The following is a 72,089-nucleotide window of genomic DNA, read 5'->3' as shown; positions in this document are numbered from 1 at the left end:
AATAATAAAGCTAAACAAAGAATCACAAGCAGCGAATTAATTGGTTCTATCCGGCACCTATTGGACGTGTTCGGTATTACTATCGGACATGTCTGGTATGGCCAGGGACAAAAATTGAGTGTTTCTGTTCTTTGTATTCCGGACGTGTCCGGTATACCTACCGGACGTGTCCGGTATTGTAGGAACCAGAACACTAATTGGATAAGCAACTGAATCTTTGATCCGTATATTTTTCATATATCCTTAACTTACTCAGAAGCTTGTGATTTATCAAAACTAAGTGGATTGCGAGCATCTCTTGAACTCAATTGTAAATATGGCAATTTTATTAGGTTTATGATCAAGATGGAAAATTGACTCCCAAATTCTTAATAGAATAAAAGTGCTTGTGGAAACTCATTTAAATTACTTGAAGCACTTATTTAGGGGGAGCTAAATTTCTATTTTGCACCATTGTGGACTAACAAATTTATCTAGCATTCTTTGTAGTTCTTTGGATGAAAAAGTATCTAGCATGATTACTTGGCAATTGAGGTCAACATAAAGATCATCATGCTATTTATCTTCTTAGTGGCATTCTTGTGGGCTCAAGGCAAAGGTATGTGTTTACATACATACATTGTAAGTGCATCTAAGGCCCTTTGTATGTTAGAATGTGCATTTGTGTGACATAGGAGAGATGTCTTTCAAAACCTCTAACTAGCATGAGTAGGAAGTGTGAATTTGAAAAACTATTTGAATCTTGGTCTTTGTGACCTAGCCTTGTCATGTGTTGATTATAGCTCTCCTTGATTGTTTGATTGGCTAATCACACATGACATGGCTTTCTTAAGTCCACAATCTACTTTGTCTCACTCTATCTCTCTCAAGTAAGCGAAATCTTGTTTATACCAAATATTTGGATAAGAGAAAATCATTTTATGGCATTGGATAAGAAAAGTGATGATACTCAGTTTGGATCAAGATTATATACCTTTTTGGACTGAGAAATAATAGAAAAGGGGTTTGGAAGAGAGAAAACACTTTTTGGAATTACTTGGGCCAGCCCGCGTATACCGGACGTGTCCGGTATGAGCGGGGCTATAAAACTGAGCATACCCCTTCGGCCCAGACAGGCTTGTCTCCTTCCAACCAACCCAGCCGCCGACTTCTTCCTCACCTAGGGCGACCAAGGACTTCACCAAGAAGGAGAGAAGGAGATCGCATTGGAGAAGGCTTGCATCAAGATTGAAGGCCCGGGGACTTGGATTTCTCATCACCTTCTCATCTCTTCTCTCAAGGTACCCTAATCACGGACCTCGTCCAATCTACATGGTCAATGCATGATTTTGAAATTCCTTCTGTCAATATGCTGCATTGGTGATATAGAAGCAATGCCCAAAGTTTGGAATTGATCCGTGATGGTTTGAATCCAGGAACCCTGGTTAGGGCTGCTGGACGCCCATATCGGACGTGTCCGGTATGCTACCGGACATGTCCGGTATGGCCCAGCAGAGCAGACCCTCTGCTTTCCTTTGATTCAATCCAATCTTAGAATTGTATATTAGGCATAGTTTCTTCTGTATCTACGTTTTGCAAACCTTGTGATAGTGGTGTGTCGAGGTGATTATAAAACCTTGGATAAAAGAATCTATGTCTAATTACAATTCAAGAATAAGTTATGGGCATGTATCTAAAATTCTATGGAAATCTTTGGATACAGGACAGCAGCCATGAGTGTACGACAGGAGCCGAGGTCCAAGCACAGGCATGATCCCGCACTTGAAAAGTACAAGAAGGCGAGACAGGAAATGCATCCTGGTTTCAAGCCAACCAGCAGGAGGTCTACCAGGGCTGCCTCTAGTGCAGCAGCTCAGTATGCAGAGGGTTCAAGGAGCTCTTCTTCTGACACTGACACTGATGAGTTCAGAGTGGAGTCTAGAGAAGAAAGAAAGAGGAAGAGCACTGATAGAGGATTAGATGATGATAGCTCAGATGAGGAGCAGGAGATTGAGGAGGAGGAGCCAGTTCCTCCAGTTCAGCACTAGCCTAGTCAGGGGATGCATTATGGTCTCCTTAAGACACGTTTGCCCAATGTGCCCTCTTATGTTCCTAGAGTTGACTTCAGGGGAAAGGGTATGACCAGGAGAGCTAGAGATGAGCGAAGGGTTGATCCATGGGGCTTACCTAAGGTTCAGTACGATCACCGCTTCTAGACAGCCTTTCACCTAGACTTCTACTCTAGTGTGATTCTCACCAAAAACCTAGTGATTGCTAGGTCTCAGTGGATTGACTGGCAATATATTAGAGAGTTGCAGAAGGCCTCAGTTGATCATGCCATTGCCATCTGCTAGAGCACAGGAGTTTATGAGATCATGGAGTTCCAGCATAACTGGAACACAGAGGTAGTAGCTCAGTTCTATGCTACTCTGTTCATTGAGGAGGATGAGAGGCGGATGCACTGGATGCTTGAGGGCTAGTGGTACAGTGTTGACTATGATGTTTTCACCGCTCACCTTGGCTTTTTAGAGGATGACCTCTAGAGGGACAGGATCCACACCGAGCAGGTGTTACCTTCTGAGCAGCTCGCATATATGTATCCTCCTAGTGGTGAGAGAGGAGCAGTGGGGAAGGTTCTAGGTCTTCACCCTACCTATCGATACCTAGACAGGATGTTCAGGAAGACTATTGACTACAAGGGTGGAGACAAGGGCAACATTGCAGATTATTCTAGGAACCTACTCCACAGGATGGCACCTGATGCTCGGCCCTTCAGCGTGTTTGACTTTATTTGGTCCGAGATCAGGAGTGTTGGAGAGAGGCCCCTCAAGGGCTATGGTGTTGCTCCTTATATCATGCATATGATTGAGCAGGTGATAGGGCACACGTTCGAGTATGACAAGATTCACAAGGCCCTGAAGATTGTTGCAGATCTACCTAAGACAGGGTTACCTCCAGTAGGACCAGGAGGAGGAGGAGCAGCACCAAAGGCAGATGCACCTAAGAGTGGTGCACCAGTAGGAGCTTCACCTCCACCACGTGCTCCTTCATGTTCTACTTCACGCCGTGGCAGTCCTCCCTCGCCTATCCATAGGCTTTTTAGCTCCTTATTTGGGATGTGCCGAGACATCCAGACCAGGCAGCAGAAGGAGAGGGAGGCTACGAGGAAGGATACTCGAACTTTGAAGCAAATTGCTTCTAGGCTTGAGCTTGAGCCTCCTAGGTCTCCAGTATCAGATGAGGCAGCTAGTGAGCCTGAGACTGAGGAGGAGCAGCAGGCCAGATATGATAGAGAGTATGTTGAGTTTATTCAGCGATAGCAGCAGCAGGCACTAGAGCACCCTGACACTCTACCACTTTAGGCTCATGTGCCTACTCACTCTCAGCCACGTCCCAGCACTGCAGACGACTATGCTACAGACTAGTGGAGTGACCTCATTGGTGGTGGTGGCTACTACGGCTCTAGTGGCTATGACCCATCTGGTGCGGGTGGTTCTCGTCCAGCCAGTGTTTCATGCTCAGATGATGAGGATGCTGGTAGAGATGATGATGATGATGATGAGTGATCTCTGCTTTCAGTGACAGCTTGTAGCCCCTTTGTCCTTAGTATGTCATTGTTGGACCTTTGTGGTGATAGATGATAAAGGGGGAGAGAGACTGATTAAAGCTTCAGGATAGTTTCATTTGCTTATCTTTATACCTGAAGATATGTACTGCAGGCTGTAGTTCGTTTTTGGGCTTCATTGATGTATCTTGGATTTGAGATAGATTGTATCCTGTGAGAGATGAGACTCACTTATGCTTTATCTATGTATCTCTTGAGACATGATCTTTATTTATATATCAGTGGTTTCTGGACTTGAGAAAATGTGTAATGAGTGCTATGTGTGAATTACATGTGATTATATTTATTTTCATAAGGACTATGCATGCTAGAATGAAAATATTTGATGTGATGCCTTTCTATTTATTCTTGTGTGATATATCTTGTCATATGCATCACAGTTTCACTTTGTCACACACACATGCACCCCACGGATGCAATGATTTAGGGGGAGTCTCCTATATGTTTTAGTATGTGCAATTGACATTTGAGGTCATTTTGTGAATTCTAATCATAAGCACATATTAAGGGGGAGCCTCTCATAAATCATTGAACCCAAAAGTTTAAATGTTTATATCATTTTGTAAGCTTTAATCAAGTTGTCATCAATCACCAAAAAGGGGGAGATTGAAAGTGCATCTAGCCCTTTAGTGGGTTTTGGATAATTGAATGACAACGTGATTAAAAGACTAACCTGTTTGCTAAGTGTGGACAGGTAATAGGTTATCTCACAGGTACTTAATGAAAGCCAAAATGATGTGTTGTTGTGTAAACAATCTAGTTCAAGCACAAGACAACAATGCAAATGGAATTCATGCAAAGGCTTAATTATTGTGGGATTTCCATGTTCTATGTGAGAGCAAGCTTGTAAGAATTAATTAATGAGACATAAGGGATTGCATATGGATTGGTCTCATATTTGAAGCTTGCTAAATTGAAATGAAAAAGATAACAATACATGAATGGATGATTCAACACAAGATGTGACTTGATGGCTTGAGATGGTGAAGATAGCAAGGAAAGGCTTTGAGGTACTAAGCAAGGGTGAAGGGCAAGCGACGGCTTGGCGGCCGAAGAACCTAGCTAGGGTGAAGAAGAAAGTACTTGCATTTAGTTGAGGTACTAATCAAGCTAAGATGGTCATATTGATGTGAAGGATCAAATCTATAATGAAGTATTTGATGGAAGTGACTTGATACATTTGGGATTATTTAAATTTGATGAATGGAATCAAGTCACGTGCTCAAGATGGCTATGCTCAAGTGTAAAGATCAATATCAACATGTTGGCACCCTCACTTGGTGAAGATTGGAATACACGGCCTCGGATTAAAAGAGATCAACTCAAAAGGTTTAAATTTCGTTATACTTTTAAATTTGAGTTAATAGGAATGACGTACTATTAAGAGGGGTGCATCATGTTGATAGATAATGTTTCATAAGTGCTTAAGCCAACCCATGTGAGTTTTGAGTATTTGAGAGACAAAAGAGCTAACTGATTTCTTGCTGGTCTGGCAATACCGGACGTGTCCGGTATTCATATCAGACGTGTCCGGTATTTGTCTAGCTGCTGTAAAATTGTTGTTCTCAGGTTGGTTCGTCGGGAGTTCCGACGTAGGTCAGGAGTTCCGACGGTCAGGAGTCCCGGCAAGGGTTGGGAGTTCCAACGTCTCGCACTTTAACTGCTTTGGAGGGTTCACTGTCTTGGTCATACCGGACATGTCCGGTATTCATACCGAACGTGTCCGGTATGGATGACCAGAAGCCAACGGCTAGTTTTTAACTGCCTTGAGGGTCGGGAGTTCCGACGTAAGTCAGGAGTTCTGACGGTCGGGAGTTCCGGCATGCGTCGGGAGTTCCGACACCTCACTAACTTCAACTCAATTACATGGTTTTCAAAATTGCTGAAGGTCAGGAGTTCCGACGTGAGTCGGGAGTTTCGACGGTCGAGAGTTCCGATGTGAGATGGGAGTTCCGACGCCTCACAACTTCACTGTAACTTAGTTACCGTTGGGGCAGTGTAAGTGTCCGGTATGCATACCGGACGTGTCCGGTATGGCAACGGCTATAAAACGGCTAGTTTTTCAAGGGGGCTATAAATACCCCCAAGCCTCCACCTTTGGAGGCTGTTGATTCTGCTGACATACACCCATGTTTTTTAGCCTTGCCAACTCTCCTAAACCCTCTCTTAGTGAGTGTGTGATACAAATTGCAAAATCCATTTGTGGGTTAAGAGAGAATTTGAAAAAGAGAGCAAGCCACCACTTGAGCACTTGTGCATATTGTCAATCTCGTGATTCGCATTTATTACTCTTGGACTCTTCGGTCCTAGACGGTTAGGTGTCGCCGAAGAGCACCCGAGAGATTGTGGTGTGCCACGAAAAGTTTGTAACGGTCGATTCCGCCGCCTCAGAATCATCTAGTGGAAGGAGGAAAAGGAGTTGAAAAAGACTCCGGCTAGAGTGACCTTCATGGTACCCTCTAGGGCTGACCTTCGCTAGGTCGCCCGCAGCCCCCTCAATGGAGAGTAGGACTCGAACGAGTCCGAACTTCGGTAAAACAAATATCGTGTCTCAATTTGCATTTCATTCGATATTTGTGTTACTCTAGCTCTTGTGCAGGTTCTCTGTGTATATTGATATCTCTAGTAGGTACCTGCAGTTTGGTTTGAAGATAGAAATCGAAAGGAGCAAGTTCGGGGCTGTTCTACAGAAATCGTGCATACCAGACACGTCCGGTATACATACCGGACACGTCCGGTATTAGAGCTCTATGCTGAAAATATTTATTTTCAGTTCTAACTTTGTGTTGCAGGGTTATAGCTTCTAGATACATTATTTATACCTTGTATACTCTGTGGCTAACTTGTGAGGGGTTGTACTACTCTTTATTTGGAGTTTCCATTTTGGAAACTTCCTTTTCTAATCATTTCCGCATTTAAAGGTGTTAATTTTCAGAAACGCATATTCACCCCCCCTCTAGGCGGCATCCTAGGTCCTTTTAGTCGCGCACCTTGACCGCCGGCCCCCAGCACGCCCCCGGCCCTCGCTCGCCGTGCCCCATCCCCTGGCGCCCGGGTCGTGCCCCATGACTCTATCTCTGAAATATGAAACACTTGAACGCAACATACGTCTGGAACACATAAAACATTTGAAACATACACTTGAAACATGTGTGTGAAACATATACAACATCTAGATAAAACACTTACAACTTGCAACATGAAAACATTTATTGCAACATAAGACTGAAATGGCCAATACATTTCAAACATACTCTTGTGACATATATGTGTGAATCATATACAACATCCATATCGAAATGCTTGCAACATACGTTTGAAACAGATGAAACATTTCGAACAAACGCTTGCAACATGCCTTTGAAACACTTGCTACATGCTTCTGAAACACTTGCAACATATGCAAGATCCCGATCTACTTTTGCAGCATCCATATGAAACACTTACAATATACCACTGAAACATTTGAAACACTTGAAACATACATTTGCATCCATAGAGGAAGGGGCTGGAGCCAGTCGATTTTGGCCTCGGGGTGGGAGCCAGCGGCGTGAGGCGATGTGCCAGCACCACCAGCTCGACGTGCGTAGGAGGGAGCGGCCCGACCAACAGTGGTGGGCGCATGCGGTAGGTAGGAGAGAGGAGCGAGCGACACAACCGGGGCGCGCACGACGACAGCATCAGCACTAGCAGATGTGGGCGCGCTGTAGAAGGCTGCTGCTGGGCGAAGGCGCGGTGGAGAGCAATGAAGGCTGGTAGCCGCGCTCGGATGCGGTGGAGAGGAAGGATGGCGGTAGAGCGGGCGCGGTGGAGAGAGCCATGGTGGAGCACGCCGCTGCATTGCAGGTCCAGCGGCATAGCCGCGATGCAGCATGCCGCGACGGTACGATCATGGTGCGTGGCTGCGGCGGAATAGGTGGGGGCGCTGCAAGGAAGCCCGAGGAAAGGGAAAGTGAGAGGGGAGCATATCGTATTTTTTAGCAACGTGGTGCGAGTCTGTTGGGCCAGCATCGCAGCCCACCAACGGTGACATCCGATAGATTCCTATCGGATCGGACGCCTTGCCCAGCATTACCGAACTCACAAACCAAACCCAAAACACATATCCTTCTATAGATATTATGGGGAGATGAAGAAGCCACCGCCATCACCAGGTATGTGCACATACTAGGCAAGGCAAGTCTGCCTCACAAACCAAACACGTCCTAAACTTGTCTAGCTTGCCCACCAGTTCATTATTTATGAACAAACACAACAGTAAATATATTCTACTGCTTGACCAATTATTTCAACACCATTCAGTTTCAGAAAAGGTGCTGCAGGTAAGCTGAAAGACAGCCATACATATTTAAGATCACAACAACAATTCTAGTAACACATCATAGAAAAGAGTAACGACGACACCCTGTTCGTTTGTCTCATAATCTATACTTTTCAACTTGTTTTTTCAGCCCGAATCGTGTTTTTCTCTCACAACAAATCAGCCGGAATAATGTTTCGGCTTGTTTTTTCAGCGAAGCGAACGTGACATATTCTATGACGCATTTAGTTTATACTAATTTGATGTCATAGATATTAATGTCATTTTTATAAATTTGGTTAAACTTGAGAAGATGGCTAGCAAGGTTGATTAGCCCATCCGTCATTGCCTACAGCAGGTGGATTACTCACTTTGTTGCCTGCTTGATCCATACATTTGTTTATTTTCTCTGGCTCATTATATGCTCGAGCATTTTCAAAACATAGTCTGATAATTATTTTTCTGATTAGCATATAAAAGTTGGAAGTTTATCTTATCTCTCCTTCATCTAACCATTGAAGAAAATAAATATTTCATCAGATTATTCATTATAGGGAATGTCCAAATTTTGTGCTTGAAAGCAATAGCTTTGATACATCAGTGATTCAGTGTGCTAGATAATTTGGAACGTCACAGAAACTCTGAATTTTCAGCAACTGTACTTGTGAAATAGTAACTATGACTATGAATTTCTGACCCCACTGATCTGCAATTAAACAGAGGTACTTGTGTGATATCAGTTACCAGATGAACAAAATACAACTATAGCAATGGGAACTCTGTGTATGCGTGCTTCACATTCGTATGCCTTCACATTTCCACAGCAGATAGCTACGGGCTTGCTTGCAGTAGTAAGCACGTGAGTGCTCGGCGACGATAAGCAAGTGTTGTAAGCAAAGCGCCAGGAAGTTGCACGGAAATTGAGAATTTCTTAAGCAATCTTGCAAAATTTTGCCTGAAAATATCTTATTAACTATACTCCCTATCTCCTTTTCAAATATCTTCATTTCGACCAAATATACACAAGAAAATTTTAATATTTAGGGACGTACTGGGCACCGGACGTCCGACGGGATAAGATTTCGTCGGACGGCTGTTTTTCGCTCCTGCACAGCCTACCCTGTCAAGGGCGTCGAGCCCTAGGGTAGCTGGCCCTTGGCTACGGAGTTCGTAGCCGCGGTCCGTCTTCTCCGGCGAGGTTTACCCCTCCGCCGTAGGCTCGTTGGTTGAGAGGAAGAGGGAGGTTGAACGATAATAATCTTGCTTAATCCTTAATTGTTCCGAGTCCACCCAATATATGGCCAAAGGCCCAACGCATGGAGCAACACACTCCTGAAATCAAGGAACTAAAAACAGAAACTCCCGATCGGCTTTCCTCCTAGCCACTCGCGGTGACCGCGCCCAGCGCGTCGTCCTCGCGCGCGATCTCGGCGCGTTCCGCGCGTGCAGCGTCGCGGCGCATGTCATGAGCCCGACGACGCCTGGTGTATGTGCGCCCGACCATGACATCTCTCCGCCCCTCGAGAGGCAGCTCGTCCTCGAGCTGAAACTCCGGATACTTGGCGCTGAACGGCTGCACATCTTCCCATGTAGCTGATGCCGGCGACTGGCCCTTCCAGTGAACAAGCACCTGGCGCACCCTGCGAGCAAGACGGTAGCGTACAACGCGCGCGGGCTCCTGTGCGACAGCGCCATGGTGAATTGGCGGCAGAGGAGGCGGAGCATCTGGCGGGGTCCCGTTGAACTTCTTGAGCAGCCCAACATGGAACACGTCGTGGAGGCGGGCACGGGAAGGCAGGGCGAGGCGGACAGCGACGTCGTTGATCAACTCGACGACGTGGTACGGCCCGAAGAAACGTGGTCTGAGCTTGCCGAAGACGGCCTGGGGCAGCGATGATGCAACGCGTTGCCGGAGCCGAAGTAGTGCCCAATCGCCCACCTGATACGCGACGTGGCGATGCACCTTGTCATAGTGCAATTTCTGGGTCGCCTGTGCCTGCTCCAGATGATAGCGTACGTCAGCTAGGAACTCCTCACGTTCCTCCATGGTCTTGGCGACCGCAGCCACCCTCGTGTCACCCGGCTCGTAGGACCGGATGGACGGAGGATCGCGCCCGTAGACGACGCGGAAAGGTGTGTCCCGCAGTGACGTCTGGTAGGCGGTGTTGAAGACGAACTCCGCCCATGGCAGCCAGCGAAGCCACTGGCGCGGCCTGTCACCGGTAAGGCACCGCAGGTACATGATGATGACGCGGTTTGCCGCCTCCGATTGCCCGTCCGACTGAGGATGAAACACCATCGTCATGTGCAGCTTTGTGCCCATCAGGCGCATGAGCTCGCGCCAAAACGTCGATGTGAAAACGGGATCACGGTCCGACACCAAGGACTGTGGCACGCCGTGTAGGCGCACAATGTCGGCGAAGAAGGCCTGAGCGATGGACTCGGCGGAGTAGGGATGCGCCAGCGGGATGAAGTGGTTGTATTTGCTGAACCTGTCCACCACGGTGAGGATGACAGACTTTCCCCGGACGCGAGGGAGGGCCTCCACAAAGTCGAGTGCGATGTCCGTCCAGACACCCTGCGGCACCGGTAAGGGAAGAAGCAAGCCAGCTGGATGCAAATGCTCCGATTTGTATCGTTGGCAGATGACGCACGTGCGCACAAAATCCTGCACCAGCTGCTTCATGTTAGGAAAATAGAAGTCTCGGCGGAGATGGTGCAGCGTGCGCTGAACCCCTTCGTGCCCATCCTCGTGCACAGCCACCATGATCTCCTAGACCAAGGAAGAGGCGGGGGGAATGTACAGCCGTCGAGCGAACTGGACCATGCCGTCGACGAATGTCCATGGTGCGCTGTGGGAGCCGGCGGTGATCTCCTCGCGCAAGGCGACGAGGGCGGGGTCGGTGTCATGGAGTTGACGGAGTCGTGCGAGGAAGTCGAAGTGTGGCGCCGAGAGTACGAGCAGCGCCCCGTCTTCTGCTGTGTCGCGGCGGGACAGCGCGTCGGCCACTGCATTTGCCGTCCCGGGCTTGTATTCGACAGAGAAGTCAAACCCAAGCAGTTTCCCTACCCAATGGTGTTGGGGAATGGTTGCCAGCCTCTGGTCTAGTAGGTACTTGAGGCTGTAATGGTCCGTCCTGACGCTGAAACGGCGGCCCCAGAGGTACGGGCGCTAGTGGCGCACGGCGTGGACCAGCCCGATGAGCTTGCGCTCTTATGCAGTGAGCGCACGATGTTGAGGTGCCATGGGCCGGCTGAAGAAGGCGATCGGGTGGCCCTCCTGGATGAGCACGGCGCCGAAGCCGTGGGACGACGCGTCACATTCAACGATGAAGGGCTTGATGAAGTCCGGCATGGCAAGGATCGGCACCATGGTGACTGTGGCCTTGAGTGCAGTGAAGGCCGCGGACGCATCCTCACCCTAGGAGAACCCTTCTTTCTTGAGGAGGGCTGTCAACGGCGCTACCACCGCCCCGTAGTTGTGGACGAACTTGCGGTAGTAGCCTGCCAAGCCGAGGAAACCAAGCACCGCCCGTGCCGAGTGAGGCACCGGCCAGTCATGTATGGCCTGCACCTTGGCCGGGTCCATGGCGATGCCCGCCTCCGAGATGATGTGGCTGAGGTAGGAGACCAACGGAACGCCGAACGCGCACTTGGAACGCTTGACGAAGAGGCGGTGATGGCGCAGCTCGGAGAGGACGGCGCGGAGGTGACGAAGGTGGTCCGCCCATGACTTGCTATATATCAAAATGTCATCAAAGAAAACGAGTACAAAGCGATGGAGGAATGGTCAAAGTACATCGTTCATGAGAGCCTCAAACGTCATCGGGGCGTTGCATAGTCCGAACGGCATCACCAGGAACTCGTACAGGCCGTCGTGAGTGCGGAACGTCGTCTTGTGGACGTCCTCCGGGCGCATGCGCACTTGGTGGTACGCAGAGCGCAAATTGAGCTTGGAGAAGAACCGTGCGCCGTGGAGTTCGTCGAGGAGCTCGTCGACGACCGGAATCGGAAAGGCATCCTTGACCGTGAGCGCATTCAAAGTGCGGTAGTCGACGCAGAACCGCCACGAGCCATCCGGTTTCTTGACGAGGATGACCGGGGAGGAGAACGCTGAGTCACTGCGGCGGACGATGCCCTGCTCGATCATGGTGGCGCACTGCCGCTCTAGCTCATCCTTGTGCACCGCCGGGTACCTGTACGGCCACATAGCCACCAGGGATGCGCCGGGCTTAAGAACGATGTGGTGGTCGCGGGCGCGTGGTGGAGGTAGACCGATGGGCTCGGCGAAGACATCGGTGAAGGAGCCCAGCAGGCCATCGAGGAGGGAGTCACCGTCCGTGGCCGCATGTAGGCCTGGCCCATGCTGTTGCGCCACGCCACACCAGCAGACCTCGTGGCCTTGCTGCTGGAACGCCATGGTGCCTGCAGCAAAGTCCTAGGCGATGCGCCCGAGCATTGCCATCCACTGTGTGCCGAGGACCATATTGTACCTGGCGAGGGGCATCACGTAGAGGTCGACGAGGAACTTCCTGCCGTTGATGGAGATGGGCGCCTGGCGGATGACGCTGGGACATGAGACCTTCTCGCCATTGGCGACGGTGGCGGTCAGTCGTGGGCGCTACTGTACGGGCAACCCCGTGCGCTGGGCTGCTGTCTCCCCGATGAAGCTGTGGGTCAAACCCGTGTCCACGAGCGCGATGAGAGAAGCAGCGCCCAGGGCCACCCACAGCTGTAGAGTGTTGCAGATGGGCACGCCTGCCACTGCATGGAGGGAGAACACCGGAGCCTCCGTGTCCGGCATGGTCTCGCCGTCGGCGTCGGCGTCATCGTCGTCCATGACGCTGTCCAAAAGGAACAAGCGTTTGCATACCTTGTTATGGCCACGGTTGTACTTTTCATCGCAGTTGAAGCATAAGCCGAGGCAGCGGCGCTCGTCCTGCTCCGCCTGGTTGAGACGCTTCACCGGCCAGCCCTCGATGGTGGTAGTGGGCGTCGTGGCTTTGGGTGCCTACTGGTGAGTCAGGGCGAGGTGCGGTGCAAGCGCCGGGAGGACGCCCCGAACAGCAGCCTTAGGCGGCGCAGCAGTGTACTGCTCCATGAGTTCCATCTGCCGGGCAAGGCTCATGGCGGTGGCGAGTGATTGCGAGTTTTGGATTTGCACTGCGAGGCTGAGCGGCGACAGAAGTCCACCGGTGAACAGCTACACCCGCTGCGCGTTGTCTAGAGGTCCGGTGCGGGGAAGGAGCGCTTGAAAATGGTCCTGATATTCCGCAACCGTTCCCGTGCGGCGGCAGTCCGCGAGTTCGAAGAGAGGGGCGGCATGGAGGGGCGGCCCGTAGCAAAGGTTGAGCAGCTCCTTGAAACAACGCCATGACAGGGTACCCTCATCCGTTTGGACTTGGATGTACCACAGCTGTGCCCTGTCCTTGAGATTGTAGGACGCCATCCACACCTTCTCCTCCTCCATGATTCACTGCTGGTGGAAGTACGATTCGCACCGGTTGATGAAGATGAGCGGATCGGACTTGCCGTCGTACCACGGAAAGTCCATCTTTTGGAACTTCGGCGGCCGGTCCGTGTGGTGCTCGTTGGTGGTTGACTTCCCACCGGAGGTGGACGTGCGATCAGAGGACAGCGTCTGGATCACCTTGGCGTTTGCCTCCACGGTGGCCTAGAGGGTCTGCACAGCGGTGGCCAGCTTTTCCACGGTGGACTTGAGATCGTCTCCCATCGTGCTAGCATAGGACGAGGAGGCAGAGGAGGCAGACGACGGGCTAGGCAGGGTGGTGGCGGCTGGATATGGCGGTGCGACGGCTGTTGGTGGTGGAGATGTGGCGGACGGTTGGGGAGATGACAAGCGTGACGATGAGGATTGCTTGGACCTAGATACCAGGTTGTCAAGGGCGTCGAGCCCTAGGGTAGCTGGCCCTTGGCTACGGAGTTCGTAGCCGCGGTCCATCTTCTCCGACAAGGTTTACCCCTCCGCCGCAGGCTTGTTGGTTAAGAGGAAGAGGGAGGTTGGACGATAATAATCTTGCTTAATCCGTAATTGTTCCGAGTCCACCCAATATATGGCCAAAGGCCCAACGTATGGAGCAACACACTCCTGAAATCAAGGAACTAAAAACAGAAACTCCCGATCGGCTTTCCTCCTAGCCACTCGCTGTGACCGCGCCCAGTGCGTCGTCCTCGCGTGTGATCTCGGCGCGTTCCGTGCGTGCAGCGTTGTGGCGCACATCATGAGCCCGACGATGCCTGGTGTATGTGCGCCCGACCATGACATACCCCATGTTCGCTAATTTGCCCTGCTCATATGCGCATCGCATAGTCGCGTGTCTGTACGACTCTGTAACACCTCTGGTGTTTTAAACACTAAAATATGTCATGTCATCATATGCATTGCACATCATTCTTGTGTTAGTGAAAACTTTGTTATGCATTCAGTAAAACAAGTTTACTTTTATGATTATATGTGTTAACTTGTATGGGATGAATCAAGTTCAAAACCTTAGTGTTAAATTGGAATTCCAAAACCCTAATTTCTAGCATTTAATTCTACCCTGGAAAAACCTAATTTAAAATCTAAGCACAATTTGGGGTTGAGCCTAATAGAAAAAGTGTAGAGCTTGTCAATGTGTACAAAGTTGGTTTTTGGAGTTTTCAAAGTTGTTATATAAAATTTGAAGTAATTTGAAAGGGGATACATTATTAAAGTGTCCCCTTTTGATTTTAAACTTGTATTGTTAAATGTAGATAGAATTTGAGTATGGTTATTAAAGCAAAGTTGTAGAACTTTGAATTTGGAGCGACTTTTATTTTTGGAGATTTTTGAGTTACCATACAAATTTGAAACTAATTTGAGAAATGAAGCGAGTGGCAATTCGGTAAATAGCTTGAACAGTGCAAGCAGGCAGCTCTCGTCGTCGACAAGCTTCCACCGGCTTCCACGCGCGCCTACGAGCGACACCTCCTGCTTTGGCGTGTCTGCATTGCCGCTACGTGTCTAGCGCACCTCTCCCGCCGCTCTCCGCTCGCCTGATAAGTCTGAGAGCGCCCTCTGTCGCTCTCTCATTTCCTCTGTTTCCCGTCAGCGCCGCCCAGCTCCGACGAGCTTGCGCCTAAGCCATAGAGCCATCCTAGCCTCAGCTGAGCACATCACCATGATCGCCATCACCTAGCGCCTCCATATCACCCACTTGCGTAGCTTCTACCCCTCTGGTTTGCCCGGCGTAACCTCGTCTCCTCCAACTCCCACGAGGATCCGCCGAGATCCATTCCACCTTGGACAGGTAGTTCGGGTGGGTCTCTTGCTTCATCTTTTGCTGCTTCTTGATCTTCATTCTCTCGTGATGTTCATGAGCTTAATCGTTGATCATTTGGTCAGTTGTTTTCCTCAGAATGGAGCTTCGCCGTGAGTTCATGCCGCCGCTATCGTCTCCAACGCCGACGACTTAGCTCCGCCTCGCCTTAGCCGTCGTTCTCGCATGCATCAGCTTCGAGGTGAGCCACTGATCATGCCTGGGTGATCTATTTTACCTCTACCACACCGTAGCCATGGGACCATGGGATGCCGGCGAGTTTTGCTCCGCCGTGCCGCTGCGCGCGTCGCTGCTAGTGTTGTGGAGTGTTGTTGATTCAATTAGGTGCTCGGTTACGTCCGTTAGGAGGTGCTGACTATGCCAGAGACTTTAGTTTTGCCGGTGAAGTCATAGATCATTGTCGCTATCTCGGTAGGACACCGCTGTGTCACCATCGTCGCCGGCGAGGGCTCTGTAGTAGTCTAGATGTTCAACCAGTACCCTTAGTCGAAGCGCAGCGCTAGGGAGGTCATGTTGGTTCCATCCATACCGCCGGAGACCTCACCGTTGGTGAGTAATCGCCGGTCAGAGGGCCTCGCCGTCGTGGTCAGAGCGGGCTGACCGGTGGGGTCACCCTGTCAGTGGCTGTTTAAGTAAAAATGAATTTTTCTATTTTGCAGAAATGGTTAAATAGTGTTGTGATTTGTTTATTTTGTGTAGAAATAAATAGAGCTCCAAAAATTATAAAAAATTTTGTGTGACCTCTCTAAGATGTGAACTATTTAGGAAAAATATTAAATATTACTTTTCAGTACATTTTGAATGTGATAAAAATTCCTCAAATTAATTAATAAATAGGATTCCATGATTTTTCTAGGCTTAAATAATTATCCAAAATTTATGAAAATTGTTTTTACACTTAGTTATCATGTGATGAGCCTTCACAAAAATTTGGGGCTCATTTGGAAAAAGTTGATTTATTTCATAATTTTGAATTAATTAATTAATTAATTAAAACAAATAGTAAACCTTAATGACTTAGGTTTTGTTTGAATTTGGGATTGAGTGATGACCATGGGTCATTAGCATAAAATGATCCTTGGCACTTTAAGTAAGTGTTTGAGTTTACGATCAAGTTGTGTTTAAGAAATGTTAATTTGTATAACCCCACTAAGGTCATTAGTGTTAATCTAAGTAAACCCTAGAGGAGGTTTAGTTAGTTGTTAGTTTATAAATTTTTTGTGAAGGAAAGTTGTATTCAAGTTATTAACCTTTGCATCCATCGTCAAGCATCATGTTTTGTATCTCGCATCATATTAAACATGGTATTGTTACTACGTGTAGTGAACGAAAGTGAGAACTTGGTAGTCAACCAAGTTGTTGAGGAAGTCAACCCACCTGTTGAGGTCGGGTTTGATATCTGTGGAGCATCTCTAGAACCTGACTATTCTAACAATCAAGGCAAGCCCCGGATACATTTAAACATACCTTATGTTTTACAAATTATATCGGTTTTGTTTTTAAATGTTGCATTAAGTGATTAGGAGTTGAGTGGAAACCTAATTGGTGCATTACCAACCTTGTTTTTCCATATCAACCTTGTTACCAGCTTTAATTCGAGAATGCCTAATTATGCTTAGCCATGCTTAGACCGATAAAAGTCGGGTGATTACTTGTCACCTGCGAGATATAAATGGTTTATTGGATACGATTGATTATTTATGAATCATGAGATATAATCATGTGGAGTAATAAATCTAGACCAGGCGGACTCGGTGTATGAGAGCCACAAGACATGGATGCCTTGTGAGCGGGTTCTTTCTGCCTGTGTCGATTAAGAACTGTCCGTTGTTGAATTGCATGAGGTGAGACTTTGTAGTACTGGCCACATACTCTGGTAAGCCTTAACTCGGCTATTCTATTATGAGAATGGCTACTCGTGCAATGGGAGTGGAGAGATGGCGAGAGTAGCGTGTACTCACATGGCAATGGGCTGGATTGGTGGAGTATTGTGCTCTCGGGTGGCGTGGACCTGTTCTTATTTTAGAGAATCTGAGGATAGGTTGGTATATGTAGGTCAAGGACCTACATATGTCGTGTGGTTGGGAATCCCTAGCTGGGTTATAATCGGTTCAAATCATCGTTGCTCCTCGGTTATGGAGACTCAACTCACTATTCATCATCGTAGTTAACAAATAGAACTTGAGTAAGATTTGAGAAAGAGTTTGATATGAAGTTCATGATCTCAATATGGATCATGTCAGCTTTATATATGATCTTTATGAAGATTTAAATGTTGAAAGAAAGAATCTTGTTAGAGAGCTTTTACGCAAAAGAACTTTGATTCTTGCTAAAGCCTTACCTTGAATCCCCGAGCCTGCATTCCTGAGTCTTCTCCATTTTTACGCCGGTTAAGTCTTGTTGAGTACTTTCGTACTCAGTGTTCTTTAACCCTTGTTGCAGGTGAGCCTCATGAGCAGGTCTGCTTTGGACCGTGCTGCATGACGGTTGTTCAAATCGAAGATGACAAGTAAATGTGTGGCCCTTGGGCAGGGCACTTTTATTGTGTGTTTTGTTTTATGTTACTAATGTTACTCCACTACTATGGTTTGTAATAATAATCGTACTTGGTTTGTAAGGTTTGAAACAACTGGTTTGTAAGTTTTGAAACAACTGTTTTGTAACTAAGTTATTGTAAGACTTCTGCTATTTTACTCTGATGTAAATTAATGAATAAACTGTTGTAATACTACAATGACTCTGTAATGGATCCTACTCGGAAGAAATTATGGATGGTTCGGGTTTTCCGAGGACACCCGACAGGCTTCTTAAGTTACCGAGAACATATGCAAAGTCGTCAGTGGTCATTGGACAATGACAGGTGCATGTGGGCCCTATAATTTAGGAGGTTCTGCCACATACTCCCTCGTAATCTGCCCCATCCACCTTGATTCGACCCGGCCCCATCCGCGCACCTCGCCCCCATCCGTTTGCCCCGCCCATCCTATCCTCAATCGCCGGCCCCTAGCGCGCCACGCGCCACATCCGCCGGCCACTGGCTCACCGCACCCCATTCCCCGGCGCCCATGTCGTGCCGCCATCGCTCCCCCGTGCCCCCTAACTCTCCGAACAACATGAAATACGTGCAACATGAAACACTTGAATGCAACATACATCTAAAACAGATGAGACATCTGAACCGTACACTTGCAACAAATGTGTGAAGACATATGCAACATCCAGATATAACACTTGCAACTTGCGACATGAAACCACTGCAACGAAAGACTGGAATAGAAGAAACATTTGGAACATACTGTTGCACCATATGTGTGAAACATATGCAACATCTAGACCAAAATGCTTACAACATACGTCTGGAACATATGAAACATTTTGAACAAACACTTGCAACATGTGCAACATCCCCGATTTACTTTTACAACATCCATATGAAACAACTGCAACATACCTCTGAAATGTCTGAAACACTTGAAATATATATTTGCAACATAGGGGAGGGGAGCGCCGGTCAATTCCGGCCATCGGGGTGGGAGCCCATGGTGCGCGAGCACCACTAGCACAAGCGCATGCGACGGGTGGGAGGGGGTGGCATGCACGATAGGAGGGGGCGAGAGGCACGCGCGATGGGGTGAGCGAGCGGCAACGCATGGGGCGTGCGACAGCAGCGAGGGGAGTGCGCGTCCACGTCCAAGACAGGGCAGCCGCAAAGCGTTGCCGCAGGGAGGAGGAAGCATAAGGGATATGGATGGGTGTTTATTGAATATAAACTTGCCAGCAGAGCTAGCACCACTAGCACAAGCGCGTGTGACGAGTGGGAGGGGGCGTTACGTGCGATGGGAGGGGGCGAGAGGCGCGCGCGATGGGGTGAGCGAGCGGCGATGGATGGGGCACGTGGTAGTGTAGGATCTCTAGTTGGCCTAGAGGGAGTGAATAGGCCTATCAAAACAAACACTCAAACTTTTATCAAATTCACCCTGCGGCACTACCGGACCAGAACAGCGACACTGTCGCACCTACAGACAACTTCGAGTCATAGTTCAAAATCAGTGAATGGAAACTTAGATCGGAGAAATTTCTCAACCTACTGTAGGTATGATAATCACAGATCAAGAGCTAGAAGTTATAGGAACACCACACACAAGTAGATCGACTAGAAACCCTAGAAATCACCTCAACCAACAATATAAAATGCAAGTAATATAAATCAAGCACAAGTGACACAATGATTTATCCCATAGTTCGGCTCGCCACAAAGGCTTGCCAACCTCCACGTTGTTGAGGTTAGCCACTAAGGCTTAGGGCTTTCCAACCCTTCCTCGTTCTCAAGTCAAGGGACTTAACTCTTGAGATGAGGGGTGAGTTTACTAACTTCAAGAGATGGTTACAAACCTCCCAGGGCTGCCACACAAGTTGGCAAGCTCCACGGGCGACGCTCTAACCGGCTAGGAGCCAAGATCCAAGAGTAACAAACACAATGGCCGGCCAAAACATGAACCAAGTGCTCTTTTGAGTAGAGAAATCAATGGAGCTGCTCTCTAATCGAGTTTTGGACCCTTTTCTCTCAAGGATTGATGGAGAAATCAATAGATTTGCTTGAGGGCTCAAGGTCACTAATGGAGGGAGAGAGAGAGGCTCCTTTCTGTTTTGGATGAGCTAGAGTGAGGAAGAAGAGACAGAGAGCCATTGGGGAGAAAAAGGAAGGGTATAAATACCCCCCAGCCCTCAACGGTCACTTAAGTCATGGCAGTGCCGTGGCTCAAGTGCAGCAGCGCTACACTACCGTAGTGCCTCTCTTCAAGTGTGGCAGTGCCACACCATGCAAGACAGCAAGGGTAAGAGTGAAGTGTAGGCTATCTTGGCTGTGAATCTGAGAATGCATGTGTATGTTTGAGCACTTGGCAGCACATATTAGCGTAAGCATTGTGTCCCCTTTATAGTACGGCTTTTCCTATACTTAAATTCAAAATATAAAAGAATTTCAACCTCATTTGAGTTTGAAGCCATCTACATTTGTAATTGGGGGCTCCTCCATTTCGTGTAGCATCCTCGAACATGAATGCCCTGCTTGTCATCTCGATAAATCTCATTAGTTCTCTAATTGCGTGGTCATTATCACAAAAACCCACAATTTGTGCTTGCTTGCAGTTTCAATCTCTCCTTTTTGGTGATTGATGACAACCCAATTAGAGATTACAAAAGATATGAAATAAATACTAAGATTTTTAAGCCATGGGTGTAGAGCCTCCCTCTAAGTATGTGAATAGAGAATTGAATTCTCAAATTAGCATAAGAAGCCAAGATTCACATTTTAGTAAAAGTGATGGGGCTCTCCCTACATCCATGCTCCTGTGGGGTGCTGCATACTGTGTGAGGTATGTAAAACATGATACAAATGATAGTTTATACACAACATGGTTTGTTGTTGCAGCTCGATGCGGCACTGCCGCACCAGAGTGCAGCACTGTCGCACTTGCTATAACAGTGCAGATCAGAACAGACACCACACAGCATGTGATACATATAAAGATATATATTCTAGCACAATTGTATCACAAGCGAAAGCATAGATTAATATATGTCCATATCCCACACATATATAAAGTACTTAAGTAGCATTATTACATAAATAGAGTTTCTAATGGACTCTCAAACTCTCACCTAACGAAGACTTCTCTAAACAGATATGAACATGACTCTAGCTGCAGGAACCTCCTCTCCATGGTGTCAAAAAAGTTGTTGACCCCTCTAATTTTCTCCCCCTTTGGCATAAAGCACCAAAAAGAGAAGAAAAGAAGAAAGACCAACACTCACTCCTCATCCTCTTGGATGGTGTCCCAATCGATATCATCCCCACCAGCAGCTCCACCAGCACCTACAACGTCCTCCTCTCCACCATCATCATCGTCAGAGGAGGAGGAGGAAGAAGAAGACACCACCACCCTCCCTTGGCGATGAGTGGTCGAAGTGTGGTGCTCATGCTTAGTGCTCCTCATGGACTACAAGGTGGACCTCAAACTCATGTGAGGATCAAGCTCTGGTTGCTCCTGCTCCTCCTCCTCATCCTCATCCTCTGAATCTGTCTCAGAAAGACTAGGGAGGTCATCAAACCTCGGTGATGAATGGACTAGAGAAAGAGATGACAGCCCTACACGCTCTCTAGCCTCCCGATTGGCTTCATGGTTCTCCAACCGGTCCTGATATGCAGTCATCGCTGCATAGGTGCAAGTGGTGAAGATGGCCTTGATCCATCTCCCAAACTTATCCATCTTCTTTTCCTTGCGAGGCCTAGATCGGGACAACTCAGGCACGTCCTCAACTGATGGAGAGCATCTCACTGCCCTGCTAGCACCCACCCCTCGGGTCTTCTCAATTTTGTAGACGGTGTGAAGACCATCTTTCTCAAATCTGTAGCCAGTGACCCTCTCAATTATAAACATGAGATAGGGGGCATAGGGTATCCCCTTTCTCTCATCCTCTATGGCGTTCCTCAGCTCACGCCACATGAAGCGAGGGACATTAAACCTATCACCTCTAGGAGCAAATCTAGCAAGCACATTTCTGACATAGCCATTAAGATCAGATCCTGCTCCATCCTTGGGATTGATAGTATGCCTGATCAAATTATTCAGAATGTAATAATAGCTCTTTAGGCCACTGACCTTCCCATTTGTACTTCTCCTGTTAATCCACATATAGGCAATATCATGGATCTCAACTCTAGCCTCATCACAAATGTAAGTGAAACCCCGCTCCTCCTCTCCAAAACTAAGGATCTGGCTGAAAGTCATAAAATCAACTCTATAATGTCGTCCCTCAGTCATCCAGTGAATCTCATCAATGTAGATGCTATAGAAAAAAGTGGAATGGAACTGGGCTAGCACTTCTTCATTCCAATTATATCTAAAGCTCACAATATTAGTGAGGCCAAACAACTCACAAGCCTTGATCAGCTTATTGAATTATGGCCCATTCTTTGCCTTCATCTCCTCCCAATCAACATACTGCATCTTCACAACTTTGGATTTCTTACCATCGAAGTTCACAGATGCATAGAAGTTGGAATGAAACTCATTCCAAAACCTATAGTCAATCTCCAAATCTTTTGGCTATTCATAGGGATTGTTCTCACGTGCTTCTTCCACCATCTTCAGCTTTCCCATATAATTGAGCACGGAATGAGCATGTGTGTCAACAGGATGCCTCATAACCACATCCTCATAATACTCTCTGATGTAGCTCCTATCAAACTCCTCAAGATGAGGTGGAGTATCTAGGCAAGCACCTGGAGGAATAGTATGGCTAGCCCTTTCCAAGTTCTCCTCATCCTAGATCATCTGATCTCTCCTCCCCCTGTCTCTAGCAACATCTCTGCCTGCTGCACTACTGCTACCCCCTGTGGTCCTGCCACGACCACGACGAGGCATCTACTTATCCTGAGGCTCGGTCATCTTCCTCTTCCCCCTCCGGTCATCATCACCTCCAGAGGATATCTATGCAAACAAATATAGGTCCAAATAAGAAACTGTACATAAGGGGTATAGAAGAACACTTATAAAACACTCTTAATAGATGAGATGATTCAAATCCCGAGTTAGCACCCTATGAGCGGCACTGCCGCACCTAGTGCTTCACCTCTCCCACGATTCAATTCTTCTCAACTATTCATACTATTTCTCAAATATTCTCCTAAACCACTAGACAATCTCAGAATGAGTAGACCTAAACAAATATATAGAGTTGTCTACAATGTAGGTAAAGCGGCTACATGTTTAAGATAGAAACAAATCTGGTGCATAAATCCAACCAAAATAGAGAGTCGTCGATGGAACAACATCTGCAATTACAAGTTCAATCTGTTGAGTGCAGCACTGTCGCACCCAGCATGTAGCACTATAGTGGGTACAGATGAGGCTCAACCAACGAATCATTGTTTTGATTCAATTCATCCATCAAACTAGTTTCTACCCTAATCATGCAGTCACTAGAAACCATCTTCCAACAAATATAGAACTCCATGGCATAGATCAGGATTATGTTAGGGTTTCACCTTGATTCACATGGACTAAAGAGGAAAGGAAAAGAATGTCACCATCCATGAGCTAGAGCTGCTACTGTTGTCAGCGAGGAAGAGTAGCAGCATGCCATGGCACAGTCAGAGCGGTGGCGCAGCAGCAAGGAGCAACGGCGGCTGGCTGGCTGTGCGCGCATGGAGGAGAAAAGAGGCGATGGTGTCGGCTACTGAGGAAAGACGTGAGGGGTTACCCTGGGGGGCTAGGTAACAGCTGATATGGGTCGAATTTCTAGTTGAAATTCAAAGTGTGGCACTACCATAGGGCAGGCGCGGCACAGCCGCACTCCCCAAAACAATAAATTTAGCTACTAACTAAATACCTCTATATATAGGATATGGACACATATCTCAAGCACACTATGATCAACAACAAATAATCAATACAAACAATGATCATAATGCACTTGTTTCTTATGATAAACATTTTTAGGCTCAATATTTAAACTTTTGCAATTCATTTCTCCTATCCATGCTAGTTCATCAATCAAGGTATGCTATAGTTCAAACCACGTTATGAGAATCAAGTATATTTATCTCACTACGCAAAGCACAAAACCTTAACTCATCAAGAGGCTTAGTGAAGATATCGGCTAGTTGCTTTTCGGTGCTCACATGGCGAATTTCGATATCTCCATTGGCTTCATGGTCTCTCAAGAAATGATCTCAGATGTCTATGTGCTTAGTTCTTGATTGGCTTACGTGATTGTTGGCTAACTTTATGGCACTTTCATTGTCACACAAGAGTAGGATTTTAGTGAAGTGACATCCGAAATCTTGAAGGGTTTGCCTCATCCAAAGTAGTTGAGCACAACATGCATCGGCTGCAACATACTCGGCCTCGGCGGTGGAAAGGGCTATACAATTTTGCTTTTTAGAACTCCAAGACACTAGGGACCATCCAAGGAATTGACATGTCCCCGAAGTGCTTTTTCGATCTACTTTGCAACCGGCGTAATCGGAATCCGAATACCCAAGTATTGTATCAAACCTAGAGCCCTTAGGATACCACAAGACAAGGTTAGGAGTGTGTACTAAATATCTCAAGATTCTTTTAATGGCCATTAAGTGATACTCTTTCGGGTTAGCTTGAAATCTAGCACACATGCACACATTAAGCATAATATCGGGCCTAGATGCACACAAATAAAGTAGAGAGCCAATCATGGAATGATATACCTTAGTATCCATGGCTTTCCCTTCATCATTGAGATCTAGATGTCTATTGGTTGACATGGGAGTTTTGATAGGCTTGGCATTCACCATGACAAACTTCTTGAGCATATCATGGGTGTACTTCATTTGGCTAATAAAAGTTCCATCCTTCACTTGCTTGATTTGAAATCCAAGGAAGAACTTCAATTCACCCATCATGGACATCTCAAATCTTTTGGTCATAATCCTACTAAATTCCTCACAAAAGGAATGATTAGTACTACCAAATATTATGTCATCTACATATATTTGGTACACAAATATATCTTTGCCAACTTTATGGGTGAAAAGGGTAGGATCGGCTTTGCCTATTTCAAAGCCTTATTTAAGCAAGAATTCCTTAAGGCATTCATACTATGCTCTTGGTGCTTGCTTAAGCCCATGGAGCACCTTTTGGAGTTTGTAGACATGGTTGGGAAACTTGTGATCTTCAAAGCCCGGTGGTTGCTCAACATAGACAAGTTCTTGAATAGAGCCATTGAGAAATGCACTCTTCACATCCATTTGATATAGCTTGAAGTTGTGATGAGTGGCATAGGCTAGAAGCATTCGAATTGCTTCAAGTCTTGCCACCGGTGCATATGTTTCTTCAAAGTCCAAGCCTCTACTTGAGTGAAACCTTGAGCAACCAACCTTGTCTTGTTCCTTATCACAACTCCATTCTCATCTTGCTTGTAGCGGAAGACCCACTTGGTGCCAATGACATTGGTATTGGGTCGTTCCACCAAAGTCCACACTTGGTTTTTTTTTAAAGTTGTTTAGCTCTTCTTGCATGGCCATCACCCAATCCAGGTCTCCAAGTGCTTGTTCTACCTTAAGAGGCTCCAAAGAGGAAACAAACAAGTAAAATTAGCAAAAGTTTGCTAAATGTGAATGAGTTGTTACCCCCTTTCGAAGACTCCCAAGGATGTTGTCAACGGGGTGATCCCGTTGAATTGTTTGCCTTAGCCTTGGATGCTCAATGGCCTCTTGTTCATCTTCTGAATCTTCATCATCATCTTGCTCAAATATGGGTTGTAGGTTTTGTCCTCGAGCTAGAGTCAAATCAGCTGCTGCTGACTGTGTAGGTGTGGCACTGCCGCCCTCAAGTGCGGTACTGCCATGCTCTGGAGTTGCAGCAGATGCTTGTTGTAGTATAGAATCAGGTACGTCAGTGGAAATAGGTGAGGCAGCAACTTGAGGAACCTCCACTTCAGTGACTTCTTCTTCTTGTGGTCTAATATCACCAATAGCCAATTGCTTGATTGCTTCACATGGTGGATCCTCCTTTCCTACAACACTTGAATAAACTTGCTCCACTTGAGAGCCGTTAGATTCATCAAATATCATGTCTACCGCAATCTCAACTCTCCTAGAGGTTTTGTTGAAGACATGGTAGGCATGCTCATTTGATCCATAACAAGAAGAAAACCTTCATCAACTTTAGGTGCAAACTTAGAGATTTTGGGTTTCTTGTTAAGTATGAAATACTTGCACCCAAACACTCTAAAGTAAGACATCTTAGGCATGTTACCAGTTAGAAAGCTCATATGAAGTTTTCTTTAACTTCTTGTGTAGGTAGAGGCAGTTGATGGCATGGCAAGCGGTGTTGACGATGTCACAGCAAAAGATGCCCAGCATCTTGTACTCATTTAGCATTGTCCATGACATGTCAATGAGTGTACGGTTCTTCCTCTCTACTACACCATTTTGTTGAGGGGTGTATGGAATTGAAAACTCATGCTTGATGCCCTCTTCATCAAGAAACTCCTCAACTAGAGTATTCTTGAATTCGGTCTCATTGTTGCTTCTCACTTTCTTGATGGGAAGACCGAACTCCTTTTGAGCTCTTCTAACAAATATCTTCACCTTCTCTTGAACTTGGCACTTGTCATGCAAGAAAATACCCAAGTGAAACGGGAATAGTCATCAACAATAACAAGACCATATTTGTTACCCCCGATACTTAGGTAGGCGACCAGTCCAAAGAGATCCATATGTATTAGCTCCAATGGTTTCTTGGTGGTCATGATGCTCTTTGGTGGGTGAGGTGCTCCAACTTGCTTTCTGGCTTAACAAGCACTATAAATCCTATCTTTCTCAAAGTGAACATTTGTTAGTCCAAGAATGTATTCATCTTTTAGAAGTTTGGCCAAGTTCCTCATCCCAACATGGGCTAGTCGGTGATGCCAAAGCCAACTCATGCTAGATTTTTCCACTAAATAAGTCTCAAGCTTAGCTTTACTTTTGTTAAAATCAAATAAGTAAAGCTTGTTCTTTAATTGACCCATAAAGACAATAGAGGAATCCTCCCTTCTAAAGACTTCCACACCCTTATCCGAAAAGAGACAATTGTAGTCCATCTCACACAATTGAGAAACAGACAACAAATTGTAACTCAACGAATCAACATGTAATACATTTGTAATTGAATGCTCAAGGGTTATAGCAATTTACCGAGACCAATCACATCCCCTTTGGAATTATCTCCTAAGACAATATTTTTATTTGAGTGCATCATCGGGGAATATGATGAGAACATACTCCTTTCTCCAGTCATATGATTTGTACATCCACTATCAAGCACCCAACTTGATCCACCGGAAGAGTATGCCTACAAAACAAGTTTAGTTGCAAGATTTAGGTCCCCAATTTGACTTGGGGCCTTGCATGTTAGTCACAAGAATCTTAGGAACCCAAATAGAAGTATTCCTATATATGTTGGTTTCCTTTCCAACATATTTTACAACCACTTTCTCACTGTTGTTGTTCCTCAAAACAAAGCATGATGTCAAGCTTTGTCGAGGTGCATAGGTCTTCAGTGGATAGGCATACTTATTTTTGGTGGCCCACACTAATTTCTTAGACTTCTGGAAAACTTGTTTCTCCTGGTACACCTTCTTCTTGGGTTTAGTTTGATCAAGAGCAAAATTGGTAGCCTTCCCATTTTTGTGGGGCGCGGCACTGCCGCTCGGGGACGCTGCACTGCCGCAGTCTGTGTAGGCTGATATGTACCAATTTTGTCCTTCGTTTCAAACTACACACACTCAACCATTCACTATCCTTCTTCCATTTCTCTTGGCTCCTTTTGTGTGTCTAAGCCCATGCTTGATTGAAGGATGCCTTCCTTGCTTGAATTGTGGCCCTTTTGATTCATCATTCTTCTTGTCATTGGATTGGGTCTTACCTATCCACCCTTTTCCAATAACTTCATTGAGCCTAGCAATTTCCTTTCTCATAGCCTCTATGTTTGCAAGGTTAGTGGAATAGGCATTCAAATCAAAATTAAAACATTTTCCACAACCTTGACTAGTCGAGAGAGAGAGAGAGAGAGCTCCTTTTCTGTTTTGGATGAGCTGGAATGAGTAGGAGCCAGAAGAGAGATGTTGGGGAGGAAGAGGATGGGTATAAATACCCCCTTATCCCCAACGGTCACTTAAGTCACGTCAGTGCCACGGCTTATGTGCGGCAGTGCCACACCACGCAAGACAGCAAGGGTAAGAGTGAAGTGTAGACTGTCTTGACTGTGAATCTAAGGATGCATGTGTATGTTTGAGTACTTGGTAGCACATATTAGCTTAAGCATTGTGTCCCCCTTTATAGTATGGCTTTTCCTATACTCAAATTCAAAATATAAAAGAATTTAAACATCCTTTGAGTTTGAAGCCATCTACATTTGTAATTGGGGGCTCCTCCATTTTGTGTAGCATCCTCGAATATGAATCCCCTGCTTGTCATCTTGATAAATCTCATTAGTTCTCTAATTGCGTGGTCATTATCACCAAAACCCACAATTAGGGATTTATTGCACTTTCACGTTCACTATCCTTCTTCCATTTCTCTTGGCTCCTTTTGTGTGTCTAAGCCCATGCTTGATTGAGGGATGCCTTCCTTACTTGAATTGTGGCCCTTTTGATTCATTATTCTTCTTGTCATTGGATTGGGTCTCACCCATCCACCCTTTCCCAATAATTTCATTGAGCCTAGCAATCCGTTTCTCATAGCCTCCATGTTTGCAAGGTTAGTGAAATAGGCATTCAAATCAAGATTAAAATATTTTCCACAACCTTGACTAGTGGAGGGAGTAGAGGTTTCCTTTGCCTTAGGGAGATGTGAGTTGCTATCCCAAAGAATGCCATATTGCATCTTAAGTTCTTTGTGCTTTTCATCCAAGTCACAATACTTTTTCTTAAGAGTTTTATTTGCTTTCTTTGTAATAGCATGGTCCTCTTGCTCTTTGGCCAAAGCTTGCGCAAGGATTCTACCTCACTTCTTGCTAATGCAAGAGCTTCTTTGCTAGCAATGTAGAGATCCTCTTGTTGGATAAGAGTCTCTTCTCAAGATTCTATCTCAGCTTAGACACTCTCTAAATCCTCTATTAGCTTAGTGATGAATAATTTGATCTTTCCATCCAAATTTTTAGTTATCGTGTTTATTTCTTCATCACTAGATTCATTATCACTAGAGCTATCACTAATATCACTACTAGAGATATCACTAGAAGGTGGAGGAGATTTGGCCTTCAATTTGGATTTTACCTTCTCACCCTTTGTCATGAGACAAATGTGAGGAAAGTAGTAGTCATCATCGGACATGTCGTTGAAGAGCCTTGGTGTAGGGGATGACTTGTGAATAGCAATAGTTACAACCTTCTCATCATCTTCACTTGTGCTCTCTTTAGTTGAGTCTCATTCATGCCCAATGTGAGCCTCTCCCATGTACTTCTTGCTCTTTTTACGATCGGCCTTCTCCTCTTTCTTGTCCTTCTTGTATTTGTTGTCCTTGATCTCATATGGACACTTGGCAATGAAGTGATCGGTGCTTCTACAATTGTAGCATGTCCTCTTTTTCTTATTTGAAAAGCTTCTCTTCACTATCTTGTAGCCTTGCTTCTTTAGCCCCTTGTGATACCTCTTCATAAAGAGAGCAACATCATCAACTTTCTCATATTGATCATCATTATTTTCACTTTCACTTGAAGATGATGTGGTCTCTACTCTTTCTTGAACTTGCTTGCTTGCTTTGGGCTTGCTAGTTGAAGTTTGTTGGTTGATCTTGGACTTGCTTGTAGAGCCTTGCTTACTTGATTTGTTGGCCTTGAGAGCTACATCTTTGATCTTGATGTCCTCTAGCTTTGCTTGTAATTCTCCAAGTTTCTTTCTCTCATTTGCTTCTTCTCTTTGCATGTCAAAGGTCAAGATCCTCCCAAGTACATTATTTGGTGTGAAGTACTCAAACTTCTTCTTGTCTCTAATTAGAGTGACTACGGTCTCATTTCTAGGTGAATAAGCATCCAACATAATCTTGACAACTTTGTGATCATCTAGCTCATCACAACCATAGCCTCTAATCTTACCCACCATCATCATCAACCTATCAAACATCTCTTGTGGCCCTTCTCCATCCAAGATTACAAATCGGTTGAGCTTTGACATCAACAAGTCAATTCTTGCCTTTCTTACTTTGTCAACCCCTTCACGTGTTAGGTGCAAAGTGTCCCATATTTGCTTGGCAACATCAACTCCAATCACTCTATTGTACTCATCACCATCCAAGGCACTAAGCAACACACTTGTGGCTTGACCATTGAGGTGAATGATTCTCATCTCTTCTAGCGTTGGGTTCTTGGGATCAACCGGTGGCTCAAATCCATTACAAACAATCTCCCAAATGCCAGGGTGAAGACCTATAAGATAGGCTCTCATCAAGTGCTTCCACTTGTCAAAGTTAGTCCCATTGAAATAAGGTAACTTGCCCATGGGCACATTGAAGAAAGACCTCCGATCATGGTTAGTCATAGGAATAGAAGAATAGTTAAAGGATATGGCGGCATATTTATTGTTGTCGGCCTTGCCCTTTCCTTTCTTCTCCTTCTTGTTCCCCTTTGACACTTGGTATGACTCATAATCATCTCCATCTTTGGAACTACTTGATATGCTTGATGATGCACTTGTTGCCTTCTCTTCTTCTTCCTTGTTCTTCCTAGCTTCTCTTCTTTTTCTTCTTGATTCTCTCTTTAGCCTTCTTTCTTCTTTCCTTTGCTTTTTCTCCTCTAACCGCTGCTCCTCCTCCTTCTTCTCTCTTGCTTCTCTTTTTAGCTTTCTTGTCTCCTTCCTTCTTCTTCTCTCATTCTCATTGAGAGCTCCTTCGGCATCGGTAGCCTCAAGATGTGGTAGCGTGGTGTTGCTCGTTGTCGACGCGCTCAGCTCGCTGTTGTCCGTGTCGACATCCACCCGCTTCACGCCACTAGTTCCTCCTCCGGGCTCCATACCTCACACGGTGAAGCGTATATGAGGTAACCTGCTCCGATACCACTTGTAGGATCTCTGGTTGGCCAAGAGGGGGTGAATAGGCCTATCAAAACAAACACTCAAACTTTTATCAAATTCACCCTGCAGCACTGCTGGACCAAAACAGCGACAATGTCGCACCTGCAGACAACTTCGAGTCACAGTTTAAAATCAGTGAACGAAAACTTAGATCGGAAAAATTTCTCAGCCTACTGCAGGTATGATAGTCACCAATCAAGAGCTAGAAGTTATAGGAACACCACACACAAGTAAGTCGACTAAAAACCCTAGAAATCACCTCAACCAATAATATAAAATACAAGTAATGTAAATCAAGGACAAGTGACACAATGATTTATCCCGTGGTTTGGCTCGCCACCAAGGCTTGCCTACCTCCACGTTGTTGAGGTTAGCCACTAAGGCTTAGGGCTTTCTAACTCTTCCTCGTTCTCAAGTCAAGAGACTTAACTCTTGAGATGAGGGGTGAGTTTACTAACTTCAAGATATGGTTATAAACCTCCTAGGGCTGTCACATAAGTTGGGAAGCTCCACGAACGACGCTCTAGCCGGCTAGGAGTCAAGCTCCAAGAGTAACAAACACAACCGCTAGCCAAAACATGAACCAAGTACTCTTTTAAGTTGAGGAATCAATGGAGCTGCTCTCTAATCATGTTTTGAACTCTTCTCTCTCAAGGATTGATGGGAAAATCAATGGATTTGCTTGAGGGCTCAAGGTCATTAATGGAGAGAGAGAGAGAGTCTCCTTTCTATTTTGGATGAGCTGGAGTGAGGAAGAAGAGGCAGAGGGCCGTTGGGGAGGAAGGGAAAGGGTATAAATATCCCCCAGCCCTCAACGGTCACTTAAGTTGCGGTAGTGCCATAGCTCAAGTGCGGTAGTGTCGCACTGCCGCAGTGCCTCTCTTCAAGTACGGCAATGCCGCACCACGCAAGACAATAAGGGTAAGAGTGAAGTATAGACTGTCTTGTCTATGAATCTGAGGATGCATGTCTATATTTGAGCACTTGGTAGCACATATTAGCTTAAGCATTGTGTCCCCCTTTATAGTATGTCTTTTTTCTGTACTCAAATTTAAAATATAAAAGAATTTAAACCTCCTTTTAGTTTGAAGCCATCTACATTTCTAATTGGAGGCTCCTCCATTTCATGTAGTATCCTCGAACATGAATTCTCTGCTGGTCATCTTGATAAATCTCATCAGTTCTCTAATTACGTGGTCATTATCACCAAAACCCATAATTAGGGCTTGATTGCACTTTCAGGCAGCAGCGAGGGGAGTGTGTGTCCACGTCCAGGACGGGGCGGCCGCAAAGCGCTGCAGCAGGGAAGAGGAAGCAGAAGGGATATGGATGGGTGTTTTTTTAATATAAACTTGCCCGCAGAGCGGGCAGCGGGGTAAGAAGCGTAAGCAACGAGGTGGTAGGCCTGCGGGAGCGTCTGATGATTTGTGCTCGCGTCGGACGTAAGACACATAGCATTATCATAATATTTATGGTAAATAATTAATATCATTAGATATCGTTGAATCTATTTTAATGATAAACTTATTTAAATATATAAATATTACTAATATTTTCAATAAATCAAGTCAAAATTAAGAAAGTTTGACCAGCACGAATACACTTATAAAAGAACAAAGCGAGTATCTTATAAAGTACATGTAATATCTTAATTCTTAAGCGGAAGTTGAGAATCATACATATATTTTTTAGAAAAATAATGTCTTTAGCAATTAGTACTACAATAGATTTATCCAAATGAAATTAGTGCTTTCAAGATCGTGCCGTATGCATGTTGAAGCATTTTGTGACCGAGTGCAGTATTATGGAAAATGTTTCCGGCTGGGGGAGATTCAATCATCATCCATTGCGGTTGCCGGTTGCGGCATCGTGTCATGCGTGCGCTTGTATCAATCTTACCTGAGTCATCGTTCTAATTACACGGCATTGCTACTAATAGATCTAGGGCACCAACGACTTTATATGCTTGTTTTAGTAGAAGCTTATGCCGGAATCTTACCTTAGTCATCGTTCTAATTACACGGCATTGCTGCCTGATACTCCAAGCAGTTGTAGCTCTGTCTCGTCTGTGATGATCGGTCGGTAATCCATCGAGAGAGAAAAGGCGAGTCAACAGAAGTGATTAGATTAAACACCATCCATCTCAAAGTGAAAAGAAAAAAAAAACACACTGCGTTTATTTGGTTTGGTCTCTAAAGCAGAGCACGCAACCCCCAGAAACGAGTAGTCGTTCCACCTGCAACTCTGCAACACGAAAAAACTAGGCCTTGCAGATGCACCAGCACATGCTTCTCAAGTCACTATATACCCGGCGCGGCAGTGATCACTCACTGAGAAACCCAATTCGAGGCAGAATGCTGACGCCGCTCCAGGTCGCGGTCGCGGTCGCGGTGGTGGTCAACATGCTGCTGGCGTCCCCGGCGGCGGTGCTGGGCATCGTCACCGACGAGGACTGCAAGTGCTTCATGTGCGTCTGCGACCTGGACCCGCACCCGCTGCCGCCGGAGGTGCCGACCCACCACCCTCCACCGGCGCAGCCGGTGCCAGTCCCCTCGCCGCCCCCGCCCCCGCCGTCGCCGTCGCCACCGCCGCCGGCGCCGGTGGTGGTCCCCGCGTACTACCCTCCACCAACGACCGGGTACTACTACTACAACCCGCCGCAGCCGTACGGGTACCCGTGGCCGACCACCACGTACGGGTACGGGCCACCGGCGGGGGAGATGTACCCGCGGGACTACGGGCATGAGTCCAAGTCCGGTGCGGCCCGGCGGCACGGCGGCGGCTGCGGGCGCGCCAGTTTGGTCCTCGCCGTCACGCTCGCGTCCGCGGTGCTGGCTCTGCTCCTGCGCCCTGCAGCGGCAGCTTGAGTGGTTATTTTTAGTCGCGCGTGTCGTTTCGATTAATTAATCCTACATAAATCGAGTACATGTATGGCAAGCTAAGTAAGCATGCATTCAGTTCGTGGCCGTGCTTTGTTGCCGCTGATGATGGAGCGTGGCTGGCAGTTGGCAAAGCCTGGTGGAAAAAGCGTCCGTGTCGTGTACCACGCCGGTGCAAGTGCAACCAAATTAAGCTTCGTGTTGGGATTGCATGTTGTTAATGTTTTTATTTGAAAAAAAATCGTTTATCTTTTTCTTATATTTTGATTGAACTTTTAAAAAATGGTGTTCCAAGATTTGCTTTGATAAGCATATATGCTTGGGAAATGGCACACGCATGAAGAACCATTTGAGCATGGTGTCCATCGCACCCGGCTGCAAACTGAAGTGACAACCGCGAGGGCGAGAACGAGGCCCATACACACACAATATCGGCTTGTGTCGCTCGTCGGACCAGTAAGGTCAGCAGTACCTTCCTTGCGTTTCGTTCACGTAGCGCTAGGACGCCCTATGATCACGTAATAACGATGCAAATGAGCAAATCGTCCTGAGCTGACCAAGGCTAGCTAGGGTGCCCAAACTGACCCAGTCTCCTGCACCGCATCACGCGGCTCACACACACACCGCATCAGCCGCCCCTCGGGCACGGGCACGGGCCAGTCCACCCCAGGGGCTTCTCTGTGCAAGTGGAACCGGGCATGGTGACTCTCCAATCCGCCTCGCTTCTCGCGTGTCGCGGTCAGCCGCTTACCTTGGTGCACAGGCAGAGGCGGGAGCCGGGCGATGCGTGGCGCGGTCTCGGACGGCCCCGCGAAATCAACTCTGCCCCGCAGTGCGCGAGCGCGATTGAGAGGCAAGCCCCGCGCGGCCATCAGGATTCTGGGTCTCCTTGTCCTTGCCATCGAACGTTGGTGGTATCTTGTCCTCAGCGTTAGTGGCCGGCCCGGCCCTCGGTCTTACCCACCGGCCCCGTCACCCGTCAGGCACAGGCAGCGGCAACAACCGGGTCGGGTCAATCCCAGCGCAGCAGCTTGCACGCACGACTAGACCCAGGCCAGAAGCAACTCCATCGCGCACTTGGCAGACGGTACGAGTTCAACGTTGCTATTATTCTAGATAGTCAAGTGGAGCACACACGTCACACTCCCACACTATAAAAATGCCCCAAGAACACACACACACAATGACAACAACTAACTCAGCGTACACGCCTCAACGAGCCATCAGCCGGTTCACCTTCACCCCACAAGTCAGCAACTTTTTTGCACACGCCGTCGTTCCAAGATGGAAGGGTTCATCGGTTCCAGCGTTTGCCGGGGCGTCCGCTCGTGCTGGGCACGCCGGGGGATCTGCAACGACGGCTACCAGCAGCTCCCGCGGGCGGCACCGACGACGACGCCGGGGAGAGGGACCAGGCTCGGACAGCGAACGGTCCTCGGCTCGGCGACCTGGAGGCTCGGCCGGCTACGACGAGGACGCCGCGCCAGCGCGCTGCGGTGGTTGTCGCCGCTGCAGCTGCTCAACCGGATCCTCGACACGTACAACACCTCCATGCTCTCGCAGCCACTGAAGATCCTGAGAGCAGGTGTGCCCCCGGCGCCGGCGGGGCGGGGCGGTCGCCTTCGCCGTGATGCTTCGCCGGGGTCGTCGTCGTCGAGGCGCCGCGATGCCGCCGGCGGGAGAGGCGTCATGCTCAACATCTGCGTGGCGGAGGTGCTCCTGCGCCGGACCACGTCGGAGGTCAGGCGCTCGCCGTTGCAGCAGCAGCCAACGAAGGACGCGCGCCGCAGCAGCGTCCGTGCATAGACCTCTCGTTACAGCGACGTTTCTACTTACAGTGTGTCAGTGTCGACGCCTCGACGGGGTACAGAGTTTTTGCTCTGCAATCAGCCAAGTCACATGCTGACCACTGTCTCTGCATTTCTGTTTATGTTACTTATGCTCATCTGCTGTACAGAGGGACGGGCCGGACATCATATACTAGCAAAACCACTGATTTCTTCTCCAAGTTACTTGCTAAGGATACCAAGTGTGCTGTCTACTAACAAGTGCACTCTGAAATGGCTAACGGCTCGATGTGCCAAGCTAATAAGAAATATGCAAGTCATATATTTGTATAGATCGAAGTAACTCATCTAGTCTTGAATTCTCTTATATTCTGCCTTTGTTGCCTTTGTATTGCTCCACTATGTGCTTCTCTTCTCCATCGCTTCAATACTTACTGTGCAACAAGGAGTGATATGGTATTAATCAAATCAAGGACTTTTAGAACACGGTCATACAATATTCCAATTCTACTGAACTGATCACAGCTGCATGTACTAGTTTGTTGTAGAGGGTCACCAATGACTTTGTACTCCTTCTAAAATCTAAAAATCTTCATTAAGACTTCCAACTGCGACAAGATACTCATCGTTGTCTTCCAACACTATAGTGCAGGCTACCATAGACCTTTCATATTCACCTTGAAAAGCTTCAAATATAATAGCTGTGTACAACTTGCAATAGCATAAGTGTCCTCATTTGGATTCTAGGTAATTTTTTTCCTTGATACAGATTCAAAATTCAGCTACTTATTTCTTTTACCCTCCACTACTTTTTCGAAATGTTAAGAAATGAAATGATATTAAAATCAGATTTCAAATGTGTTCTTCAGTTCACTGTTACTCAATGTGTACTTCTCATTATTTTGTTTAGATAATGGAACAAAGTTCTACCCTCTACCGTCGGAGAATAGTACATAGCTGTACGTCTCATTCCTAATGTCTCAAATAGCAACTCGAAGGAATCAAATGTCTCATCATACAAAAGAATAGCACTAAAAATCTCCTTGTTTTGTCCAAAAGTAGTGTGAGAACTGACATCACCACCTAATATGCATAGTAACCGCGCATTTTAGTATCAGTTCATAATATATTTGCTATTTGTTCTTCCCAGTGCAGTTGCAATGCATGTTGAAATAATGGATTCTCAATAATTTTGTCTTGAAAATACATAAACATGCTTCCTGCTTAACCATATACCATCTCCCGTTGGTCCTTGCCCTTAAGTAGTTACTGTGGTCATAGAATGTGTAACTTAAATTAAGTGAGCCACCAATTTAGAGGACTAGCCAACTCAAGTGAGATTTAGGACCAATTCTTGCACCTTCGTCTGTTTCAATTTAAAAAAAATTGTAAATCTAATTCTTATTACTTTCATATGCATAAACATAAACATATTTGCAGGATCTAACCTTTCCATCTATCTTTCTTTTATCTGTATACCTTCTTCAAACCTCAAAACCATTTTACCTTCCTGGCTAATTCAAAACATCAAAGCCTCATATATATATATATATATATATATATATATATATATATATATATATATATATATATATATATATATATATATATATATATATATATATATATATATATATATATATATATATATATATATACTGGCTACAAAATAACTTATTCTGTAGCCACTCTGAGTTACGATAATTACTATGTTAATTTACGAGATTATAGTAACTCCTTGCTAAGTGTTTTACTATAACGTTATGGTAAATATCTCCATATGTTATAGTAACTCAACTATCGTAATTATGTATTGACATTATCGTAAATTAGTATATAAAATTATCCTCATGTGTTATAGTAACCCAACTATCGTAAATATGTATTGACATTATCGTAAATTAGTATATAAAATTATCGTAAATGGAGGTGGCTATAGAATAACTTATTTTGTAGCTGGTTACTGAATATACTCTCCATATATATATATATATATATATATATATATAATTTATTTATTTATTTATTTATTTTATATATATATATATATATAATTTATTTATTTATTTATTTATTTTACCAAATTCTATGCCAACTTGATGTAACAAAGTAGGAAGCAAACCCTCCGTAATATAAGAAAAAAACTAATGATGACGGTATATTATCTTTATTGGTAAATAGGTATTTGATTTGGCACTAACATGAACAATCGAAGTCTATCTAATCTTGTGGAGAAAAAGGAACAGCCATGATACTACAAACCGGAATTCTTCTGTATCAAATATGTGGATTTCGTTTTGGTGCAGGCAAAGGCAATGTCTACTTCAATCTTCCAAGATCTTGTTTTGGTGCAGCATCAATTCCAACACAACCTAACGAGGGAGGACAAAAGCAACCAAATTATAACACCAACATTGCGCCCTCTGCCACCAGGCACCGGAGACGATGAACCATCTTCTTGTACAATGTGTCTACACGCGCAAGGTCTAGGCTAGGATTCGTTCCACCCCTCGCCATTACGCAGCCAGCTCAGGATCAGCAAATGACAATGGATCAATGGCTGTCTGAGAGGAAAATGCTGCCGAAGGTGCTGCGTAGAGGTTTTGACGTGTTGTTCCTGCTGGTTTCATGGCTCATTTGGAAAGAAAGGAACAGTCGTGTGTTCGAAAGGTTTAGCAGCGGGGTTTAGAAGGATTGCCCCTTTGGTAGCTAACGGGTCGCAAGGCGGTTTTCTGTATTAGTAACCTTCTCTGAAATTTGCTTTTCCATTTTTTTTCGGTTAATCTTTTCGTATTGTTAGCCGTGGCTTGTGCTGTGTAATTGTGTTGCTACACTCTTAATGAAAAATGGGCTCATTTGAGCACGGTCGCGTATAAAAAACACCAACATTGCAATCTGAGCACGGACGAAGAGCCTAGAGTGAACAGTAAGCGCGCCTGTTCGTCAAAGAGACGACCGAGCTCCCATCGATGGCTTACCCTCGCGCCAAAAAAACAGAGAGCGCGCGCAGCCTCGCGCCTTTTTTTTTTTTTTTTTTTTTGAGCAGAAGCCTCGCGCCCAAATATACGGCAGTAGCAACGGCGTGGTCTTGTTGGGCCGAGGCCCAGCACATCCAAAGGGTGGAGGGCATGGGATGATGGAAGCCTGGCGCGAGCTGATCGCCGCTCGATCTCAGTCAGCCAAGTGCCAAGGGTCCGATGCCCCTTGCAGAGGGGCGTGGCTGAACCCGACGTCAGACAACTTTGTTCCCTCTCGCGGCGACGACTGGGCGAGCGCCGCCGCCCTTCAGTGGCCAGGTCGCCGGGCCCTTTGCCGTCGACGAGCAGCCACTAGGTATGGCCATCCCTTCTTTTTCCTTCCTGCTTTTCGAAACCGAGCATCTGGACCCTAATGTTTGTGTTCGAATTTGTGTATACATGTATTATGCCTTATATAGCTTCGTTTCCTTGAAGTATCGGGTGTACAATTGTTCAGCCATGGCCTATACTACGTCCGCCCTGATCTGTATTTCCATTTTGGGAATGGAGCTATTCCCCTCCACCCCCCACCACCACCCCTGTTCACCACTGTCGATCTGAAATCTGTAAAGAATTAATCTCGTATTATTTAAGAGAAGTCGATATTCAGATTGACCAATTTGATTGTGGTTGGCCACTTGGCCTAATATCGAGCTCAGTTTTACTGTTGAATTATGGTACAGTGTATTCGTTGTCATAGGAATTGGACGATGCTGTGTCTTAGTTTTACCGCCTGTGACCGGAAGGTCCTGGTTCGAGTCGCGATCTCCTCGCATCCCCATACCCCGCACAGAGCGGGAACTCTCTGCACTGGGTACGCCCTTTTTTTGTGTGTCTTTGCCTTGTATCCGTCTTAGATTTTCTAATGCATCCTAAGGCCAGAGCTCAACTTTCATATCTACTATGCATTTGCATTGCCCTGGTTTATATTCAATTGGTGTTGGTAGGCGGCTTTTGAGCAAGTGCTTGGTGAAATCACAATACTTAGGCATGGTGGGTGACGATTGGGATGAGCATAAGCCAGTGGCATAGGGAGTGTCATTATGGCATGGCTAGCCAGGCTTGACTGCTTGAGAGCTGTGGCCTGCAGATTGAGGCATCATGGACATGTTGGCGAGGCTGCAACTGAGTTGTGTTGGAATTGGGTGCCATCAGCTCCTAGCAGGCTGAGTCTTTCTAGTTTGTTATTTCCTTTTTGGATTCTCCTGTGGCACTGTAATGTGCAATATTCTTTTTGGTGAATGACACTTTGAAGCACTGTCTCATGTTTGTCCAACATCAGACCTATTGCTCTATGGCAAAACAATTGTTAATTGCATGTTGCTGCTTCGGTTCTCGGGTGAATTTTACAGATAATAATGTATTGTTATGGGCAATATGTGTAAGGATGTAACTTGATATATTGATTGCTTTGTAAGTTCTAAGTTTTTTATTTTCTTGTTATTGAAATGTTGGTTATGCTGTAGAACTAACTGTTTAACACTTCCAAGGTTCCACCTAACCTAACCTGTTATGTCATTGGAGGATTTGTGTTGAACTATTACTATGATTGTCATATTTTTAGTTCTGATTCTGCTTGGCCAGTTGAGCGTGTGGTGCATTGAGGGAAGCTATTGGTTGGTGCTCAGAGTCACAGGCTCTGCTAACTTATGCCAGTCCTGTTAGGTTAGCAATGCCTCTGTATTAATCATACATACAGCACCTGCCCTTGGGAATGGGAATGGGAGGGAGACAAATGTTCAGTTTTATGTACTTATGTTTTTGTGTGAGAAAGGTCATATTACTATATTAGATAAGCCTCCAACCAGATTCATACCATTTTTCTCTCTGTTTGTCTAATATGTTGTTAATGAACTCTGTTTCCCCTTATTTGTGCACTAAGCGACTAACGTGTCATGCATGATTGAGTCATGCAAGATTCTGTCAATTCAATCTTATTTTTGTCCACTATTAATGTAATTTGTTCATTACCATAGGACAACATTTCATCTGAACTGCATTGGATCCTTGGAGATGATGGACGAGTCTTTTCTTGATAGGATGGTTTCCCAACTTCAGTCAACATGCAAGTAAGGATACGTGAACTGTTGTTAAGTGTTCCAGCTCATTATTCATTTGCAGATTTTCAGCAGAACGTGCAACTCACGCAGGTTTATGTTTATGTATTCATCATACTGCTGTTATGCCAATTAATTCCAGTATAACAGACCATCATGGAGTGTAGAATAATGTATAAGTAATAGTTGATCTTCTAATTAATTTTCTTAGCTATGTTTTTTTATTATTAGAGAGAAATGAGCATGCTCTATTTGATGATGGTTCTCATTTTTCAATTAGATCAGAAGATATATTTTTATCCTTTTTTGTTGGTTGCTTATGTTGGGTTTCTATTCTAGCCTACCCAACTTGCTTGAGACTAAAAAGCTTTGTTGCTGTTTGCTGTTATATAAGAACTAAGAAGATAGATTATGAACTCATTTTAGCCTACATATGCTCTTGGCTTATCATATCACATTTCAGTAGTGACAAGTGTGGTTGCCAGTTGCCACCTGTCTGTTCACTAAGGTTTAGAAACGATCTAATGTCTTACTGTGCACTATTTGTAATGTGAACCTGTCATCTCGTCTTCAAATCATACCTTGTGTTGATCTGCACCATTGAGAATTTAAAATAGACCATCGAGTATGCAAAACAGTGTCCCAGCACCTGAAGTCATGGATGCAGACACAATGCATGAGTTAGCTTGTATATATACTTGTTCTTGGAACTAAACTCATTATTGCCTTTTTACTTTATCATATCATGTAATGCTACATCTTAATGTTATCTTAATCTTGAAAATTACAGGTACTACACTGGATATCCCAAGGACCTAGGGCCATCAAGAATTATACCATTCACATCTGAGCGTCAGTTTGTGCAGCTATTGCATGAAGGCAGGCCTGTAGTTGTTGCCTTTACTATTAAGTATACTAACTCTCCTGTATTTTTTTTTCAGAAACACTAACTAGAATAGCAAAGCCTCATGATTTGACAGTTCTCGCTTCAATCCTGAAAATTGCATTTTGTTAGGTGCACTTATACACAGCATCTCCATAAAGTACTGGAAGAGGCTGCGGCTACATTTTATCCACATGTCAAGTTTGTCCGAGTAAGCTACTCTCGATTTTATATTTACAAGAAAATTTCATTTTACAGTTTTGTCAGATCACTTCTAATTGGTGAACTATTTGGATAACACTATGAACTTATGATGCTTCACTAACTACTCGGTGCCTAAATTAAAACTGTACATGCTATAGCCTATTATGCCTAAACTGCATTTTTTTTCTAGGTGAGTTAAAACCATTATTTATCTGATGATAAAGCTAAAAACTTTGTTACTGGTTGTCTCATTCAAATTTTACCGAGTAACTTGATCTACCGTTACCTCTATCTTTTATACATAATATCTATTGCTCTATTCAGCTTCAGAGGGAATTCAGCTTGTCTTGATATGTTCTTTTTTCTACTTTCTGTTTCACTTAGACAAGCAACTTGATACAAAATTAGCTTTGTTCTGTGTGTGTGAGAGAGAGGAGAGGGGAATCGGTTCTTTTTGGCACTTCAGTATTATGATTCACATAAATATGCTTGATTAACCTATATAAACCTTCGGTTTCCCCTTTTTTGTTGGATACTTCTCGTCACATGACACATTGTGCTTGCCTCCAGCAAGTAGCCATTGAACATTCTTCTTGTCTGCCATCAGGTTGAGTGCCCAAAGTACCCAGGGTTTTGCCTCACAAGGCAAAGGAACGAGTATCCATTTGTTGAAGTATTTTACAACCCAGAACAGGTTATCATTATTTACTTGATATTTGTGGGTTTAAACGTTTCAGGTTCTTTCTTTTGTATCTTTCATGCAATTTCCATTCATTCTCTTGTTACCATTTTACATCTTTTATTTAATTTGTGTCCACTGGGATAACAGAAGACTACATTGTGGGATCAAGGCGCAGTTTAGTTGTGAGCTCGTTGCCTGCTAAGTTACTATCATTGAATTGTGATCATTTTGCCTTCTTGATTTTTATTGTTTATAATCTCCTTAGTATTCATGGCTAGAAGTAAGTGAAACACGATTGATACATGAGATGTTCAACAAGCTGGACGTCTTATGCTCTTGTTTGATAAAAAAGTTAAATAATTTCGGATATTGTAGGTATAAATCAAGTTCCTGGAAATATCCCTTTATGATTCAGTCCACTTCATGGATTTTGGAACATCAAAATCTAACTCAGGGACCTATATTGTTTCAACTTTGAGAAAGAGCTCCCTATGCTATCTGCATCTACTGTTTATTTTTTATCTTAAAATTCTATCAGAAGCCTTAATAGTTACTCTCTCTGCTGTGTACAAGTCTAAAATCTTTTTTCATTCGTCCATCCTTAGGCCTGCTATTGATTGGCTGTAGAGGTTCAGATATTTTTCTTTCACAACAATAATGTCTGTGGCACATGCTTACCTTTCTTTTGTCTTGGCAATTTATACATGAGATGTTCAACAAGCTGGAAGGATTAAGCTCTTTCCTGATAAAAGTTTTTTTTTAAATGTTTCCTGATATTGTAGCTTGTGGATATAAACCAAGTTCCTGGAAATATATTTGTTTATGATTCAGTCCACTTCATATGTTTTGGAACTTCAAATATAACTCAGGGTCATAATGTTTTCACTTTGAGAAAGAGCCCCCTATCCTACCAGCATGTACTTAGTTTGTTGATCTTGAATGGTATCATAAGCCTTAGGCCACGTTTTGGTGGGCTTCTCTTCCCAAAACAACTCTGGTTTGTAGGGAATCCTGTGCGCTGTAGCTCATAGACCGTTTGGTTGTACTAGGCATGTTCCTATTTAGCACATAGACCAATGTTGCACATAAGATGACTAAATTGCCCATGCTTAAATACCTTAATTACTCCTTAATTAATGAGTGCATCCAGACTTTTGCTTGCGGAACAACTCAGAGGAACTAGCTGCAAGCTTGCATGCACATTTAATGTGTTATTAGTTTACAGGGGTACTTTTGACAAAGCAAGAAAAAAAAACTTGGGAACATGTACACGCCCTCTAATCTTGAACAACAATTTAAAAATTACATGCCCGCTAATTTAAAATGGAGGGAGCACTTGTTCAGCTGTCTACAATGCTAAAATGTTGTTTTCATTATTTCATCCTCAGGCATCGCTATTGATTGGTTGTCGAGTTGCAGATATTTTTCTTTCACAACCATGAACATGTTTTGATTTATTTTGTCTTGGCTATGACTTTTTCTCCCCTTCCTCAGGCTGCAAGCCAAGGAAAGAGCGTGGATCCTAACATCACTAAGTATTCTGTAAAAGTGCTACCTGTAAGCTGGTGTGCCTGTCAGTTCAATAGTTGAATTCATGTTTTCTTGTGGAGCTGACGATGCATTGTATCTCCTGCAGTTCAACTATGATCAGAGCGTGTATGGATTTCGAGAATATTTCAGGAAGCATGGTTTCAAGTATTCTGAAACAAACTAGATCTGTTGTTAAAAATCTGCCTTAAGAGTAGTCCTAGGGACTTGAGTAGCATGGAGGCAGTTGTTGTTTGGAGTTGGATGGCGTGAAGCTCTACTGGTGTGTTAACTCTTGTCTTGTTCATTCAAGAAGCGCCTGTCACGTATTCATGTATACGTAGTCCATGCCTATAGATTAGCTTTGCCATAATTATGAACCATTGGATTTGGTAAATTAAATATTTTACCTCTCAAAGCCAGGAATGATCCATATGATATCGTTCTAAAGTATTTCTGTTTAAGAAAACAAATACTGGGAAGACTGGTTGCTATATATGGATCCGACTGGGATTTGTACATAGAAGCATTTATGTAGCCATTTCATAATAACTTTAGTTTAGAAAACATTGTATATGTATTCTAAGCATGAAAAGGCCAGGAGGCAAGAGAGTAGCATAGCTACCAGGCCACTCGTATTTCTTGTGATGCAGTTATTCTCCTCTGGTCTACAGTCTGCACAGGGACCAGACAATTATGCTGTCACCTAAATTATACAGCAAATGAAGTTGTAAGAATGATGGGGGCAATTGTCGATAAACAAACTGGAGCATGCAGGTCCGCCAGGTATGGTATGATGATACCTGTAGCAGGAGCAGCAGATCTGCCAGGCTAAGCTGATCGCTTTTGTGCCAGCCGCTTGTGCTGGTTGTGCTAAACGTGGGGAGGGATTTGCATTTGCATCTAGAAAGCGTGAATCTTCAGACAGGACGTACAGTACAGCGCATGCGCATTTTCTGGTCGCTCCAACTTAATAGTATTGTCGAGCAAATATCTGACGGAATCAGTAAGACAAAATAGTCATATTCGTCCTTGAACTTTCGTCCAAAGCTCAAATTTATCCCTCAACTATCAAAACGGCCGTATTAGTCCTTGAATTTGCAATTTTGGCTCAATCTCATCCTCCATCCCCACGTGGCTTGCCACGTCAGGATACTTGGCTAGAGTTGATGTTCAAATATAGAGAATCGCTCTGTCAGTCTGTCATGCGTGCTTGTTCCGTGCGTGCTGGTCCAGTCTTTGCATTGGTGTCTTGTGTTTTTGCATTGTAAGTGGCTGTGGCGTGTGGCTAATCATGCCAGGATTTTGAAATCAAATGATCTTTCTAGAAAATAGCATGTATCATGTCTCAATGTTAGCTCACATAACAAAGATTATACACAAAGGATTGACCATGTATTCAATACCTACTGAAATTACATGATGCTCTTTTTTTCCTATTCTTTTTCTAAGAGGAGCTGCTTTGTCCTGCTGCTGATCCACGTGAAGTGGATTGAATGTTTGCAGACTTACATCTTGAAAAAGAAACCAGTCTTTTAGATGTGGCTGAACGCTTTCTTTTAGATTGCTTGGATTGTGCTGGTTCAATGCCAGCTTGTTGTGATGGATTATGCGACCCGGTGTCCTCCTGTTGTTATATGGTAGAAGTTAGTGCCATCTTATGTGAAACAATGCATTATAATAGTAAGGAAAATATCAGAAATGCATAAACACAATTTTCACATAGCGTGTCCTGGAGTTGTGACCCATATTTTTTTTAGCAACGACATCTAATTTTAGTACCAACTCTTGATGACTTGGTGCCTGATTTCACTGGTTTTGAAGAGTCTTTCCTTCTCAAACAAGAAGTATGCTGACGAGGCGAGTTATCATGGCAAGCCACGTAGGATGGAGGGTGATATCGAACCAAAATTGCAAATTTGAGGACTAATGTGGCCGTTTCCATAGTTGATGGACTAATTTAGGCCTTGGTTGAAAGTAAGGACGAACATGCTATTTCGCCAATCAATAAGGCCGCGTTCGCTTCGCTGAAAAAACCAGCTGAAACATTGTTCCTGTTGATTCGTTGAAAGAGAAAAACACTATTTCAACTAAAAAAACAAGCTGAAAAAGACGGGTTAGCGAACAGGGCCTAAAGATGGCAGCAAGCTTTCTAGCTTGAAAAAATTACGCACTCACGTCTCTCGTGGATCACGATCGGCAGCAGTGGCGGAGCTTGCATGAATGCGTAGGGGGGGGGGCCAATTCAAAGCTTCGCTGCTACAGTAATTATCAGTAGTACTATAGACAATTGGAATTCTATGAAAAATATTTGTTTTTTCAAGTTCTATCTATATAGACTGCAATGAACAATTGAAATTCTGTCAAAGAAGAATGAACAATGTGTGGATTTACATATTTGTAAGCTGTGATCCATTCATCAGCAACATCAAGCATGGTACGAGAGAGACATGAATTAATTACATACATGCAGTGACATGCAAACCTCCAGAGTGATACAGCTGGAACAAGAGAGGCCAAGACCCAGTTTGACCCCACATAGCTCCGTCCGTGCTTCTAACCGCGGGCTAACGGGCTATTTGACACGGCTTCGGTAGCAGAAGTGACGAGAAGCTGTAGCAAACACCACAAAAAGCTAAACTATTTTTTTTTTGTACGGAAGAGGAGTGACCAATACCTGAGTAAGGGTGCGTACGTACCTCAGCCAGAGGTATAACGACACATATTTCAAATCCCCGAAAGGTCACAAGAAACAAGGTGCACTAAATGGACGGACACTAAGCCTTGGGGCGAGGACTCCATGCGTCACGAGTCTCCTAGAATAACTCGATGGCAGGGACTCAGTTGTGCCCAGGTCACGCAAGCCATCGAGTCGCGAGGCATAACTAGGAAGTTTATTAGTCTATGTTTATTAGAATCCTACGCCTGACTACTCTTTAAAGGCTTGTCCATGCTCTGATCCTATCCCACAGCATGCATCCTCATTTTTTTTTACCGGGCAAGGGGGGGCCGGAGCCCACTATGGCCAACACATGGCTCCGCCGGTGAAGCTCAGGCTGCTCGGATACAAGCAGCAGCTCAAGCGAGACCTCTCGTAAGTTCTTTTCTACCTGCTCTGCTCGATCTCGCGCTTCTGTTCGTCGGAACGACCCTGCCCTGTTCAAGTTGCCCCTTCTCTCTCATTTCTCTTCTCCCTTAGTTCGTGACTTCGTGGGTGCAAGTGCAACCGCGCAGATCGATCTCATCTCATGCGCTTTCGTGTGGCCAGCCGGTAAGCTAGTTACGTGCTTCTAATAATTTCCTCCCGACGATGGATCATCTATCTGTTGCTTGCGGGCTTTGCGTTATTGTGTACTCGGTTAATTACTCATCACTTGGTCGGGACAAAAAAAAACCTAGGCCAGTAGGCCTTGCGTGTTCGATCGATGTACGTCGTGTTCATGAGATCGATCTACTGTCGCGTGAGGTCGCTCTCACAATGTATAAATCTACACCTACCAGAATTCTTTAAGGTAGACGTCGACTGGACGACCCTGCTTTATGGGTGCAAGCAACCTCTCTGTTAAATTTGATCAAAGGTACTAGCAATAGGACTCGCTGATGAGGAATTATACAGCTTTTTTTTTTCGAATACGCAAAAGATTTACGTATCATTATATTAAGTAGAAGAGTTTAAGTAAACATACAACGCGCTTGTATCGAGCGTCGAAGGAGGTCGACAATACAACCGTAGCTGGTCCATCCTAGCCAAAGACCTCTTGTTTCGATATTGCATAAAAGAAAACAACCAATACCGACGCAACGTTGCGACCTAGAAGATAACCTTACGACTTCGCGGCTGCCTAGACGAGCCATTTCCAACGGCCGAAAAGAGCGCGTCCATCGTCTTGGTGTTGGACGCAGTCAGCCCTCCCATTTTCCGAGATCGTGGTGATGGCAAGCTAGTCAGGCAGCCACATGTGGACATTAATGGTTCTGTTCGCTTGTCTTATGAGTTGTATTATTTCAGCAAATAAATAGTGTTTTTTCTCGTAATAAATCAGTGAACAGTACTTTCTGCTATAGCTTTTTAGCAAAGCGACAGTCCTTGCTGCTCCTTTGAGTAAGCGAGCCAATGATGAATGTACCTTGAGTAAGCGAGACAATGATCAATGTACGTAACGTTAGACGACATTACACGCTCCACTGTTTGTAGCACGGGAAGCAAAAAAAGAGGCCCTGAAGCTCAAAGAACTGGGCCTAAAATGAATGAATACCGAACCGAAATCATTTCGGCCCAAAACTAATCTGCTTAATTACCTTTTGCGGTCACGGTCACGGTCACGCAGGGTGGTGGCCAACTTCTCGGTGAGCTTCTCCATCATATCGGTGATCACGGGCGTGACGACGCTGTACGGGACGGGCCTCCAGTTCGGCGGGCCGGTGACGATGGTGTACGGCTGGCCCATCGCCGGCGCCTTCACCGTCGCCGTGGGCCTCGCCATGGCCGAGATCTGCTCCGCCTACCCCACCTCCGGCGGGCTCTACTTCTGGAGCGCCAGGCTCTGCACCCACCGCCGCTGGGGACCCTTCGCCGCCTGGCTCACCGGCTGGTAAGTGTCTACTACACTAGTGCTAATTCTGCTTCTACTTCTATTCTATCTACCACGACATTTTACATTACATTAGAGCATCTCCGAGAGTTCCCTAAATCCCTCTTAATTTTTGGTTTTTAGAAAGATTAGAAAAAACAAACTCTCTCCAATAACTCATAATACTTCTTCCTAAAATTTACGCACTTGAAAAATCTTTCTCCATTCCGCGTAACTTTACGCGGACGCGACCTCGCGCGGATACGGCTTCCCACGCGGCGTCCATCTTCCAGCGATTTCTTTTGCCACGAGTCTCTCCTTCCCGCCGCCGCCGCCGTGGAGCCTCGTGAAGTACACGAACGTCTTGCACTCTTGCGCACGTCGCGGAGGCTCGTGAGGTACACCACCGCCTTCCGCTCAACTCCCGGCGGCCACAACTTGGTGTCGCGGCCCTTGATTCCCGTCCATTTGATCTTCTCTTGGAACGCGATGATGCGGGCACGGACAAGGCCGGAAAAGCTCCGGAATGTCGCCGGTGGCATGTCACATGCATCCGCGTCCTCCCGCAGCTGCTGCCTGGGTGTCTCGTTTTCGGCGGCGTGGTTGTTGTAGCTCTTCATCTACTCCACCGACAACGTCGCGTGCCTGCACGAGCCCCAGTGGCGGGCGCTGTCGGCGAGGCCGAGGGTGCCGAGAATAGATACGGTCCTCAGCCGTAGCCGCTGGTGGTCGAAGGAGGGTAGCGGGAAGCTCCGGCGCGATACGAAACTATATTCAAGTACCATTTGCTCCTGTGTATATGTGTATATTCAAGTAATGCTCTTGGCCGGCTACACGCCTGCTTGCATGCTCCTGTTTGCATGGCACTGTTTGCTGGCGCAAGGTGAAGCTGCTGCTTGCTTGGTGCCGTCTCTGCTTGCCTAGGCGGCAGCAAGCTGGGTGGGGTGGCCCGGTGGCGGCGGCGGCGGTAGGGAGGTTGCGGCGTGAGAAAGGGTTTGGCGCACCCCTTACGGTCCCGCGACAAAAAAAAAGTCAGAAAAAAATTGATGTGAAACTCAAATTTAATTTTTTGGAAGTCATTTATTGGGAACTGTTGGAGATACCCTTCTTTTTTTCCTCCCAATACATTTTTAGAAGTTTGAAAACTACATGTTTTTAGGAGGAAAAAATAAGAAACTCTTGAAGATGCTCTTACTACCGGCTGCTTTATTATTATTACCGCTTGTTCTAGACTTCTACTAGTACTATTTCAAAACAGAACAAGCTGCAAATGCACTGACTAAAGGAAAAGGAAAAAGTCCACATTACCTCTCTCAACTTTCGCGAAAGTCCACTTTTCCTCCATAAACTCTAAAACCGGGCAAAACATCTCCCTCAACTTTTAAAACCGTTCATCTTACCTCAACTTTTAAAACAAAATTCAGCCAAAATAAATAAAAGAGAAAAAGACAAAATCGTCTTCAAAACCGCTTCTAACAGGGCCAGAGAGGTAAGATGAACGGTTTTAAAAATTGAGGGAGGTGTTTTGTCTGGTTTTAGAGTTCGGGAAGGAAAAACGGACTTTTGTGAAAGTTGAGGAGTTATGTGGACTTTTTTTTTCCAAAGGAAACTGTGCAAAGGTTGAAAGAGCGGCCTGGCCCATACGGGCCCATACATTGTCAGGCCCAAAATAAACCAGCCTTTTCTTAATTTCCCGGCCTGACAAACGCCGAAGTGCCGCCGTTGGAGTTTTTGGGGTCCAAAGCTAATTGAGTATGCACCAAACTTTCCTCTAGCGTGTGCAAAGTTACTACTAGCACTAGCACAAGTGCAAGATATTCGAAGCATACTATCATTGCTTGGTTTGGTTGTACAGGTACAACCAAATCATCATAATTTGACAATTCGATTCTACAAGTCTCTCTGTCCAACTTAGATTGTGTCACCAATTAATAACGGGGAGACGCAAGCGGCGAGCGTCCGGCACGCGATTGCATTTTTTATACGCTACTATTAGCCGTGACTTTCGACAAAAGATCCTCCAGCTCCAGGAGAAAAAGAGACGAGCATCTCTAATTCTATATAGCATTATTGGCTCTGTTTCTCTTATAATCCGTTTTTTCAGCTTATTTTTTTAATCGGAATAGTATTTTTCTCTCCCAACAAATCAGTCGGAATAGTATTTCGGCTTATTTTTTCAACGAAGCGAACGGGGCATTATCTATACTGTATTCGGCTGCAGAATGTGCTGCCGTATCGTCCTAGCAAAGATCGCGTCGCAATTTGACCGCACCCCTCCGATCCGATGCATCCATTGGGTTTTTTTCTTCTTCTTCTTCCACGTAGGAGTGTAGGGGGCAGTAGTCTTATTGACTTCTTGTTAGCGGAGGGACCTGCCGCGCCGCTGGATGGTCAATTTTTCAATCAACATTAAAAAAAAGCTAACCTATAGCTCAGTCTGCCACTGCAACCCAATTTGACTAGTCAATCGTGCAACGTGGATAACTGCTGTCCCCATAATAGTAGCAGTAATAATAGTTTTCTAAGCCAGCACGCCAAAATAATCACCATGTACTCTCGTTGAATGCATGATTCGTTGACCATACATCGCGTTCCGAAGCTGCTGCCTGCTGGCATGAGTATGATGCAGGACAAGTGTCATGGCCCTGTTTCACGTGAGCTTATCAGCTAGAATCAGTTCTATTTAGGTGATGTTTGGTTTCGGTGACTAAAATTTAGAAGGTGTATTGGAAGAATGTTGAATGAGGTGTTCAGATATTAATAAAAAAACAAATTACATAATCCGTCGGTACTCCACGAGACGAATTTTTTAAGCCTAATTAATTCGTCATTAGCACATGTTTACGGTAGCAAAACATTGTCAAATCATGGACTAATTAGACTTATAAAATTCGTCTCGCAAATTAGTCATAGACTATACAATTAATTTCATAATTAATCTATATTTAATACTCCATACATATATCAAACATTCAATAGGACAACAACTAAAATTTAAAAAGAGCAACCAAACACAATAGGACAACAGCTAAAATTTAGAAAGAGCAACCAAACACACACTTATTCGGTCATGCAAAGGCGTTTTTCTCTCGCAACCTATGTCTCTTGGGAACGTGCAAGACACACCGACACACGCGCGCGCTGCCGGCCCCGTGGTGGCATGACTGCGTGGTGGTAGGTCGATGGTACTACTAGTGCAGTAGGAACGCTGCGCCGCGACACGACCGTCGGAAACTCAGGCTCGACCACGACGCCATAGCTGCACGTGTCTCTCTCACCGTGGGGCCGGCCTGCCACTAATAAAAGTAAATAATAATAATCTCCTTGCATCAATGGGAACTTGTTCAAACGATTCTGCCCTGTTCGCTGATCTGAAATTTAGTTGAAATTGACTGGTTTTGTGAGAGAGAAACACTGTAACGGCTGGTTGATGAATAGTGTTCGCTGAAGAGGATCAGCCAGCTGGCCAGCCAAGGCGCCCTCTATCATCAAAAGATAAATAAACGACCATCCTGTTGTCTGTAGCTGTGTTGTCCGTACTACACATATGGGTGTAGGTTTATAGTACTTCATTCATCCTTCTCCAAATAAATTATTAATTTATAGATAGTTGTCTTCAGTGAGACATTTTTAAAATTTTAAAGAATTTATAGAAAGTAACACAAACATATACGACACTGAATAAACATGCTATGGCACCATATTTTATGGTATATATCTAATGATGTTAATTTGATGTCATAGATTTTGATGCTATTTGCATAAATTGGATCGTACCTAAAAGAGTTTGACTCAAGACAGCTCTCAAAATTGATTTATCTGAGAGCGAATAGAGTATTTAAGCATCCAGTACTGTGTCATGTGCGCGCTAGCTAGACTACATCGTTCATATCTTTGAAACTATCGCCTTGTTTAGTTCATCCCCAAATTCCAAAAAGTTGCTACAGTACCTGTCACATCAAACGTTTGCGGCCCGTGCATGGAGCATTAAATGTAGACGAAAAGAAAAACTAATTGCACAGTTTGGTGGGAAATTGCGAGACGAACGTTTTAAGCCTAATTAGTCAATGTTTGGACACTATTTGCCAAATAAAAACGAATGTGCTACAGTAGCCCCAAATTCCAAATTTCGCGAACTAAACCAGGGCTATCTCAATCTGAAAATCGCACCTAGCTAGGCGACTTAGGGGCTGTTTGTTACGGCCCATTGTCTGCCACACCTCATGTAGTCATATCACGGCTGTGGCACCGAAAACCAATGCAACATCATGTGGCAAGTTCCTACTCTATTTTTATCTGGGCGATCTCGGCTTCTCCATCAACCAAATGTGAATGGGAGAATTATCTATTTAGCATCAAAATAAATTGGTCTTTTATATTTAGCACTTAAAAATTTAAACTTCTTTGTTTGGTACCGAATTAAAATTTTCTTTCCTAAATAGCACTACCGTCAAATTTTACCGTGCATATGTTAGTTGAATCGTTTGAGCTTGTCAGTTTTGTCTCCATATGTCCAATATACCCTTCTACTCACGCATTCAGGATCCCACGACCTTCTTCCCCGTACGGCCGAGCGCTCCCGCGACCTTCTTCCTCCCCCAAACAAAAAAAAACTAACTCTAGATCGACGGAGCCCGCCTCTCCGACAACGAGCGCCGCGAGCTTTCCGGTGGCGCGCTGCCGTGGAGCAGGCCAACCCGCTCGCCCCCGTCTCCTTCACCGCTGTCGTGTCATGCGCGCCGCGAACCCTGCTCACCGGCCTCTCCGCAGGCGCCGTCGTCGTCGCGGGCCTCGCGCGCTCCCGGCTCGCCCTGCCGGCGTAGGTCGCCAGCACGCAGAAGGTCGCCGGGAGGCTCACGCACGCTCTGCCTCCCCGGCATGGGACTGGCCATGGGTGGCCTCGCTCGCAGCGTGGGGCCGGTCTGCAGGAGCGCGGCGAGCACCTAGAGCACGCGCAGGAGCATGGCCGAGCGAGCGCGAAGGCCTGTGCGCCCTCCCCGCGCGCACGCACGTAGGCGCGCTGCTGTGCTGTGCCGAATCGAACGCGCCGCTGAGCAATATGGTGAACACGTGATGTCATCTGGCCATTTTTTCTCATCAGAAAAATAAATCCAGAACACATCGAGAAATACTAGTATGCATACCTGTGGACCTGAGCCATTCATCTCCTGATCTGCGGTCAAGATTAAAAGGCCTATATACATGTGGACCTGAGCCATTCCTCAGAAAAAATGAATCCAGAATACATCAGAAATAAGGGCATTCATGTCATTTTGCAAGCCACTTAACGCCGTTACCAGTGAAAATAGACGGTAGTGCTATTTACGGAAGAAAATTTTAATTTGATGCTAGATAAAGAAGTTCAAAATTTTTAGTGCTAAATACGGAAGACTGATTTGTTTTAGTGCCAAATAGATAATTCTCCCAATGTGAATTGCGATAAAGGGCCGATTCGTTTGTTGGTTTCAGTCAGAGCTTATCAGCCAGATAATAGTGTTTTTCTCTCATAACAAACTAGCATCAGTCGGGTTTATCAGCCCAGAAACCAACCAGCGAACAGACTGTTTGTAGCGTCGCCACAGGCGGGGAACATGGTAAAACAGTTGTGTATAACAAACAACCTCATATAGAAAGAAGAGAGCATAGAAAGATATGTCTGTCGTTTCCTTTGTTTTAAATTATGAGACGTATATCTAGATATGTCATATATCTAGGTACGTAAAAAAAAATTATAAATTTTAAAAACCCAAACGTCTTATACTTATACTTTAGTGCGGATGGAGTATTAATTAAATCACAGGCTGCTCCACGTCATTATCGAAATCGATAGCATTCAGTGTGGATGCCATAAGCTAGCGGTGCTCCACAAGTCATTCACGCATATATACTTTCCGTACGTGAGCGTGACCCAAACGCGGCCGCGGTGCGTCGGCGTCCGCACCCGCACCCACGTCGGCTTGTCATAGTGCCACGCCCCTGCTGGCCGGATGACACGGAGAGACCTGCATCACAATGATACGCATTTTTATATTAGTATAATCTCGACCATGCCTGCCTGCCAATGAGATCGTCCGATCGCATTGTTCGCATCTCATCAATCAAACAGGAGGGATGCCATCTTCAACTGCAGAAGAAGATGTGATCCCAATTTTCTTCTTGGTCAAACTATCTAAAACATGGCCATACTTACAGAAAAAAAACTACTAATACTTATGAGACTGAATAGATATACTATTAGAATACATTAAACAAAAATCTAACCACACTAATTTCATATCATAAATATTAATATTTTCTATATAAACTTGGTCAAACTAAAAATGCTTTGATTCATTACCACTATTACACAAAACATCCGTATGGATGGTCAAAAGGCCTTTAGAGATAATTTTTCTGAGACTAGCTCTACCTAAGGGCATCTAGAGATCAACGATTTCTAAGAGTGAATATGCAACAGTTCCCTATAAATGGATTTAGGGCTTGCTGATAATGTGGCCCGTCTTTATTATTTTCTAGAAATTGTAAATTGGCCATAAAAATCCCAAGCCAAACCCACTTGTGAAGTACTACGAGTGATGTAGCGTGATGTTTTGCGTGAAATACGTGTGTGTGTAATTAATCAAACTCGTGAATACATGAGCTCCACCAACCACCACACCGCACAATCACTTGTGACCAAGTAAAAGAGCTATCTTTTGGTACTAACTTTTATGAATCTTATATTGAATATTTGGGCCCTTAAATGATCACAAATAAAAAAAGGTCATTAACTATAATGTTTAGATCTCGTCAAACATCACAAGTTTAGTATATAGTATGTCTATCTGAGACCGTTTGAACATTCTGAATTTTAAAATTTAAAAGTTACATTTTACCTTTTGTCCTTAATTGATTTAAAATAAAGAATTAACTATAGAGTTTAGATCTCATCGAACTTTACAAGGTTAGAAAGACTCCGTCTAAAAATAGAGGGTATTTATAGGGCTTCTCAAAAAACATCAATAGCTTAGGATGTATGTTTCTAAAACTATTTATAAAGGCAGTTTTTTATTCAACCGTTGATAAAAAACGATGCATCTGCAAATCGTTTGTGTTTTAGTAGTGTGATGATATTGCTAGAATTGTATTCTCTCCATATTTTTAGATGGAGAGAGAGTACAGTTATTAGGTAGAGATTCCTTTTAATTTTAAATTGCTTTTTAATACATAGATTTTGTTACGTATCTAGATATATTCAGATACATAGCAAAATCTACGTAACAAAAAAGTCAAAACAATATATAATTTAGAATGGAGTGAGTAGTTAAATGAGAAATAGGGATGTACATGTAAAGCGTGCGTGCTGAACCGAATCCCGAATCACGTGAAATCAAATACAAAGAATCGTATCACCTTGTACGCACGCCAATCGCCCACATCAGCACATGGAAAAGGAAGAACCAGTGCGCACGCTTTGGACTCCAGATTGCGCAGAAATTACTGTAACGGATTATGGCAGTCAGCTTGATTCTTCATTTGTTTGCATAGATAACGGATTCCGCCTGGAGATATGGAGTATCCAGTAATATTTCCTGAGAATAATCACATTATTAAGTAGCCAGCTATATACAGAATTTTATATTAGGAATCTTTGGTCGGTAGTTTATCTTTTAATCTCTGATCGGTAGTGTTTTGTTGAGGAGATGTTAACCAAAGCATAAGCAGTGGATTAAGGCTAAGGTTACATATACGCCCTCACCCTGACCCAGCGTCGCCGCTCCCTAGCTTATTGCGCCTTGGTCGCGCTCGTCCCAGGCCCCGGGGCGAAGAAAACGACGACGGAGAAGAAGCCACTTCCATTGTATTAGTCAAATGAAATCCTTGTGTTTTTAAGCACGGGACATAACTTAGGTCGTGCTGCAATAAAGTTGACAAAGCTTACAAAAACGCATCGTGTGACACACACCACGCCATGTGTCTTTTTGCATGGCATTTGGCCGTGGCACGCCATGTCTAATGTCTTGGACGTGTCCCTTGTGCGCCACCTGGTATATATAAAAATAATGAGTTACCCCCATCTTGTACTCATTGATCTCCACTGTGTAGATTTTAGATATGAAATTTTGGTCTTATTATATTAGGAAAAGGCTGCACTGTTGGAGTCATGTACAGATGTACTCCTCCGTGTGCCGTACGTTGAGGTCATGTTCATGCAGTCATGCCCATCCTCCTCCTGACGGGCAGGGAATCTCGCTGCTGTCGCAGATCCATCATCGTCCAGTTGGACAGAATCTGTGTCCCGACTAAGGAGTAAAATAAGGCCTTGATCAGTTCTTTTCCGTAAAGTTTACTTCATGTCCATCGAATATTTAAATATAAGCATAAAATATTAAATATAGACTAAAAACTAACTAATTATATAGTTTGCGACTAATTTACGAGACGAATCTTTTAAGCCTAATTAGTCCATGATTTGATAATGTGGTGCTACAGTAACACATATGCTAATGACGGTTTAATTAGGCTTAATAAATTCGTCTCGTAGAATAATGACGAATTCTATAATTTATTTTTTATTAGTATCCGAATAACAGGTGCCCAAAACTTTACAACCTGAATTTAAATCAGGCAAAAAAAAAAAAAGAGTTTAACGAACCCATCCCAGCAGCCACATCTGGGTATCTGGTGCCCGTTTTCTCGGGCCCCAGCGCACTTTCGAGTTGACTGCAGCGGCCGCTCTCAGAGCGGCCACACTTCCCGGCCGCTCCCTTCAAGTCTCCCCTCCCATTCCTTAGCGGCAGCGATATATCCTCCCCTGCGTCAAGCTCACCGTCTCCTACTGCAGCCAAGTCCGCAGCACACACCAGCCTCCTGCAACGACTCCGTCACGGAGCTAGCAGCTAGACCGACGAGGCGCGCGCCATGACGTGGAACAGGTCCCCGGCCGACGGCGGCGGCAGCAGCACCGGGAGGACCCCCGACGTGGCCGTGGCCGTCGACAACGGCGGCGACGACACCGGCCTGGCGCGCCTCCGGGAGCTCGGGTACAAGCAGGAGCTCAAGCGCGACCTCTCGTACGTCCCTCCCTCGTCACCTCCGTCGCCGATCGCGCGCCTTCTTTCTTTCTTTCTTTCTTCCGTTCGTTCGTTCGTTTGATCGACGACTGCGACGGCGACCGCACGCGCGCTCGTTTGTCTGTCTGTCTGCCTCTTCCAGGGTGTTGTCCAACTTCGCCTTCTCCTTCTCCATCATCTCGGTGCTGACGGGGATCACGACGCTCTACAACACGGGGCTCAACTTCGGCGGCCCCGCCACCATGACGTTCGGCTGGTTCGTGGCCGGCGCCTTCACCATGGCCGTCGGCACCTCCATGGCCGAGATCTGCTCCTCCTTCCCCACCTCCGGGGGCCTCTACTACTGGAGCGCGCGCCTCTCCGGCAAGCGATGGGCCCCGTGCGCATCCTGGATCACCGGATGGTACGCTAACTACCTACCCGTTCGCAGTCGTCGCGGCATGCATCTCGATCGATCATTATGTTATCCGCCGCGCGAGTTGCGTTACGTTCTTTTTCAGAGGACTGCTCGATCGCCGGGTTTCTTGTCTCGTTTTATTAGGAAATTGGGAATTTTGGGATGGTTGGACTTTGGAGAGGAGACGGGGAGGATCATGTGAACTGCAACTGCGTGGTTGTGTGTGTCTGTGTGAATACAATATTGTTGCTTTTCCCTGATTCCTTCTGGTGTGACACCGCAACGGCGTGAGCGACATGCAACTTGGCATGTTTCTCTCTCTCTTTTTTTTTCTCTCTCTCTCTCTCCATCTTTTCCTCATGGATGGAATTGCTTTGCTTGTTTGATTGAGTTCGCCAAATGGGGATGGACGACTTGTCAGGATTGAGAAAAATGGAGTCTTTGTTTTATTTGGATTTGGAACCATGTGCCCTGGCCATTGGTCAATATGCGCGCTTTGACCTTACTACGCAGGAAGGACACTGCCCTGCCGCTCCGGGGACTAAATTTGTCAGTTCTGTAAACAAGGGTGTGGGAAACTTGGTTCCTTTCTAACGAAAGACAAGACTCCTGGCAGATTTTTTTAAAATTTGAAAAGTGGTAGTACTTCCGTATATGGTCGGGAATTAATTAGTGGAACAATCATCATCAGCCTTTCAGTAAACGGTTGCTTCAGTTACCTACTACAGTACATTACATAGAGGATTTGGAATTAGTACTGCTCTGTTTGGGAGTTGTCAAATGTCAATGATCCCATCGCATTCACTCGGTAATTTACTAGTATACTTTACTACTCCTAGTAGTAGGTAGGCTCTGATTGAGACAAGGACCTTTAGCGATGAACACAGCGACAACTCCCCTGCATTTAGATATGGGTTAGTTCAAGAACGGCGAAACCTTGTTGGTCACATTCACTCTCTCTTTAAAACCCTGATGAAGCCAACAAATTAAGTTTCCACCACGTTGTTGATGCACTGTACTATAAGCCGGCTTATCAGTTAGAATCTACAGTATTTTTCTCTCACAATAAAACAGCTTCAGTCGTCTTATCAGCCGGCTTTAATACCAGCCGAACATGCCCTATTTGATTCCAGTACATTTCCTTTCTTTTCAGCCTCTAATCTAACTTAACATACGTGTGTGTCTTTTTTTTTTCGTGTGACTGCTTTCAGGTTCAACGTTGTTGGACAGGTGAGCCATCATTTGCCTGAACCTCCCTCGTTTTATCTTCCAAAAAAAGTGACTGTTTGCTTAACTGAGCCGAGGTCCTCCTGTGCAGTGGGCGGTAACCACGAGCGTGGACTACTCCCTGGCGCAGCTGATCCAGGTGATCATCCTGCTGGCCACCGGCGGCAAGAACGGCGGCGGCTACCTGGCGTCCAAGTACATGGTGATCGCCTTCCACGCCGCCATCCTGCTCAGCCACGCCGTCATCAACAGCCTCCCCATCACATGCCTCTCCTTCTTCGGCCAGTTCGCCGCCGCCTGGAACATGCTAGGCGTGTTTGTGCTGATGATTGCCGTGCCCACCGTTGCCACCGAGAGGGCGAGCGCCGAGTTCGTGTTCACCCACTTCAACACCGACAACGGCGCCGGGATTCGCAGCAACCTGTACATCTTCGTCCTGGGCCTGCTCATGAGCCAGTACACGCTCACAGGATACGACGCCTCTGCGCATATGGTGAGAACCTCTCAGAGCTCTGCGGATATAGCTAACAATGCAGACATGCAGTAGTGTTCTCTGTCCTGAATAATCCTGATGCGGTTGCGATATGCATGCAGACTGAAGAGACGAAGAACGCAGACGAGAACGGCCCGATCGGCATCATCAGCGCCATCGGCATCTCCATCCTGGTGGGCTGGGGGTACATCCTCGGCATCACCTTCGCGGTGAAGGACATCCCCTACCTGCTGAGCCCCGACAACGACGCCGGTGGCTACGCCATCGCCGAGGTGTTCTACCTCGCCTTCAAGAGCCGCTACGGGAGCGGCGTCGGAGGGATCGTCTGCCTCGGGGTCGTCGCCGTCGCCATCTACTTTTGCGGCATGAGCTCCGTCACCAGCAACTCCAGGATGGCCTACGCCTTCTCCAGGGACGGCGCCATGCCTTTCTCCTCCGTCTGGCACAAGGTCAACAAGCAGGAGGTGCCCATCAACGCCGTCTGGCTCTCGGCTTTCATCGCGCTCTGCATGGCGCTGCCGGTAAATTTCTATTTCTTTCACATGCATGTCAGCAGCTTTTACTTGCCATGATCGAAAAATTCAGCATGCGTGTGTTGCTGACTGCTCTCTCATACATGCAGTCCCTGGGCAGCCTGGTGGCGTTCCAGGCTATGGTGTCGATCGCGACGATCGGGCTGTACATCTCGTACGCGCTGCCGATCCTGTTCCGGGTGACGCTGGCGCGCAAGTACTTCGTGCCGGGGCCCTTCAACCTGGGCCGCTACGGCGTCCTGGTCGGCTGGGTCGCCGTGCTCTGGGTGGCCACCATCACCGTGCTCTTCTCACTGCCGATCACGTACCCGGTCACCAAGGACACGCTCAACTACACACCCGTCGCCGTCGGGGGCCTCTTCTTCCTCGTCCTCGCGTCCTGGGTGCTCAGCGCCAGGCACTGGTTCAAGGGCCCCGTCACCAATCTGGACGGATGAATTGGGTTGCTGGACATGCATCGTCAAGCATCATGCATTCATCGTTCATGCCGGGGTGGAGTCGGATCGGATATATGTTGAGCCGGCCCTGTCGCGCAGTGGAGGCTAGGCTACTCACAAGCTAGTGGGCGGCTGCTGCTGTAGCTAGGCTGCCTGCTTTGTTTATAGCATAGTAAACTGTGCGTGAGTAGAGGCAGGGAAGAGTTCGAGGCAACGACATGTTGTAACTACTTTGTTCCAAAAAAAAAAAGGACTAGGAAGGAAACGGATGGAATGAATTATCTCGCAATTGATAAATGCATCTGAGAAGTAGGACTGACATGTTAGGCAAACCTATCAGGAGGCAAATTTTGAAGGACCCGGTCCTTCCTTCATCATGGAGGACCTTGCTCCTCAAATGACATGTGTATCTCAATTCTCAAAGCACATGTATCCCCGTTGCTCCTTCCAATTCCAATCTATTTCCTATTGCAATCTGACGGCACGTTACCCACGTTAAGTCTTTCCTTGCATCATATCGGAAGGCACCGTACCGGCAGCCAAGCACGGAGAGTTCATCCTTTCATCAGAAGCCACCGTACCAGCAGCCGCTGGCTACGTGCGCCCGAGAGATCGAAGTACGCGCGTCGCTCCTTTGCTTGGAGCTCCGGCTACGGCGGCGCGTTCGCACATCACTACGCGGCGGCCAGCGCGCCAGAGCGGCTCACGGCGTGGCCCAAGGCCGGCCTGTTCCTGGACTCCGGCGGCGGTGGAACAAGCGTCAGGCACCTGTTACGCGTAGCTGGGATGGATCCGAGCCAAGGAGATGCTGCCGCGACGGCGGGCACAGGTTTGCGATCAAGTTCTTGTTTCGCCGTGTCTTCCGTGGTCAAGGAGCCAAGGGCTTGCAACCAGCTATGGTGGTATGAGCGAAAGTTTTTATCCCGGTGTTGAGGATGGAGATTTGAACTCTGATGTTGAGAAAATAGAAGAAATTGCAGGTTTTGAGGCGAGCGAGGAACTCTGATGTGACATATACGGTATATATATATATATAGGCAAGGGCGTGTTGGGATCGTGTGACTAAAATTTAGAAGATGTGTTTGGAGGATATTGTATGGGGTGTTCGGATACTAATAAAAAAACAAATTACATAATCCGTCAGTACTCCACGAGACGAATTTTTAAGCCTAATTAATCCGTCATTAGCACATGTTTAGTGTAGCCCACATTGTCAAATCATGGCCTAATTAGGCTTAAAAGATTCGTCTCGCAAATTAGTCGTAAACTATGCAATTAGTTTCGTAATTAGTCTATATTTAAGACTCCATACATATGTCTAAATATTTAATGGGACATCGACTAAAATTTAGGAGCGGCATACAAACACGGCCTAAATTAAGGATGCTTACGGTATAAGTAGCTAGTGCTCGGGAGCTTCTTCACCTTCATACTCGCTGAAAGTTGACATGTTTGTGACCATATGTTGCAGCCTGCTGTTCGTGGTGATCTGGGTAAAATCTCTTGTCCTAACTTTGAGGATGGTGATGAATATTTTAACTCTGACAACGAGAAATCCGAAGAAACTGCTGCAACATGTTTGGAGGTTAGTGAGATATTTCTATAATTATGAAGTAATTTTCTATAAAGAATACTCTCGGCAAAAGTAATTGATATGAGATATGCCGCTTTGGTGTACGTAGGGTAATGAACAAACTTTCTCAACTGAACTTGTGCCAAAGGTTGGCATGATCTTTACTTCGGAGGAAGAAGCATACAAGTTTTATAATACATATGCCGGAAAACTCGGCTTTAGTATCAAGAAGTGCCACACTAAACATAGAGCAGATGGCACGCTATCTTCGAAGTATTTTGTTTGCAGCAACGAAGGTCACAAGAACACTAATCGAGAATATCAACCAAAGAAAGAGCGTGCTTCAACAAGGACATGCTATAATGCTCGTGTCCAATTCTCTGTGTCACGAGAAGGGATTTGGACGATGCAGACTCGCTCATAATCATAGCTTTGTAAGCCCTGACAAGACACACATGCTTAGATCACAGCGGCGTATGACAAAAGCGGACGAGCATATTATTAGCAAAATGCGGCAAGCTGGTGTTAGGCCAACTGAAATATATGATTTTTTTCAATGGTGGTCAGGCGGAGCTGAGAATGTGCAGTTCTTGAAAAATGGATTGCAATAACTTCATTGTGTTAGTTGATCTCCACCGATAGGCCCAACGGTCTATTGGGCCCTTGCCTCTGCGCCCTGATCGGGGGCGTCCAACCCTAACTGATTGGTGGGCCCCTGTCGCACAGCACATATATATATATAGAGGAGTGGGAACTGGACTCAGCTCACGAGGTTCGAAGGAGCCGCCACACCCACCTACAGAAAACCCTAATTCTATCCAAGGTCGTGCTGCCAGCGACGGGATGTGCCCCGCCACTGCCGTCGTTCCCCTGCAGGTCTACACCGGACCGCCGTCTCGCCACCGAGCCGGAGCTGCCCCTACACCGGCGTCTACGCTGCTGCTGTGCCGCAACAGTGAAAGGCGAGAAGGGTCTTCCCCGGATCTACGGGTTACACACACAGAGGTACTAATCATTGATCCTAACAATGGTACCAGAGCTAGGTTGCCTCTGTGTAACCCTAACCCTAACCGGGTAAAAGAAGAAAGAAAGAGAGACCGGGGTGGCGGACTTCACTGTCTACCGGTCACCACCGCCACCGCGCGGGGGGAAAAGAAAACAAGATCCATTCGGATCAGAGAAGAGATAGGACCCTCGACTCATGAAGCCGAACCCTAACCCAAGAACAGAACAGATCCAATTCGGATCTAAGAAAAGAAAAGAGTTCCTTTCGGATCTGAACAGATAAAGGTTCCCCAAGCCTAACCCTAACTGGGTGAAAGGAAGGGCTATCGGCACTTCAAGCCGAACCCTAAACCCGTAAAAGCCTTCAACGGGAAGAGAAACAGTAGTAGAAGAAGAAGAGTGGATTCGAATTTGGCCGAACCCTAAGACTAACCCTAATTTTAACCCCAATCCCAAATCGGGTTAATCCCAAAAGAAGAAGGGGAAAGGAGAAGGGAAAAGAATCCGGGTTCAACCGAACCCTAACCCTAACTCGCATGGAGAAAGGGAAAAGGGAAAGCCATTCGGATGAACTCCAAAAGAGGAAAAGAAATCAAAAGAAACGAACCCTAACCCTAGATCCCCTTTTCGGGTGAACAAGCGAAAAGAAAAGAAAGAAAATGCAACTCAAATCCGAAGAGGAAGATCCAAACCCTAACCAGTTCGGAAAAGAGAAACGAGATCCAAATCAAAAAGAAGAAGGGGATGGGAAAGGAGAAAGGGAAAGGGGAACGGAAAAATCTCGCCGAGCGTCGGGAAAACCCTTCGCCAGCGCGGGAGAAGAAGACCGAGCTGGGCTCGCTGCTCGCCGGGCTCGACCAAGGGGTCACCGCGGCCAGGCCGCTCGACGGCGACGCGCTCACCCGCTGGGGAGCGCGCACGCCGGCGAGGGGGCCGGCGGCGGTGCCATGGTCGCCTTCGCTCGCTCTCGGTCGCTCGTTGTGCTCGCTGCGCTGAGGTAGAGAGAGGAGAAAGCGGCGAAGAAGAGAGAGGAAGCAGCCGAAAGAATGCGCTAGGGTTTCGCTCACGGGTGCGCGGCGTCGGCTTTTATACGAGCGAGATGCGCGCTCGGCCGTCGGATGTGAATGGATGGCTGAGATTGAATGGGCCAAGTCGTGGCCCAGGCGAGCGAGCGGGCGCGCGGGACTTTGCCAGCCCAGGCCCAGGTTGTGGCCTGGGTGCGGCCTGCGTGCGCGAAAAGAAATGGGCCGAGCCGTTTCTGCGGTTTTTGGGCCGAAACAGTAAAGTTTGAGTCCAGTTTTGCATTTTCTCTTTTTCCATAAAATTGAAAAAATGCAAATTGGCTCAAAAGAAAAATAGAAAAGTAATTTTTCCCTATGGGTAAAATTCAAGAAATTGAGTGAAAAAATTTCCGCTGCTAAAGAAAAAGTATATTCTCCAGTGATTTTGAACCGACATGATATTTAACTAGAGAAAAAGAAAGTTTTTCCAGTAAATGTTTATTTCCTGGAAATTGATTAATGGATTAAAGAAAATAGAAAAAGCAATTTTCCCTGTGGGTAAAATTCAAGAAAAAGAGATTTAACATGATTATGATGTTGTTATTTTCTGACCAACGTTGTTAATAACAATATCATAATTTTAATGATTTATGCATTAATTCTACTTCTGCCCAACGGTGATGTAGAATTAGTGTATAAGAAAAGTTGATAATTTTAATGATTTATGCATTAATTCTACTTCTACCCAACGGTGATGTAGAATTAGTGTATGAGAACACTTGTAAAAGTTAATGATTTATGCATTAATTCTATTTCTGCCCAACGGTGATGTAGAATTAGTGTATAAGAATAGTTGTATATTTTGATTTTGACCAACATTGGAATCAAGGCATGCAAATGGTGTTATTTTTATGATAAGAAAAGTTTTGACCTAATTTTCATCTTGTCTAAGGTGGACTGGGTAGTCACCTCACCATGTTCCACTGAGTTTGTGGCACCGGTGAGGGAGACAAAAGAGAATGATGCCACTTGGGCAACTAAAGATCCCAAAAGATAGTCCTATGACTTTTGTGCATAGGAAGTGGGTCACTGCCAACAAGAAATGTTTTGACTGTGATAAAGAACATGATTGAACCTGTAATTGTAGGCTCAATCCTAGAGTGTGACACAGTCACCGAGTACCTCGATAGAATAAAGAGTCAGTTCACTGGCTCTTCAAAGACATATGCTATCCAGCTGATAAAGCAGCTGGTGATAGAGTGTTACTCTGGAAATGGTGGCATAAGAGAGTTCACGGTGCGTTGTCGAAATTATTGCACTGTCGTTTAGGCCATATTTCGAGGGGGAGAATAGGAAGACAAGTTAAGAATGATATTCTTCCTCCATTAGAGCTCTCAGATTAAGAACAATGCAGGGAATGCATAAAAGGAAAGTATGTAAACAAGATTAAGAAAGATGACAAACGAAGCGCAGGAATTTTACAGATTATTCACACAGACATCTGTGGTCAACTTTCCTGTAAAGAGTATGGATGGTTATGATCCGTTCATAACATTCACAGATGATTACTCCCATTATGGCTATATTTATCCAATCAAAGAAAGAACAGAAGCATTGGATAAATTTAAGATATTAAAGATTAAGATAGTCAGGTCTAACCATGGGGGAGTACTACGGTCGGCATACCCTAAAAGAATGGCATAGTAGCCCAGTATTCTATACCGGGTGAACCTCAGCAGAATAGAGTAGCTAAAAGAATCAATCGTACCCTGATGGATATGGTGGGTAGTATGATAAGTTACTCCACCTTACAGTTGAGCCTATGGATGGAGGCGTTAAAAACCGCCATTCATATTCTTAAAAGAGAACCAAGTAAGTCGGTGCCCAAAACACCGTATGAGTTGTGGACAGGAAGAGTACCCTCACTAAACACTTACATGTGTGGGGGAGCACTGCTGAGGCTAAAGTATTTAACCCAAATATTGGGAAGTTAGATCCCAAAACAGTAAGTTGCCATTTGTTTGGCTACCCAGAAAAGTCAAAATATTTTCGTTTTCTACTGTCCAGAGAGACATACAAAGTTTGTGGAAACAAGACACGCTGTCTTCCTAGAGGACGAATTGATGAGGGGGAGCATGGTAGCTCGAGAAATTGACCTTGAAGTGAAGCGGGTGTATGCGCCCACTCCAATGATTCATGAGCTATTTTTCTCACTATCTGCTGTCGCTGCACCGACAGTGCTAGATACTGTGGTGCCAGCACCTGTTGTTATCCCACCTGTGGCAACAATGAATGACGATGAGGAACCTGTTCTTCAGGATCCTATAGAACCTATTGCCACACATGAGGGGAGCAACAACAGCCTCAAACAGAAGATGTGCCAAATGTGAAGGCCCCTAGAAGGTCTCAAAGAGTTAGAAAATCAGCTATTCCTGCTGATTATGAAGTGTACAACACTAAGGAATTTCAAATGGAGGATGATCCCACCTTGTTTGAAGAAGCCATGAGTAGTGATCATTCATCAAAGTGGCTTGAGGCCATGGAAGATGAAATGAAATCAATGAATGTCAATAAAGTTTGGGATTTGGATATAATTCCTAAAGGAGCCAAAACAGTAGACTGTAAATGGGTCTATAAAACAAAACTTGACTCTCAAGGGAATATAGAGAGATATAAAGCGCGACTTGTGGCAAAAGGCTTTATGCAAAGAGAAGGGATTGATTACAATGAGACCTTTTCTCCAGTCTCATGTAAGGATTCCTTCAGAATCATAATGTCATTAGTGGCACATTATGATTTAGAATTACATCAGATGGATGTAAAGATGGCATTTCTCAACGAAGACTTGGAGGAAAATATTTATATGGCACAACCGAAAGGTTTTGTCATGGAAAGAAAGAATGAATGGGATGCCGCCTAAAGAAATCCATTTATGGATTAAAATAAGCTTCAAGACAGTGGTACTTGAAGTTTGATCAGACAATAAAGAATTTTGGGTTTAAAGAGAATGTAGAGGACAATTGTGTCAATACAAAGTTTAAGAATGAGAAGTTTATCTTCCTCGTCCTGCATGTAGATGATATCTTACTTGCTAGTAGTGATGTTAGTCTACTACTGGAGACAAAGAAATTTGATATGAAAGATCTTGATGAAGCCTCATTCGTTCTAGGGATCGAGATTCACCGAGATAGAAGAAAAAAGGTATAAGGACTGTCACAAAAGGCATACATGGAAAAGATCTTAAAGAAATTCAGTATGCACAAATGTAGTCCCTCACCTGCTTCTATTGTCAAGGGCGATAGATATGGGGATTTTCAATGCCCCAGGAACCAATATGAGCTCAATCGATAAAGTGAAAGTGGTTCCATATGCTTTAGCTATCGGAAGCTTGCAACATGCTCAAGTATGTACGCGCCCTGACTTGGCATTTGTTACCGGGTTTTACTTGGCAGATTCCAGAGCAATTCTAGAATAGAACACTAAAATTAGTAAAGAAAGTCTTGCATTATTTGCAAGGAACGAAAGGCCTCATGATGACATATAGAAGATCTGATTCACTCCACATGGTGGGATATTCAGATTCTGATTATGCGAGAGTGAATGTATATCCAGACGTGGATTTTCTATCATCTCGCAAAGGGAAGCTATTTCATGGAAAAGCTCAAAGCAAACTGTCACTATATCATCCACAATGTATGACGGTTTGTAGCGTGTTATGAGGCAACGGGCAGGTGAACTGACTAAAGAAGTTCATACCCGGTTTGAAGGTGGTTGACGACATCTATAGACCACTTAAGTGATACTGCGATAATAATCAAGCAGTACAGTATACTCATAACATAAGTCAAGTGGTGCTGCCAAACACATTGACATAGAGTATTATGTTGTGAAAGATAAAGTCTGGGATCAAGTCATAAGTCTTGAGCATATAAGTATCGAAAAGATGCTCGCGGATCTGCTTACAAAAGGCTCACCACCCAACATGTTCAGAGAACATGGTGTTCAGAGAACATGTAGCTAGCATGGGTTTAAGGGGAAGCCTAAAATTCCTGGACAAAAGAAGGCCCAAAGATAAGTATCTATTTCAGAACAGAGTAGTGTGTTGTAGCTGTTAAGTCTATCGGCAATGGACCGTGACGATGAGACATGCTTTATGCACTAATCTGTAATGGAATGAACAAAAGTAAATGATATGAAATTGAAAGATGGAATAAGATCAAGGGGGAGAATGTTAGTTGATCTCCACCGGCCTATTGGGCCCTTGCCTCTGCGCCCTGATCGGGGGCGTCCAACCCTAACTGGTTGGTGGGTCCCTGTCGCACAACACATATATATAGAGGAGTGGGGAACTAGGCTCAGCTCACGAGGTTCGAAGGAGCCGCCACACCCACCTACAGAAAACCCTAATCCGATCAAAGGTCGTGCTGCCAGCGATGGGATGTGCCCCGCCACCGCCGTCATTCCCCTGTAGGTCTACATCGGACCGTCGTCTCGCCATCGAGCCGGAGCTACCCCTACACCGGCATCTACGCTGCTGCTGTGCCGCAACAGTGAAAGGCGAGAAGGGCCTTCCCCAGATCTACGGGTTACACACACAGAGGTACTAATCATTGATCCTAACACATTGGTCGTGAGCATAAAAAGGTATTTGGAAGCCCAAGATACACAAACCCTATTGGAATATTTAGAGAACAAACAAGTTCAAATCCTTCTTTCTATTATGCTGTGCAATTAGACAAAGAGGATGGCCGAATATGTAACTTCTTTTGGGCAGATGGTCAGGCCATTGCAGACTTTGCTTGCTTTGGGGATGTCATGTGTGTTGACACTACATTTCAAACAAATAAACCTGAAATGCCTTTTGCTCCTATTCTTGGAACAAATCATCACAGGCCAACCATCATTTTTGGAGCTGCACTATTATTCGATGAAAGTGTTGATTCATTTGTATGGGTATTTAGAAATTTTTTGAAAGCAATGTCTAGGAAGCAACTAGTCACCATTTTCACAGATCAATGTGCTGCAATGGAAAAGGCAATTAAGCTTGTTTTTTCAAATGCAAGCCATCGCCTTTGCCTATGGCACATATACTAGAATGCTGCAAAACACCTTAGCCAAGTAATATCCAATAATGAGGATTTTCTAAAGGACTTCAAGTATTGTGTATATGAAGAAAGATCAATAGCTCATTTTAACAAGAGGTGGCAGGAGTTATTGGATACTTACAAAGTTGGACATAATTCATGGTTGCAAAATTTGTATGCACTACGTGAGAAATGGCCACCGTGTATCGTCGTGATTCATTTTGTGCGGACATGACATCCACTCAAAGGAGTGAAGGTATGAATAATGTGTTTAAAAGAACTTTCCGTATAAAGCTCTCTATTTCAGAACTCCTGGTGGAATTTGACAAGTGTGCTGCACGCCTTCGTTGTAATGAGTTATATGAAGATTACAAATCACAGAGTTCAGAACCGGTTCTCTGTGTTAGTAACTTACCTTTGTTGAAGGCCGCTGCTGAATCATATACAAGAAATATGTATAGCTTTTTGAGGAGGAATTCAAAAAGCAGTTTGTTCTTTAATGCACACTGCTATCTCACGAAGGGACAACAAGGTCGTACATGGTAGCATCCATGCAGTGGAGTTGGGATGAAGCTACAGTCACTTTTGATTCAAATGATATGCAAATGTTTTGCTCATGCAAAAAGTACGAGGTATGTAACTGTGTTGTTATTTGCAGTACTGTTTTATTAAGTATGAGGTATTTTTGGGATCGATTTTGGTATTTATGTACTCTCTCCTTTCTAAATTATAAGTCGCTTTGATTTCTTTGGTACATCAATTTTGCTATGTATCTAGATATAACAATATGTCTAGATACATAGATAAATAGATGAACCAAAAAAAGTCAAAGTGACTTATAATTTGAAACGGATGGAGTATAAGATTTCTGATTTCAAAGACCAGCTGTAAGATTTCCAGTGTGTCTGTTGTTTCAGTGTGATCATTTTCAGCAAAAACAACCTTGTATACATGAATCAACTCTGCCAAGATGTCATATGTATTTCAGATAAAAAATTACATTGTGCATACATCTTGTCCTATTTATTGGGATTGATGCTACAGAGGGATGAAGATATTAATGCGGATGTTAGCCATAGAATCAAAGCAGGGTGGATGAAGTGGCGACAAGCTTCTGTCATTCTCTGTGACAAGAGGGTATCATAAAAGTTAAAAGGCAAGTTCTATAGAATGGTGATTAGACCGGCTATGTTGTATGGAGCAAAATGTTGGCCTACAAAGATTCGACATGTTCAACAACTGAGTGTTGCAGAAATATGTATGTTGCGATGGATTTGCGGTCACACAAGAATGGACCGAGTTTGGAACGATGATATATGTAATCGCCTAGAGGTAGCACCAATTGAAGAAAAGTTTGTCCAACATCGGTTGAGGTGGTTTGGCCATGTCCAAAGAAGACATCCTAAGACAAGCTAATAATATGAGGAGAGATAGAGGAAGACCAAAATTGATATGGGGGAGGCAATAAAAAGAGATTTGAAAGCTTGGGATATATACCTAGAGATCTATGTTTGAATAGGAGTATTTAGAAAGTAGCTATTGAAGTGCCTGAACCGTGACTTAGAGCTCTTGGTGGGTTTCAACTCTAACCTCCCCCAACTTGCTTGGGACTGAAAGACTATGTTGTTGTATACATCTTATGCCATTTGGACGACAACTCTTACAAAGCAATTTCAGAACAAAACCATTGTCTAAGTGTCGACATGGAATTTCGCCCCATGCCGAGGACACACGAGCAAGCTGGAAGGGTCCGCTCGATGGAGTTGGAGATCCACCTAGCTTCAGCGTAAGGGTGGTTGATCCTACGCACTCCTCCCGATACATGCTAGTCAATTTGACCCTGCAATTGACAAGGAGAGAAAGCTTATCAGTAATTGAGGGCGGAACATGCCGGTGTTGCCAGATAGTCCCGAATGTACGGCTCTGAGAGCTGATATGAAAGGAGATCGACTAAATAGCCGATTCCAGCATATTTGTAAGAATAAATCAATTAAAACTCATGGGGTTGTGTAAGAAGAATTAGTTATCATTATGAATATCATTATTTAAACAAATACTGGTCACTGGCTAAAAGATATCAACAGTAGTTAGTTCTTGCTAAGTCAATGACTGCAAGTAACCGAACCCCTTTTTATGAAAGAAACAATTCATCATCATTCAACCATTTAATAGAGATAAACCTAATAAACATATTAGATCTCATCTATCGCTATGACCAGTGGGGCATGAGGCAGAATCATGCAGGCCGTAGAAACAACAATAGACTCGACGACCCTAACTTATTACTAATATCAGTGGGGCATGAGGCAGAATCATGCAGGCCGTAATACAATAATAAGATCATGGGGCTAACACATCTTTCAGCCTATCGCTACTTCAATGATCTCATGATGCGAATCATTCATGAAAGCGCTCGATATTGGCTAAAATAGCCGATTCAGGCATAACGCACAGTTAAGGTCGTGCCCTCTCAGGAATAGATCTATCAAATAACGGTCCCCACTCCATGGTGCTAACAGTGGGGTCTGAGGCAGAATCACACAGGCCGTGATAACAGGCCATGGAACAGTTTTCGCTAGCCAATAGATCTACTTAAGATCAAACACGCCTTAACCGCATGCTATACACGATCAAGATTGACATAAAATAGCCGATAATACATAACTCATCGTTTAAAGTGCAGATTAAATCGGCTTAGACTAACAAACGATGGGTTAACAAAGATGTAAGGCCGATCTAGATCAATCCCAATCGGGCGAAGTGATATTATTGTAATTAAATAAACAATGGAAGCAATAAGCAATATCGGTAACTTAATGAATCTATCCGAAGGAACGCCACCCTTAGAAGAGTCGATAA

General features: G+C 45.1%; 3 protein-coding genes across 4 annotated transcripts; all 3 read left to right on the top strand.

Annotated features, from left to right (window-relative positions):
• The first annotated feature begins 33,052 nt into the window (after positions 1-33,052).
• On the top strand, positions 33,053-33,932 carry LOC136452450 (uncharacterized). The gene has a single exon (XM_066453066.1). The coding sequence runs from the start codon at positions 33,094-33,096 to the stop codon at positions 33,685-33,687; it is 594 nt and encodes a 197-aa protein (XP_066309163.1). The 5' UTR covers positions 33,053-33,093; the 3' UTR covers positions 33,688-33,932.
• Positions 33,933-38,607: 4,675 nt separating this feature from the next.
• Positions 38,608-44,432, top strand: LOC136452449 (uncharacterized). The gene is made up of 7 exons (XM_066453065.1): positions 38,608-38,819; positions 40,480-40,572; positions 41,351-41,470; positions 41,576-41,654; positions 42,255-42,341; positions 43,824-43,886; positions 43,966-44,432. Exons 1-7 carry the CDS (start codon positions 38,620-38,622, stop codon positions 44,041-44,043), a joined length of 720 nt encoding a protein of 239 aa, XP_066309162.1. The 5' UTR covers positions 38,608-38,619; the 3' UTR covers positions 44,044-44,432.
• Positions 44,433-46,903: 2,471 nt separating this feature from the next.
• LOC136450128 (amino-acid permease BAT1 homolog) lies at positions 46,904-60,876 on the top strand. 2 transcript variants are annotated; one of them, XM_066450435.1, is made up of 7 exons: positions 48,310-48,448; positions 57,252-57,480; positions 57,623-57,883; positions 59,089-59,107; positions 59,196-59,597; positions 59,699-60,118; positions 60,220-60,876. In XM_066450435.1, the coding sequence occupies exons 2-7, from the start codon at positions 57,329-57,331 to the stop codon at positions 60,565-60,567; spliced, it is 1,602 nt and encodes a 533-aa protein (XP_066306532.1). In that variant the 5' UTR covers positions 48,310-48,448; positions 57,252-57,328; the 3' UTR covers positions 60,568-60,876. The 2 variants fall into 2 exon arrangements, with proteins under 2 accessions (XP_066306533.1, XP_066306532.1); XM_066450436.1 differs by lacking the exons at positions 57,252-57,480; positions 57,623-57,883 and adding an exon at positions 46,904-46,950 and having other exon boundaries at positions 48,185-48,448.
• Positions 60,877-72,089: the final 11,213 nt, after the last annotated feature.

The sequence above is a fragment of the Miscanthus floridulus genome, chromosome 5, assembly GCF_019320115.1.
Source record: "Miscanthus floridulus cultivar M001 chromosome 5, ASM1932011v1, whole genome shotgun sequence".
Taxonomy (NCBI): domain Eukaryota; kingdom Viridiplantae; phylum Streptophyta; class Magnoliopsida; order Poales; family Poaceae; genus Miscanthus; species Miscanthus floridulus.
This window is presented reverse-complemented; position numbering and strand designations above follow the sequence as displayed.

Excerpts from the sequence above, each read along its gene's own strand:
- LOC136452450 (XM_066453066.1), top strand. The coding sequence starts at position 33,094 with ATGCACCAGCACATGCTTCTCAAGTCACTATATACCCGGCGCGGCAGT.
- LOC136452449 (XM_066453065.1), top strand. The coding sequence starts at position 38,620 with ATGATGGAAGCCTGGCGCGAGCTGATCGCCGCTCGATCTCAGTCAGCC. Across the intron at positions 40,573-41,350 it reads CAACTTCAGTCAACATGCAA|GTACTACACTGGATATCCCA; the intron begins GTAAGGATACGT and ends TGAAAATTACAG. Across the intron at positions 43,887-43,965 it reads ATTCTGTAAAAGTGCTACCT|TTCAACTATGATCAGAGCGT; the intron begins GTAAGCTGGTGT and ends TATCTCCTGCAG.
- LOC136450128 (XM_066450435.1), top strand. The coding sequence starts at position 57,329 with ATGACGTGGAACAGGTCCCCGGCCGACGGCGGCGGCAGCAGCACCGGG. Across the intron at positions 57,481-57,622 it reads GAGCTCAAGCGCGACCTCTC|GGTGTTGTCCAACTTCGCCT; the intron begins GTACGTCCCTCC and ends TGCCTCTTCCAG. Across the intron at positions 60,119-60,219 it reads CGCTCTGCATGGCGCTGCCG|TCCCTGGGCAGCCTGGTGGC; the intron begins GTAAATTTCTAT and ends TCATACATGCAG.